Below are 71,858 nucleotides of genomic sequence, written 5' to 3'. Positions count from 1 at the left end.
AGAGCAAAACTCTTAGAAATGTTGCCTAGTGTTATTGGTGAGACAGACCTCTAGTGCAATTTGTGCCGATCTGGTAAGGTGAAGCCATGCAGGTCAACGTTTTAGGCTAGAGAATTTCCTTGCGACAGTTACATTGCATTGATTCGTCACGTCAGTGTCTTCATCTCCTGTACAGATCCCTCTATTTCAAATTATAAGATATTTTGATTTTTCTAGATACATTGTTTTTACTACGTATTAGATATAGTGTATATTTAGGTAAAAAAAGTTATATACATAGAAAAGCTAAAACATCTTATAATTGAAATTGAAGGGAGTACCATTTTAGTTTACACGGAGGAGAGTTGTCTCGCTCAACAACGCCTTGTGAGCTAAAACATAGCAAACTAGCACCGTAAGACTTTTCTCCATCGATCGGCCCATGCAATGTAAGTAGGGATGAAAACGGATCGGATACGGACGGATATCACCGATATTACATTTGTTTTCATATTCTGTCCGGATTCGGATTCAAATACGGATAGTGTCAACTATGTCGGATATGATACGATTGGATATCGACATCATAAATATGCGATTTGAGTATTCGGATACGGATACGGTATCGGATGTTGGATATCCGGACTCGGATACTGACAGATCTCAACCCCTCTAAACGGATTCGGTTTCGAATACGGTCGGAAAATATCTGTACCATTTTCATCCCTAAATGTAAGTGTTGTCCATGTACAATGAAAGCAAACTCTACTACGCGACCAATAGCGCGGAACATGGACAGTGTGTCCCAACGGCCCAGGAGCCCAATACCCTACCGCTGGCGTCAAAGATGAGGAGCTTGCCAGCCTTAGGGTTCGGGGTCAGGGGGATCCAATCACCAACGGCTATACAAAGGGGTTTGGGGCGACGGTCGCGACACGACAATGGTGGCGGCCGAGACAACGGTTGGACGGGGCGGCGAGGGCGCAGCCTGCCTGGGAGGTGGGAGAGGGCAGTTGGGTGGGGCTAGCGGCGGGTGCACCACCACGGGAGTAGTCTACGGTGGCTCTGTCATTAGGGGAGGGCAGGGTCAAAGAGCGATGGTGGGAGGTGGGCGGCGCGACGAAGCCGCCGGTGGAGATAGTAGAAGCCCGGGTGCGGCGGTGCCAGAACCGGCAGGGCCGGGGCAGCGGTAGCGAGAGTACCAGCACCAAGAAGATTTCTACCATGAAGTCTTTTCTCTTTTTTTTTGAAAATACCATGAAGTCATTTCAAAATTGCGTTGTACTGCATGATGCAGCCAGTCTATTGGACAACTACTAACAAACTAATGGAGAAAAGAAGTTCTACCGCCGGTTTGAAAGCAGACGACACACACTAGGGCGAAAAACCAACGGTGAAAACTATTTCCAATGCCGGGTCGGCGGATGATCTGGCAGTGAATACCATGGTGGTTACCACCACGGGATCATATGGCAAACAAGCGGTGAAAACAGTTTTCAGTATAGGTTTTTTGCCCACTATGACGCCTACTAACAAATAGGCGAAGAAAAGAAATTTCACTACTAGTTTAGGGATTGAACAGGAGGTGAGGAAGGGTCAGGAACAAAACCCACTTCCCTCCTTTTCTTCCTTCCTCCCTCCATTTTCTTAACACCAGCTGCCACCTTTCTTTCACCATTGCTGGGGCCATTTTCCACCAATTTTCTCATGGAGAATCTTAATGATCAAAGATGAACATGAGCACACATCACTTTGTTTTTTGTAAGGTAGGTAACTATCAACCCTTTAAATTCCTACCATACTCCTTTAGCGAAATGTGTTGGAAAGCATATTTCTTCCTTTTAGAGGGATTCTTGCACCCAATTGATCGTGGAGATTCCCAAAATTTGAAGTTCTTTGTTGACACCAACTTACTCTATGGCTAATATGTAGCATACATCTAGTTTAGTTGTTAGCTTCTTTGTTTGGTTACATTATTTCCAATATATTGAGCTGAATGTGATGGATAGCCTCTTTAATTTAATTTGAGTGTATTGCAATACATGTTTTAATTGTGTTTCGTATACCTTTTTGCTTCTTTCACTTTGTGTTGCATAAAGTGGAGCCACGTACTTCGAAGTTGATTCATATAAGATATCTGCGCTTCAAAAACAGCTTGCTGGTTTCAGTATGGACCAAGTCATGAATTCAAATAGGGATCATTGTGTCATTATCTAATCAAGTTGCAGCTTAATAATCTCAATGAAACATTAGTCTAATAATCGTTGTCACTCAACTATTAAAACCAAAATGGGTCAATCACCCTCCCCATATCCCAACCCCAACGGCATTGTCCCAAAATCCGATCACCAGAAGTTCTCATGCCGATGGGCATGGCGGAGGTATGGATCCATAGTGAAGTTGGTAGAATAGAGTTGAAAAAAAGTGAACAGAGTAGTCCCAAATACGTCCTTAAGTCTAAACAAACGCACTGAAACAAACCAAAATATCGGCACTAAAATATTTGGGATCTAGACTCGTGGTGATATTTTTTCACCGCTAGTTTGCCATATGATCCAGCGGTGATAACCCACCAACCTGGCGTTGGAAATAGTTTTCACTGTTGGTCAAACCGGCGGTAAAACTTCTTTTCTCCATCAATTTGTTTAGTAGGTGGCATACTAGACAAAAAAAATTGTTGTAAAAAATAGGGGTGGGCATTCGGGTAACCCAAAAATTTTTAGCCGACTAATTCGGATAATTGGAAGTTTAGGTATTAGAAATTGCTACCCGATGTTAGCCCCAAAAAAGTATTACCCTAAATTTCAGGTACCCAATAATTTTGGTTCGGGTTTTATCCGATATACCTGAAATTGATAAAAACAATAATTTTGACAAAATTTCAGTAGCATTTTAAAACAATAAACAATAGTCCTCCAAATCACTTCATGTGTTCATATCAATTAACAACAAATCAATGATCAAGGTAGCATATATCTACATTGAGTCATACCAAATAAAAGATTTAAACTACATTGAACCATTTCGTATCTTCATATTAGAAATAGAAGAGCAAAATTTTGAGATATTTTAGGTAATTTCGGTAGTTCAGGTACTGGGGAACATTACCCGAACTAAGAGCATATGCAAGAGTTTTCAAAACCCACTTGATTTTTTTGGCAAGATTGGAAAAACCTACTCTCCAACAACTCCCTATCTCAACTCCTAATCTTCCTGTACTTGAAAAATCAAACTCGTCGTACTGATAAATACGCCCGTGTTTTATTAATAAATTGTTTATGTAAGCTAATGCCTCTTGTTTATACATGTGAATATGTAATATATATCATGCATATGTTGCTACAAACTCCTTATTTTTTTTATATTACCATATAGTGGTGGGTTTCGGGTTTCGGGGATCCAATAGAGTTTGGGGATCCGCCGAGTTTGGTTTTGGCTTTGGATTATCTCCCGAACCGGTGTTCGGGGCGGTTTCGGGTTTTGAGTTCAGGTTTTGGGTTTGGGTCCGCGGAGACTCCACCCAACCCGAATATGCCCCGTTGCCATCCTAACTCAAATGCAATCGCAACTAAGAAAATGTCAGTGGAGAGGTTTCTAGAGCTCTAGTGAGTGTATGTATCTGTTAGGAGTACCAATAGTGCTTGCAAGCCTAGTACACACTCTATTTGTATAGCACCAGAGCTCTCAACAGCTACTGCCACATCTCAGAAACTAGCCATCAACAAGTTTAAAGCTCTTGTGATCCCACTCCGGTGACCATGGGAGGGTTCCAGTGCGTTCCAACATCAAGCTCGGCACAGACTCATCTCTTCTGGAACTAAGCTCTGGTGATCACCACCAGAGGATTCTAGTGCCAATTGAAATCTATGCACTACCATTTTTGATCCACCGGTACTCCCGGTGCTCATCACCGGAGATCTCCAGTGAGCTCCTTTGAATTCTCCTACGTGTTTGTCCTGCCCATAGTACACAACACCTAAGCTTATATACCTACAGCTCTAGTGGTAATCGGAAGTTAAGGCTATGTTTAGTTCGCGAAATGAAAATTTTTGGATGTCACATCGGATGTTTCGGGGATGTCGGAAGGGGTTTTCGGATACTAATAAAAAAACTAATTACATAGCTCGCCTGAAAACTACGAGACGAATTTATTAAGCCTAATTAATCCGTCATTAGCGCATGTTAGTACTGTAGCACTTATGGCTAATCATGGACTAATTAGTCTTAAAACATTCGTCTCGCGATTTCCAACCAAACTGTGCAATTAGTTTTTTTCGTCTATATTTAATACTCCATACATGTGCCGTAAGATTCGATGTGATAGTTTGGGGTGAAAATTTTTGGGAACTAAACCAGGCCTAAGGTGCCCGCTGTCAAAACAACTGTGCTGGCCAGGCCTATGTCAACTAAGCTCCGATGGGGGAGCTGTGGTGCCCCCACAGAAGAGCTCCGATCCCACTATAAATAGTGCAGCAAGCACCTCTCTCAAACCTTTTCATAGAGGCTAGCTCTAATAGGTGTCCCACAAGACAACCGACACCCCTAGCACCAAGTTAGCATCGTCAAAACATTTTTTCCAAAGGTTTTCTCTTTGCTTCCTCAATGCCACTTGATCTGAACTACCGAGAACGGCGACCATAGGGGGGGGGGGGGTTGAATGGGAGGCTTTACAAATTTCTTTTGAAACTTTGGCTGCTGTCCCAAACAATCCCCACACCTCAAAACTCACAAAAGTTGGCTAGATGTTCTCGGTGATGACCGACAAATAGAGCGAAACACACAACAGTGGAAAAGCACACGCAACACGGAAACACTCGAAAACCCGAAAACAGAGCTCTCAACTTTAAGCACAATGAAGAAAGAGTCTGACTCAAATCCTTCTAGCCAACTAGTGACTTGAGGATTGTGAAAACTTCCTAGGCACTCCTAGAAATCCTACGGATTGAAAACCGTACACCTAGAGCACTTGGAAACACAACAGAACCAATTTTACCTCCAAGAGTGCGGAGGTTCAGTATTTTAGTTACGAGGTTCAGCTCTGCGGAGGTTCTGAATTTTGGTGCGGAGGTTCCACGCTGACAGATTTCAGCAGCCCGAACCAAATGAGAAAAGTCAAAACTCGACCAAACAAACTCCGATTGAACTGAAATTTTGCACAAACCTGCACTAGGATGTTACCAAGGTGTCCACAAAATTTGAGCTCCAAAAGATCAAAGCTTGAAGGTCAGCCCAAAAAACAAGCTCTCAAACCGGGGTTTTCTCAATTTTTTCTCCAAGTGGTGGATCTATGTGCTAGCGGGGAATCTACCAAAACCACTTGGCATAGATGTTCCTCAGAGGTCCTAGAATGAATCCATCCACTCAAATTATTCCCAAAACTGCAGGAACTCAAGATCCATCAAAACGGAGAAGGGAAGGGGAGGGAAAGAGGAAAAAACAAATCGATTGAAACACAAGAACTTGGCCACGAATTTAAGAGGAAACATTGCTTTAATTGTCTCTTGAACAAGGTCAGGCCCTTTGCCAAGTTACATAGATGAAGGTTTACACAGATAGAGGGACTAAAACTGTCATCTGCGGATCTCACACACTGCGAAAAACTAAGACTAGCTAAACAACCTAAAGACTTAGATGAAAGCTAATGGAAGAGATGGCTAGATGGGGTCAGCCTCCTATCTTAATTATAGTCCTATTGCACATTCTCAACAAGCCCTTAGATATTTAGGCTAAACCACTTAACCCCAGGTGCAAAATTGTCCAAGTAGAGATGTAGGCATCCGACAACCACAAGCTCTTCACGACTTTGCTTCGCCTCGATTCGATCTTCGTGATGACGCCACGAGCCGCCTCCTGTTCCCGCCGGAACTCCACCAGGTTTTGTGGCTCAAACCCAAAAACTGTTCACTGGTGGTTTTGAGGTCCAAACCACCAAACCACTCTGGAGAAGTGCATCCGCTACACCTCCTCCACGATCTCAATACATGTCACCGTCGTCCCTCGACCGCCTGATCACCAAATTATCTTGTGCTCCTCGCTTGACTTGGTCAACACGGTCCACTCCTCCATGTACACTTGCACTCGTCGATGTCCCCAAGTGTTAGCCACCCACGGTCAGTCCTCCGGCTCCTTGGTCCCTTAATCCAAGCCTCACGTCCGTTTTTCACCAGTCCGGTCCATTGGCCCAGCATGTCTCTACTTGATCTTCTCATAGCCATCGACCGTCTTAGTGCTCTACACCTACACACGACAAAGCCAAGAGACATGTTGCACAACATAAACACTCATGCAATGGTCAGCCTCTAAACTCAACCAAAGCCGATCATCTCCTGACAATCACTCATCGCAACTCGACACACAAGGGAACAAATCAACCTTGTGTTCGCATGATCTAATACACACACTTTGTTAGATCTCACCTAGTGACACTTGGAGAACCACATTAGCTAAAGAATTCCCCTCTTTACAGTATGGCTATCTATTATAAACCCGCACATTCACTTCTCTACACACCTTTGTCTAGCTAAAGCAAAACCTACACTTACGCCTTTCCTTTTAGGCTTTGATTTCCTTCTTCCATCATATGCATCATCTCATGTTGACCACATGCAATCTATGGTCCTTGACATCTCTCCCTCATGGCCCCATGTAGCTCAACCACTTGTGGAATAACGTTCCTAGTTTAATATAATCATCTCAATGAAACATGTAGTCCACTAATGTTCTTACTCAGTTACTAATGAGAGTCTAACCTAGCACTACTACAGAAACGTCATCACCGCTGGTTCCACACCCCACATCACCGCCGGGTTTGGCCCCTTGGCGATGAAAGTCATTGGTGATAAGAATGGTCATAGTATATAACCACCGGTTCATGTTATTAGCGAGCGGTGATTCATTCCAAAAATAGGTAAAAAAAGCTAAAAAAAATTAGATTTAATCCCCAGAAGGCCCCACTAGCTAGTGGCACAGTCACATGATTTTTCGCTCAAAAATCCACGCGCTACGCGATGGTGGGATTCGAACCTGAGACCTGTGTCCTCACAGGTAGCTGCTCTAACCACTCCACCCTAAGTGGCTTGTGTCTAAATGGCATATTTATTACCCTAGTATTCACTTCTAAGGATTTGGAAGTGAATATTTAGGGCGCTAAATGACTTCAGATGAAAAACTCATCAACTACAAAGTTATTGTTCTAATCAAGATCTACAACTTTGATGTTGGTCATTTCGCCATCCAAGGTTGTTTGAACAATTTGAATTTCCAACTGTGTGAACTTCAACCATACTTTTGGGGCCTCAATTGATTTCAAATGAAAAAGTCATCAACAACAAAGTTGTAGTTCTCATCGAGATCTATAACTTCGGTTTTGGTCAATTTTACATCCGAGGTCATTTGAAAATTGTGAATTTCAAAATTTTAGAACTTCATATACAAATTTGAGACCCTAAATGATTTCTATTGAAAAATTTGTCAACTTGCTTTTGACAATTTTTCATGTGAGGTTGTTTGTACAATTTGAAAAAAATGAATATTAAAATATGAGAGCTTCAAACAGAATTCTATGACCGTAAATGATTTCAAATAAAAAGTCATCAACTAAAATCTATAACTTTGATATAAAGTTTGTTTTCATCTGACTTTGTTTGAAAAAGCTATGAATTTTATTTTGCTGTAGCACAACTCAAACCGTTGGTGAAAGTGAAGGTGAAAATGGGTCAACCATCACCTCTGGTTGGTAATGCAAACCAGCGGTAATGGTAGGTTATCACCGCCGGTTCGTGTTACGAGCCAGCGGTGATAATCGCCCCCATTTTCACCAACGGTTCGTAACACAAACCGGTGGTGAAAATCATTTTACCAACGGTTCATAATACGAACTGACAGTGAAAGTGGCGGCAGTGATTATCAATCTGCAGCAGTGTAGGGTATGTTAAACCCTTGGGTCAGGGACGAGACAACTTGGTAACCCCCAACTAATTATCCAAATCAACCGGGGGCTCAGGGGCTACACCCATCATGTACGCTCATGCGTACACTCTGAGCCACAAGCAAGTGGCCTATGAGGCCTCCGAAGGCCCGACCTAGAGGAAGTCCCAGTGGCTAAGGGACAAAACCAAGCTAAGAGGGGCCAAGTCCCCAATTTAGGCCACCCTCGCTCGAGGGCTCGCAAGGGGGTCTCCAACTCAGGGGTGCCCTAGCCGAGGTGGCGCCCCCGTGGAAGCCCAGTCTTGGCTCGGGCTGAGCATTTGCCCTGAGCAATGCCAAAAATCAGCCCTAGAATATGTCAAGCGCCCGAAGCCTAACAGGCTTTGAGCGGCAGAAGCACCACACCACCATACCATTCCACAGCCGTGAAGTGTTGTCAACCACTCTCTTGGCAGGGTCATCACTACTACAGAATCGTTGTGTAGTCCGACTCATAATCCATGTAACCAAATTAAATATTAGTCTTTCCAAATAGCTTCAACGTGCTGGCAGAATGCTTCAATGTCCATTTATTAGTAGCATAGTCTTTAAGGATCCAAATTGAAAGTTGAGACATATTGTGACCACCAACACCACTAACAGTACATACACACAAGCGACCCTGAGTTTGATGGATGGAGGGTAGAGTACCACGAGGCCTAGGAATTTTCCTCCATGTCTTTCTCTTCATATCCACTGCAAGTATCACAGAGTACCCATAATGTGTAGAAAACTGTTAAGAAACACACTTGCTGATCTTGAATGTATCACATCATCAATGTCCTGGCCCCATTCAGATTCCTTATAGGTCCATTCTGCAGTTCAGATGAGTAGATCTCCACACCTAGGCACTCAACATCCTCATGCTCCACAAATTCAATCACATGAAAGTGCGGGGAGGCTATCGGATCGAACCCCAATCGAGCCAGACTGACAGCACGGATGCTAGGTGGCAATAGCCAGAAATTCTTGGTTGCCGGATTGTAGATGACATATCGGGGTCCAGCACCAGCAGCCTCAACGCACGAGTATAGGACTAGCCCATTGCAGCAATCAAAGACAGCTACATTGTCCCTGGGGAAGGGCAAGAAGGACAAGTCGGGGAGTTCACCGGTGAAGCTGGTGAAGTTTCTCATGCCATTCTCTCCATCGTAGAAGAAGTTGGCCATAGTCTAGGGCAGCACCTTACGGTTATGGGAGATGAGGCTATTCCAGGAGCGACAGACACATTTGCAGCAGAATAAGGAGCGGGCAGGGAGGCAGCGGAGGATATCAAGAATGACATCCTCTGTGAGGTTGGCCAGTGCGTTCCTCTTGCTGGGGGCCTCCTCCATTTCGTAGAGCCTGCGGTCGTCATTGTGCAGTAGGATGACAGCTTCCTTACAAATGAGATCACTAAGATCTTGTGATCTTGTTTGGATCTATCCACATGTGTTGGGATGGATTGAAGTGGATCTTGAGGTAAATTTTATAGCAATCCACCTCAACACATATGGATTGAGATGAATCTAACAACATCCAAACAAGGCATAAAGAGGAAAATAATCCAACAAAGATCTATCATTGAAGTGCAAAAGCATACCTTGCCTTTGGATCTGGCGGTAGTGCGACGCAAGGCGTGCACACAAATAGCGAGACAGGAACAATGGGTCGGCCGTGCAGGAGGTGGCGGTGGCCGGCCGGCCTTATCGGGGCTTCAGTCCAGATCTAAGGGTCCGGATTCAATACGCACTAATGGACGGCATAGATTTCGAGCATCAACCATCACTGTATGAACGTCCTGGTGGGTGTAACACTACCGTAACGCACTGACGTTGACTTCGGATCACCAACGCACCCATTCAAACAATGGTTGTTCACTGCCGGTTCATACGGTAATCCAACGGTGATAACCTGATCACCACCAGACCTTACTGTAGCGCACACGTCCATCATGGCACCGGTGGTAAAACAAATGTTATCTCTGATGGGTTCATCGGGCGATAGACATAGAATGAGCAGCCGGTGGTGAAAACCTTTCTATCGTCGGACCAGCAGACGACATGGCAGCGAAGGGCAAGATTCTATTCACCGCCGGATCATACACCGAGCCGGCGGTGAAAGCGTGCATCACCGCCAGTTATTCGGCCAGGAAGGGGCCCATGGGTAATGAGCCGGCGGTATCACCGCCGGTTATCTCAAAACCATTGGTGAAGGTCCCGGTGGTGAATAGACTTTCTCTAGTAGTGCATGACCAGGACATGGCGAGTCAGGACAAGCAACTCTCCTGTGCCCACATAGTCGGTGGGCTCCGAGCCCGCTTGGTAGCCCCTTCAGGTAGGGGCAGAAACAGTGTGCCAACGAAGCTTAGAGAAGGCTTGCATAGGGAAGGTGACACTGTGGCAAATAGCACCTGGTGGATAGCACCAAGCTACAGTAGGACCATAGGGGGTGGTTGCGATTTTGTCAGCCCTCAGCTGCAATATACAAAGGAGGAACAATGGTGCCAAGAGAAGAAGGACCAAAAGCATAAGGGCAAGAAACCCTGGAGAAACCATTCGACTTATACTTCCATTCCCTCCTGGTATATGAGGGAAGGCATGGGCTCCTGTAGAAGGGATCTTGAAACAGAACCTCTAACTAGCCGATCAGATCTTGCAGAAGAGACGCCGAACATGATCAAATCCTGAGATTAGCTTAGCGCGTCATCCTAGATCTCACTCTTGATTGCTCCATTGCAAGAACTTCTCATTTGAGAATTCCTAACATGAAGAATACCACTGATGGATGTAGGGCTTAGATGCTCAAATTAGGATAAACCCCTTGTGTTTGAGTGCTTAAGCCGCTGGAGGAACAGACACACTGACCCACAATGAACAACCCGATTGCTGCTGCATTTTTGAACCCATGATAGTTACCAAAACCAAACCAAGACTTTCAAGTATCCCTTGTCAAAATCGGCCTAGGCCGGTTTCTTCAACCCCTGCATTGCTTTCTACCAAAACCAGCTCAGGCTGGTTTCAAAACTAGCATGGGCCGGTTTTCTCTGGTTCCACTCCTTTTATTGTCCTTTTTGTTGTTTGATGGAATATGGGGTCTATCTCCTTGAATACTTGTTCCCTCACCTTCTCCAAGCCTTCTTGCTTCTATTTCTTACAATAAGCCCACTGGAGTATACGCTCCTTTGTCTTGGACAAGCCCGATGGACACCACTTTGGCTAGAAATATTTGGAGCTGCCCTTGTTACTCTTGGTCTCATGATCATTAGTGGCATAACCCATAAACACTTCTTGCATTACTGCTGGAGCCAGATTCTCAATTACAATTAGCCCATCAATTTTTATGACTAGCACCTCTGTAGAACTGATTATGATATATGCTTGCTTAGAAGCCTTATTCAGGAGGGTAGCGGGAACCACCTCTTTCTTCTTAGGAACATATATTTGCTTTGCTAGTGCCTTTCCCTTTTGTTGCAAAGTTGGAGCAGCAAGATTTTCCATATCTAGCTTACTTTGCCCTGCCCTACTAGAACTTGATTGGTCGTTGCCCAATTGGCTGAAACCGGAACGATGTGGATCATGACTAGCAGGTATTCTGACTCATTGATGTTGCATATGAGGCGCTTAGAGGTACGACACCCACACCCACCTCGCCCCCACACTAGACATGGTGAATACAGCATCAGGGGCTCCCAATAGGCCACACATGGAGCAATGTGCTACTGAATTTGAGTCACAGCATGTGACTTTACACTCTATTTTGTTGGCTCCCCCTGTTAACTTCCTTCAGGGGTGAACACACTTTTTTTATTAGCCAATTCATTGAATCGGCCTTTTGCTACCTATACTTTCTCATAAGGTGGTCAAATGTTGACTAAAACTGCACCTGCTTGCTAGAAACCTTAGTTTCATTAGTATTCGAAGTCCTAGTCTCACGACGCTTCAGTTTAAACATGTGTTGCACTTTTTTTTATCAATGCTAGCTTGGTCGATTTCAGAAAACGAACTTGTTGTTTTTTCTCTTCACCACCCTAGAATTTGCTTCTCTGACTTCCAAAGTTGGCATAGCCACCTCCTTTTGGACAGTAGTGATGTTGGTTGTCTTCTTCTTGACTTCAGGAGCTTTTCCTTGCCCCCCCCCCCCCCCGAGCCCGGAAGACTTGATAGTAATTTCGAGGTTCTCCCAGCCATCATCGCACCTTACAAGCACAACCTCACGAGCCAACTTCTTCTCACCCTTTGCTGATTCCGGGGTTCACCAATTTCCAATAGTAGAATTGGCATGATCCGGCTGAATCGAGTTCAAGCATGTTGACCAAGAAGGGTGTCTTGTCAATTGCATCTCATTTTGACTTAATCGTCCCTCATTAATGCCACTTATAATATGCCCATGGTTTCATCTTATCAAGTGGTGGCAAAGGATGTGACAATTTAATATACCTATTCTTAAGCAATTCATCCAAATTATGCTCAGGTTTAGATGGGTCAAAAGAAAACTTCATCTCTTCTTGCCAATTCTTATGAATCAGCTTGAGAGACTAGCATGTGATTGATTTAGCTTGTGTTGGCCAAACAAATTCAACAAGGCAACATTCATTAATTTCATCGTCCAAGCTATCTGAATGATATTCAAGAGCATGCATATTAAGACGATGACCTATGAACATCCCTATCATCTTTAGAGCAAGGTTCAATAGCTAAATTCTATTGCAACAACTGATTCAAAGTAAGAAATTCAAAATGCTCAAGCTTGTCTTTAACATTAGGGCACAAACCATTAATAAAAGCCAAATCAGTTAAATCTCCTTCAACAGTTATCAAATTAAAGCATCAGTTGTTTATATCTCTAAATCTTTTGATATAATCAGGTCGGACACATCGCTCCCTTGCCTAATTGATGTCAAATTTGATAATTTCATCTTATTAGTTTCGTTGTAAAAGTGTTCATGAAACTTTTCTTCTAATAGAGCCCAAGAACCAATGGAACAGAACGGTAAAGAAATAAACCACGAAAATGATGTAGAAATGAGAGAATGGAAATTTTGAACTTTCATAAAATCTAGGGTACTAGCTTCACCCATTTGTGCAACAAACAAATGAATATGTGCCACGTTAGATTTACTATCTTCGCCGCTGAATTTTGAAAAAATCCGGTACCGTCCAATTATTAGGAGCTTTCATAAAATCAAAATTAGAAGGGTGTGCCTCATGATATATTATTCCTGCTAGGCATAATTTTTGTACACCCAGACTTGATTCAATTGACCTAGCTACTTACTCTCCAAATTGAATAAAATTTTTAGTAATATCGGCTTGAGAGAGGATGGGTACACTGTCAAGCGTAGAAATCGTAGTCGGAGACTTAGGAGGGTTAGGCAACACCATAGTATGTGCCAACTAAAGTCACGGTGCTGCTGGTCCGTCATTGGCTCGTGTAGTGTAAGCCTAATTTGGCGTGTACGTGACGAGTGGCAGTGTTGTGTGCTAACCTCACCTATATCGGCCCTATTGATTTCATGCACCGAAAAGGGACAATTTGGCTTGATTGGCATCATACAAATTTTGATTGTCATAAAAGTTGATAGGCATCCGATATTAAGATTGCTTAGCAACAGGGGCTGATCCACTAGTAGACACACCATGAGGCAAACTAGTAGGATGATCAACATGCTTACTTTCTAATCAATTAAAACATGTCATGATCACATTAATAGCAGAGAGTGAGCTATTGTCACCTTCTTGTGAATCATCTAAAATCTTAGCATAATCAAGCATGAGTAGGAGGCAGATCATCACCTTTCCATCATCTTTTACCACAGTTGTAGACGTGGAAGTTGAATGTGGTCACCAAAGATGGGATCTTTGTATTGGGTGACGACGACTCCCTCGCGATCTATTGTGTTACTTGAACAAGTTGCTTTTAGTTCAGCGATGAATATCGCTTCTAGCATTTGGCGAAGGTTGTCGAGGAGCTAATGAAGGCGAGACAATGTTGTTTTGAATGGTGGCATCACCCTTCTTCGTGTCGTTGTCTTTAGACATGCTTGTCCCCAACAAAGTCGCCAAAAAGTGAAACATGATTGTCCCCAATGGAGTCGCCAAAAAGTGTGTTGATGCAAAATCCGGTCACACATGAGCAAGGGTAAGCTAGCCCAAGGCCGCACATGGCCTAGCGTGCAGATTCGACACACATTCTTTGCCCGAAGAGCCCATAAACACATCCCGAGAAGACCTGTTGGGAAGGAGCACAACTGGGTTGCCCTAGGATTAGAATGACCACCTAGAAAGCCAACAAATCACATCAAGAGTGGTTCTGGACAGCAGGGGTTGGAAAAGCTTGTGTTAGGAGACGAGGATAGTAGATTGATTGTTTAGATTATTGTGTGTGGTTCACCTTAGTCGGTCGTGATCCTCTGATATATATAGAGGGGTAGTCTTATCCCAATAGAAAACATTTTCAAATAATAATATCTGCAATTATCCAATGAGATTGGGCAAGTTTGCATTGAATTTGGATTAATTTGGACTAGGAAAGATAAAACCGGCTCAAACCAATTTCCCAAACCGGTCTAGGCCAGTTCACATGGGGCCTGACGAGTTGGCTGTGAAAACTGGCCTGAGCAAGTTTTCATTTCTTTAAATGGCTGGTAATTTAAATACAAATTTAAGGGGCTACTTATACTATCTATTATGATGCCATGTGAATAATTGGTTGAAAACTGGGGGCTATTTTAAATTATGCTTCGTAATGGCATAGGTGGGTAATTTGAATACATATTTGGTGGTTACTTTATTCAAAATACCAAAGACTGGGACACTAGCACATTAAAACTTTTCACAGGCGGTCAAAAAAGATCATCGCAGGTGGGTATCACGTCCGCCTATGCTCCAATGTCTTCATTAATCTGATTTCCAGAGGCAATTCTAAATGCCCGCCTTCGTTAATCCAAATAAAAAACCAAAAAAGCATAGAAACAGGCGTCCATCTGTTCTTGGCGGCAGTGTGGGAGAGGAGGCCATCTTCCCTGTGCCGCCGCCGGGGTAGAGGTGGCGCCCCGCACACCGCTGCTGGGGTGGAGGCCGTCTTCCCCGTGCCGCCACCAGGGTGGAGACCGCGCCCCGCATGACGCCGACGTGTAGGAGGCCATCGCCAGGAGAGATGTCACAAGGGAGGAAGAGGACTAGCGAGGTGTCGCGAAGACAGCGGGATTGGAGAAGTGTGGGAGACGCCAAACCCTTACTTTTGGTATTTATATAAGTCCGTTAGATGATTTGGATGTGTGCTTTCCTGGGCCTCGGCCATATTAATAGAGGCGGGCCTCTTAAGGTACCCACCTCTAAAAATAGGCCCTATTTTCAGAGGTGGACCACCGTAAATAGATTTTGAGAGGCAAGCAACTTTTATGTGTCTCCGTAAATAAAGCGACCACCTATGTAAATAGATTTTGAGAGACGGACAATTTTTTTGGTGTCTTCGTAAATGAAACGACCGCCTCCGAAATTCATTAGGTATTTTAAAAGACACGTAAAATTTGTGCCTGCCTCTGCCAATAAAAGTGGACTGTCTCCTAATTTTTTTTTGTGGTAGTGAGAATTATTTAGATAATATAGCTTTGATGGCTAATAAATTCTCTTTTTTTGTGAGAATTTATAGGATATACCTTTTTTCTAAGATGTCTTGTGTGAACTAATGTGAAGGCTCCATTGGGAACTTTGGTTAGTAATATAAAAATATGTGTTTTTATCCTTTGCAATGGAACCCTATGGATCTTTGATGTGTATTTTGTTGAAACCTAAACTTAAGTTATGTAAGCTCTTGTTGAATCCCTTTAAGTCATATCATAAATCTATATTTTGGGTTTCAATTTTTAATCTTATTATTAGTTGTTACAATTTTGTATGTATGTGTTAAGTTGAAAGCCTAGTGATTATTGTACATTTTAAGAAAAAGTTTCCTTTTTATTTTATTAAAAAGATTCTAGGTCATAAGCTACTCCCTTAGTTACTACAATTACACAAAAAATTGTGTCAGCCTGTATAGGCACTATCACTCAAGATGCTCAATTTGCTATATCAAAAAATTATATGTGTGGTAGTAGTTCTTATTAAAAAATGTAGAGTGCTTAAAAGTAGTTACTAGTATATTGATATGACGTATTGTTTCAGTCAAGATTGGAAAACTTATCTAGAGTAATAACTTATGAAATTATTGTAATTAAGTATTAATATCATTAAAGTGAATTGTAAGTGTCTTTTGGTTATGGTTTGTGTCGCAGGGTCGAAACCACGGCAAGCATTGTTGTTCGTGGTGTCACTGAGTGTGTGTCTCTGGTGGCTTAGGTGGACTCAAGAACACAGAAAGGACGCATGGTTTATCCTGGTTCGGGCTATCGGGGCCCTACATCCAGCAGCTGATGATCCTTATCTTCAAGAGCATCCAAAATCGGGGGGTTACAACAGAGTGTAAGAGAGAGATTTGGTAGGGGATCGCTCGGTGCTGATCCTTGGAAGCCTCGCCTCCGGTGAGATCTTCCACCTAACCGGAGAGGAGGAAGACGATGGAAACAGGGGAGGAGCTCTCGGTACTCCTCTTGGGGTGGCTCTGCTCTCGGTGCAGAGCTCAAGCTGTCTCGTGAGGACTCGACTAATCTGTTCGGAATTGTCCTCCCCCTCTAGGATCCGACCTTCCCCTTATATGCTGAGGTAGGTCGGGTACACGACGGTTTGGGGGAGTCTAGCATATGGTCTACATGCGCCGGAGTCCAGGAGGGTCTTGCAGCGGTGTCGTGTGGACCTTGGCATTGTTGTGGAGCCAAAGAAGTGCTAGGCGTCGTCTGGCCGCTCTGTTCTGACACGCTGAGTATCAGGTTGTGTCGGCTTGGACCGGCCTCCACCAGATGCACCTTCTGGAGGCTTCTTGGTGGTGAAAGCCCCTGAAGCCAGTAGAGGAGTTTGTTTTCTTGTGTCACACCCCATGCGTGACCCTGTTGAAGGAGCGGTGGACAGGGCCGCGCCTGCTGGGTAGAGCCAAGGAGCTCCCGAGCCTCGGGGGCGCCTATCTTCTGTCCCGAGCCTTGGCTAGCGCCAAAGGCCGCGAGGGGGCCAAGGATAGGGTCCAGGCTTCCATCGATGGGAGCCTGAGGCTCAGGCGAGCCCCCGAGCCTCGAGCAGAGGCGGTGGGTGGGCTCGGCCCGATTCCTTAGCCAGAGGGTGCGCACGAGCGCACCCGAGGGGTGTAGCCCCCGAGTCCCGGGCGATCCTAGAAGGGTCGGTCAGGGGGTCTCTTGGTCGGGAACCTTTGATCCCGAGGCTTAACATACCCCTTCATCAGGATCTCGTCGGTATGCATCATGCCACCGTATTTTGTAGTGTTTGTGCTTGAATAAGGTCTTTTGGCCATGATTTGTATGAGCCCTAGTGCGTATATATAAGACTCTATTAAAGTATACTTCGATAATACTCCCTATGTTTGTTTTTATATCTCACATTTTACTTTGTCCTAAGTTAAACAATTTTATCTTTGACTATCTATTTCAAAAAATATATTATAGTTTTACAACATATAAAAAATATATTATAGTTTTACAACATATAAATATGTATTATGAAATTATTTCTTATAGTGAATCTAAAACCATAATTCTTATATTATGAAACCGATATAATTTTTTCAAAAATCGATGTTTGAAAGATACAAATATATATATTTGACCTAGAACAAAGTTAATACGACGTGTAAGTAAAAACGGAGAGAGTAGTAGGTATGGTTTCTGACGCCATACTGTACGTCAAGTGCTTATCGGTTGCTGAGGCAGTGACAGTGACCAATACAAGACGCACAATGTATTTCTGAAAAGAAAGTCTTTGCCACGTAGTGCATTTAACAATATTTTCTTTTTTTAAACATGTACAGGTACCTAGTTATAGTTGATGACATTTGGCATAGTGGAGAATGGGAAACCATCAAGAAGTCTCTACCAGATAATAATCTGGGCAGTAGAATTGTCACGACGAGTCGTGTTAATGCTATAACGGAGAAGTGGTGTGATGATTTTGATGCCTTGGTCTACAAAATTGATCATGGTTATGTGCTCTGTTCGCTTGGTTGATAAGTCATGGCTGAAAGTATTGTTAGCTGATTTGTTGTGAGAGAAAAATATTGTTCGTTGGCTGAAAAAAAATATAGCTTATAAGCCAAGCAAACGGGGTGATGATTATAATTTTTATAGAGTAGACTTCACTACTCAAATGAATGCTGACGTGGTTGGAGAAGGTTTTCACCGTGGCCATGGTATTGTCAAAATGTGTCGTGGTATACCGTTAGCAGGGGCATGTATGATTTCGGCATTGGCAAAGGAGCGAGAGCGTCAAGAACAGCAAGGGCTATGTGTACTAGGTACACGCGATGTGCAAGACAGGATTGAGGAACAAGTTACCAGAAATGGAATTCAGAACACTCCAGGGTTTGAACCATTGGTAGAGAGCTTGGACCTTGGCTATAACCATCTTCCTCATCATATGCTGAAGACTTGCTTGTTGTACTGCAGCATATACCCCGAGGGTCACTATTTTAAAAGGGATGATTTGGTCAGACGATGGACCGCTGAAGGTTTCGTTTGTAAGGAGGCAGCAGAAGATTACTTCGATGAGCTTGTCAGCAGGGGATGGTTTCAAGAATTCCCGAGTTATGGTAATAAATTGCAACCCATGATGCGAAATTACCTTAGATGGAAGTTGCGAGAAGACAATTTCATCACTTGCACTTCTGATGGTGTTCCATCCTCTCCAGTTGGCCGGCTATGTATTGACTACTGGCCGAGCAGTGATGCAGTGGATCCCATGTCAGGAATCGATTGGCATCATATCCGGTCCCTTGTCGTTTTTAAAGATGCCGAGAAGGTACCCTACAAGCATCTGCAACAGCTGCGAGTGTTGGATGTTCAACGTGTGGAACCCGATTATGTGTGGGATGCTCCGTCTGACGTTCTTGAGAATCAACATTTGAAGGATATGTGTGGGCTGCTCCGTCTCAGGCACCTGTTACTAGTGCCAGGCGTCCTTGAACGGGAGGCGTTTTATGTTATATCTTCATGTGGTGGGGATTACTGAGATCCCAGGGATTGCTGAGATGCCAGCAGAGATAGCAAGGCTGCAATATCTGGAGACTTTGCAAGTGCATGGAACAAAGATCAGAAGATTACCTGCTGAGATTGGGGACCTAAAGCAATTGAAGACTCCGGACGTGAGTTGTTGGAACACACAGCTGCCTAGGAGATTGGGAACCTGCAGCATATAGAGACTCTGCGCATCCGTGGAGCAAACATCAGAGAGGAGGCCTGGGAGATCATCGGGACACTGAAGAAACTCAAGACTCTGGACGTGGGTGACAGCAAGGAGCTCTCAGGGATACCTAGGGACATTGGAGAACTGCAGCAGCTGAAGAATCTGTGCGTGAGTTCGAACCCACGGATCACAGAGCTGCCCAAGGAGATTGGTAACCTGCAGCATTTGAAGACTTCGGACTTGAGTGGAACAGGGATCACAGAGCTTCCCCGTGAGATAGGGAATCTCCAGCACTTGGAGGCTCTGAATTTGGCTGGACTTCATACAATCACAAAGCTGCCTCGGGGTATTGAGAAGCTGCAGCATTTGGAGAGACTAAATCTGTCGGGGACGAGTGTGACGAAGATGCCTAGGGAAATCTGGGGACTGAAGAAACTGAAGAATCTAAATGTGAATATAGGCGGCGCACCACCCTTTGAAGCTGGACGGCTATCAAAACTGGAGAGATTGCCCAAGTACGTCCACAAAGCATGGAAGAATAGTGACCTGGTGTCATCGCTGGCAGGGGAGATCCTGTCGTTTGAACGTTTTACTGTTGATGGTGGACTAACCGTCGGCACGAAGCACATGCACATTCCACAGTGGATCAAAGAGCACTTCAACAATATTGGCACCTTGGACATCAGGATCTGCAAATTAGAGGAGCAGGATCTCAAGATTCTACGGGAGATGCCCAACCTTTCGAACCTGATGCTAAGGTTCGAAGGTGTCCCCAGAAAGCCGATAGCCATTAACAGTGGAGGGTTCGCAAAGCTCCAGTACCTCACTATTGACAGCCGAGTGCCACGGGTTACTTTCCAGAAAGGAGCTATGCCGAGCCTAGAGTGGCTTGTGTTCGAGTTCCAGTTCTACGGTGGCCCACCAAATACAGACCACCCTATATGAGGGTATCAAGCACCTCGTGAACCTCCATAATGTCGACTTCCGATGCAACGGATGGTATCGACGAGACAGCCCGTGCATCAGCGCCACAATCGACGTCGTGATAAAAGAAGCCTGGGAGCATCCCAAGAGGATTAGACTTGAAGTGTCAGTCAGGGGCCAGGAGATGGTGGTTTTCCAGAGGCCAGGAATTGCAGAGAGTTCTGAAGGTAGCAATGAGGCTAGCAGCAGTGGGGCGATCGAGATCGAGGAGATCCAAGCTTAATTCATCACATCTTGCCTCAGTATTGCCTAAATATACAAAGGTAACCTGTCTGGCACGTGTAAAGCAGGACCGTAGCGTTTTACTAACAGAATGCTAAACTAATAGCCCCTTCTTTTCCTTCCTTTCTTACTGTGGCAGGTCATTGAACATTAGTACAAGCTGAACCTTCGACTACGCAGACCAGTGTTTCAGACTTCCACGTTAATTTGCTTGCTACAGAATTTTGTTTCCCAAAGGCATCCACATCATCGCTTTCACTACACAAGATGGGAACCTCATTCTCCATCTTCAGGAAAATGCATGCTAAGCTTTTCTATGTCATGTGCTAATTAATATTTATTATTACAACCAGTTTATTGTTTGTTTGTCTACAAAATGGAACATATTGTGGTGTGTTTCGTGGAGTGGTTTGCCAAACCTATGTTGTTCACTCAGTTCTGAGTCTTCAATTTGTTGTAATAAAGATTTGTATGAACTCTGAAGCAGAATCTATCATCTCGTGTCATATATTCTGATATATCTCGCATAGCTGTGCTACATTGTTTCTGATCCTTTTATCTATGAATTGGGCAAAAGCTGGAAAAGTTTCAAAGACTAGGCAGAGTGAGAAATTCTGTTCTCAGAATGCCATACGCCTCCTCAAGTCCTCATACGGTAAGCAATGTATAATGCAAGTCATGATTGAATAGGATCTTGCTTTTAAAATATTATTGCATTGCTATCAGTTTAATAATCCAAAAATTAGTGGAGATCATAGGTTTATATTCTACTCCCTCAGTCCTGAAATATAGTGTATTCTGGCATTTGAAATTTATCCTCAAATATAGTGCATTCGGAGAACAAGAAGATAATGTTTACTTAAATAAAATATGTGATTATTTTACATAAGTAATTATGTACTTATCATATTTTTGTATAAAGAGACTAAGAGTTCACCTTTTAATCATGCGAAAAAGAATCAGATTTCAATACATTAGGAAGGTAAGTAAGGGATACATACATCTATTGCATTTTTCCTTATTTTATCTGAAAATGGCCAAAATTCATTATATTTGAGGACGGAGTGAGTACTTCTATTGAATATATATGAGATATATATACCCCCAACTGGCCAAGACGACCGGGGATGTAGGTTGCCATATTTGTGAGGGAAAATCGCACAGGCAAATACCACAAAACCAGCACGGCGACATTTTTATTCCTGCTCTTATTGTGGGCTTACACATGACACTCGATCTACAGACCTGGGGCTTTTACAATATTCTTTAACCTTTACACAGCAGAATGGGCAGCGCTCATATCTAAATCACTACCGGATACAGGAGCTTTGCCGAGTGCCAAGGGCACTCGGCACAGCCCAAAAACACTCGGCAAAGCATTTGCCGAGTGTTACACTCGGCAAACGACACTCGGCGTAGGTTTTAACGGCAAAGATTGTTTTGCCGAGTGTCAATCGTCGGGCACTCGGCAAAGACTATACCGAGTCCCCAAAAAACACTCGGCAAACAATTTTCGGAAAAAAATAAAAAAAACAAGTCGCCGGTAGCACCACCACGCCGCCGCCGCCGCCACCACCACCACCACCACCACCACCAAAGCCGACCGGGAGAAGAAGAAGGAGAGGGGAGGGCCCGCCACCAGATCCGGGAGAGGGAGGGCCGGATCCAGCCGGGTGAAGAAGAAGGGGAGGGGAGGGGCGCCCGCGGGGGAAGAAGAAGGGGGAGGGGAGGGGCGCCGGCGGGGGAAGAAGGGAGGGGAGGGGCGCCCGCCGGGGAAGAAGAAGGGGGAGGGGAGGGGCGTCCGCTGGATCCGCCGCTGCCGAGGCCTCGTCCGCACCTGCGCCACTGGATCCGCCGCCATCGAGGCTGCGCCCGCATGGAGAGCAGAGATGGAGAGGGGCCGTCGAGCCCGCCTGCTCCGCTCAGGCCCCACCACCGCCGCCGGCCTTCTCGGGCACATCGTAGCCGGATCCAGCTCCTCCGAGCGCCACCGCCGCCGGGGGAGGCCTCCCTAAGCGCCGTTGTAGCCGGATCTAGCTCCAACGCGCACCCCGCCGCTGGATCTGGCTCCTCCGCTCACCCCGCCACCGGATCCAGTTGGCGCGCCGCTGCATGAGGAAGAGGGGGTGTGCCGCCGCATGGGGGAGAGGGAGGGGCTGCGCTGGGGCCGGTTAATTAAGTACGATTTCGTTCTTTGCCGAGTGTCGTAGATCTGTGCACTCAGCAAAGTTTTTTTTTCATTTTTTTTCTTCTCCTTCTTTACCGGAAAAAAGATTTTATTTCTTTGCGGAGTGCAAAAAAGAAAACACTCGGCAAACCCCCTCTTTGCCGAGTGTTTTTTTTTACACTTGGCAAACCCTCTCTTTGCCGAGTGTTTTTAGCGCAGCACTCGGCAAAGAACTTGTTAATTGGATGTTTTGAATGTGCATGCATGGTGTCCGACAAAAGAGCGATCAAGCACACTAGTATCATGGCCATGCATGGAGTGCTGCCGAGCCTACCAATGACCTGAACAACTGGTGGCCATGCATGGGTCTACGTCCAGAGGAGTGAAGCTTTGGAGAGTAGAGTGAGGGGTCCATGACGTCTCACTTCTGAGAGGTGGGCATGGAGAGGGAGACTCGCTGCCCGGCGACTCCTTCCACTGCTGCGTGATCGTCTTGATCTGGGTGAAGAACTGCAAGCCAGCCTTGCCTGATATCCCATGCCATCGTGTTAGTTACTCACAAATAGAACTTCTTTGCGATTATGTGAGTGCCATTGTGATTATTGGGGAAGGATCAAGTGGTGTTAAGCTGAGAAGGGGTAGAAATTCAAATCTCCTGAAAATAAAGCTTTGCTTCCCGTGAAGGAGAAGAATGGCAGGGGAACTGGAATCGGCACGTTGATGCCCACCTGCAAATGAAACCATAAAAACGTTTTGAATAATAATGCATGCTGCAAGAGTCACTTCATTTCTTCTGGTTCCTAGTTTTATCAAATTCAGAATGGAACCATTTCTTTCTTTTCTTTTCTTTTTTAAGTAGCATATGCAATGCAATCTGGTGATAATCTTTTGAAAATGACACATACTATACCTGGCCAGCTTCAATGTCTGTTTGAAATTTCCTGGCGGGGACACCAGATGTTGTAAATATGGAAGCCCCATTGCCATACCTGCAGACAGGGACAAATAAATATAATTTATACTAGATTGCAAGGAATGTTTCAGATCTACAAGCATAGAGGAGAAAGATATTACTTGTTTCTGTTTATAATTTGGATGGCGTCATCTAGGCTCTCTGCCTGAAATTTTGAGAAAAGAAAAGGATCAGTAATGGCAGCACAGCAAAACCTATTGATGCTGAAAGTAAAGGAAAAAAGAAATTCAGGATACCTTCATTAAGAGAAGCACTGGACCAAATATTTCCTCCTGTTTCAATAAGTTAGCAAGGTTCAATCAATATACCTTCATCAAGATAAGTTCCCTTGATTTATTTTGAGAAGGACTTGCTAACTAACAGCAATATTTGACCTCCAATTTGTACAATCTTTCCAAGTTTGTTTTTGAGATTTGAGAAAATACTTAATTTGAGTAAGACTCTTCACACAGCTTACGAAGTATGCAGCAGCTACCACTGACATTGAGAAATATGAATAAATCTGATGAACTGTTCATTAATACATGCATATGTGCTTCCACCACCACAAAAGGATAATCCGCTTATGGGGATTTTGGGAAGCACTGGCTTGAAGGTGGAAACTAACACATGCAGTTTCAATACTGCACTATGCAAAGCATATGATTTGTGACCCATTGTGGGGTGCTGAGGAACATTAGTTCTCCAGTCATAATCAGGGATTATGTTAAATGGCGCATCAGCATTATACAATTCAGAATGTGCATTTTCACAATGAATAATGGCTCCCAATAATGGTTGTGTCAACTGTCGAACATATTCAAGGTTTGCACTTCAATTTGGAACCAATTAACCTACAGTGCACTCCATATTTTAATTCTTCAAAGATACGGATAGCAGATCCTACAAATAGTTCTGCTTCTCCACGACCCTAAATCCTACAACTCAGATGCGAAGTTAAATTTCATAACCAATTTCTGAAAACTACCTTGTAACACTCCATATCACTTTTAACATCAGCCAGAATGGTTGGACCAACAAAATTTCCATCTTCATATTGAGGAACCGGCATATTACAGATATTTCAGGTTAACAAGATGTAGTACAACTGCAAGCACGCTATAAACAACTGGATTATTGAAATTACCACAATCTTTCTTCCATCAAGCAATATACGAGCACCGCTGTCAACACCACTTTGGACTAAGTTACAGATACGATCCTTTGCCTGATTTTAGTGAATGTTAGCAGAAAAGAAACAGTGAAAACCCAAAAGCCCTTGATTACGAAGCTAGAAACTTCATGGGTAGTGAAGTAAGACTGCAAGATAAGAGATCCCCACAACAAACAGAAAGTTCATTTTGATCAGCAACCTAGTAACTGCGATAATGGTATGAATCCCAAGCTGATAATAGTTTTACAGCCAAACACAAAAGCTAAGTATACTTCGGTCATTCATAAATACTAACAAGACTGGATAACTCGCATATGATTATATGCCAAAAGAACATTCTATTATCCTGAATCATGACTAAGTTGAGGCCAAGATCAACTTCGATACTTGGTGCTTAAGTACTAAGCAAAGTTCACACTATGATAAAGTAATAATATGAAGGACCGGAAACGGCGACCAGAGGGGGGGGGGGGGGGGGGTGAATGGGAGCCGTAAAATTTCTCGCGAAATATTTGGCCGCTGTCCCAATAATCACCACCAAACACGCAAATCAAATACTGTGATGTCCACGACCCAACTAGTGGATGGATGTTCCTTAGGAACACAACGAGGCACCACGAAACCAACGGATCAAACGGGACACGAAACGGAGATCAATCGACCACTCTAGGAATAAAACAGTGAACGCACATAGGCTAAAAATTCAGACTATCAGTGAAAGAAATCGGACCAGCCAGCTACGATTGGATCAACCTACTGCCCCTGGAGTCCGAGAGATAAAACTGAATTGATATCTATGCAAACCGTGAGTAGTAATTCAAGCTGAATGAATTTAGATTAGTACTCTAATGATGAGTCATAAATGCTTGGAATGACTACTCACAAAAGCAAACTGCTATGCTGGACAGAAGATGCAACCTGTAGGCAATATGCAGTAGAAAAAAAATTGCAGCGCTGTTGCTGCTCTTGGGTTGTGCGTGCAGGGTTCTGGATGAGCACGGATCGGTGCTAAGTGGCAGCTCACTGTGCAGTGGCGAGCACCCTGCTTGGCCCCAAGGGTGAGCACCTGACGGTGCAAGAATGGACCTGCGTACACGGCACAGCACAGAGAAGGGACGAACACTAGAGCGAGCAGCTTCCTGTGGAGAACGACAGACGGACAACCGGCACAGCAAGGCTTAGAGATGAACGCCGCTCGGTTGAGCACGCTCGGCGCTTGAGCGCACGGCGCTGGTAGCGTTGCCGCTGCTTGGCCTGCTCCTATGCTCGGCTTCCAGGAGATGAACAGAATAGCCACAAACAGAAGACCGAGCGAGCAACCAGAGAAGGGGCGCTGACCACGAAATCGAAGAAAACTCGACCAAATCAGAACGAGTGGTTCCCAAACTTTGTACAGGTGAAATTGAACTAGCTACGAACAAATCCCCAAAGAATCATCGCTTGGGACCAACCCAAACTCCGGGAATATCAGATCGCGGCCGTGAACGAAAATGGAGAAAAATAGCACAACATGAACACGAAAAATCACAGTCAAAATACATGAATCCCAGAGGGCACGAGGAGGATTCGGGCCTCCATTCCCATACCAAAAATCCCAGAAAACAATCACGAATTTTTTAGTACATGGACCTCTCTCTCAAGTGCAAAGGGAAGAAGAAAACCTAGCCTAAAAGGAAAAACAAAAAATGGAGAGAGGTAAGGGAGATGGGGGCTCCCTCATCCTATTTAACAGGGCTATTACACATTCCCAGTTTTGCCCCAGGATATAAATGAGTTGAACCGCTAAGCCCAAGAGCGTTGTTGTCCAACCCTGGTATAATCTAGATCCGATGGCCACCGCGCCTACTCACCGGTAGCTTCGCCTCGACGCGAACTCCCCGATGCCGCCACGTGTCGTTCGTCCCTCCTCGGAACCTCCGCCCGGGGTTTGAGGCCCTAAACCCATAAACCGTCCATCCGATGGTTTTGAGACCCAAACCATCAAGCCGTCCGCAGGGTAGCGTACTCCATACGCGTCCCCCGCCATCCTGACGCGTGTCACCGCCATCCTCGACCGGTCAGGCCCGCCAAGTCCTCCTGAGCCTCGCTCGACTCACGCGTCCGCCGTCTTGACCCGGTCAACACCATCACTCCATGTCTTCTTGCACTTGTCGATGTCCCAAGTGTCAGCCACCGCGGCTAGTCACCCTGGCCTCTGGGTCCCTCGGTCCAAGCCTCACGTCCGTCCTTCACCACTCCCGGTCTGTCGGCACGGCACGTCCTCCTTGACCTTCACCTCGCCGTCGACCACCTGCATCCGAGCTCCACACCTGCACAACACAAGCCAAAAGACATGTCGCACACATAGCTTTCGCCATGGTAGGCTTAGTCACCACTCAACCCACTTCGTGGATCACATTGACAATCACTCATCACAAAATGAACACACAAGGGTACTTGTCAACCTTGTGTTCGCAATCTCCCCCTTGATGAGTGCATTGTCAACACCAATACACGAACAGCTTGAGCAAAATAAAAAGAAGAAGAAGAAGAGAAAACAAAGAACTCACCCAAATGACCAAAAGCCAAAGAAAGGCCAAGAACCGGGTCATTTGAAAATGAGCAAAAACTTGGTCCCCAAAGACATGGGCAACGGCTCAACGCAACCAAGTAAAACAAAGCTAGCCCTCAAGAAGAGGCAACGGGCTCAACACCACTAGCAAAGCTCCTCAAATGCAACTCCCCTTGAACAAGTGCAATCTCTCTCAAATGAATGCATATCTCTCAACTTTAGGTGGAATTGGAAGTTTCTTCCCCTATTCTGAATATTTCTCCCCTTGTGTCCCCTTGTGGCATTGTGAGTGTGGAAACTTCTCCCCCTTGTTGACACATGCACTTATCAAGCTAGTGCCCAAGGATTGCAACTCCCCCTCAAAACAAGCTATGAATGCAGAAATGCACGAATGCAGAAGCTTCAAGATTATAGCAAGTAGATTGAAAGGATGCTCTAGTGGATGCTGTCATGTATATATAGCAACACATACAAGTGCTAGCAAATGCTCAAGGTGACCAAATGAGACGAAATATGGCATTTAAGCAAGTTTGATCAAGTTTGAGCAATTTTAAAAGAGGGTTCACCACCAAGGGAGCACATAGCAAAAATAGACAGGAGATCGACCTTGTGCTACACATGTATGCAAAGTGAACTACCCCAAACAAAGTTCACACATCATGTCATGAGGCAAACTTGTGGTTTGATCAAATTTTAGACACCAATTGAAATTTATCGGAGTTATGCAGCTTATTTCCAAAGTTTGTCAGACAAGTGTGTGCGGGAGGTTATCTGTGCCATCAAAACCTGACTTAGCGACCATGTCAAGCCTATGCCAAAGGCAATCAGAAGCTTAAGACAATGATCTCGGTATCCATTACAGAGCTCAAGTTCACCAATAAGTGCAATTTGGAGCTGTCTCGATACTCTGATATAGGATAGTACAGACCCATCCCGATCTTTTCAAATCACTTAGTTTGATTTTCAAGTTTTAGCACAAATTCAAGTTTCTCAAGCAAGTGTGTAACTCAAGGTATGAGCCGTAGCAACTAAGCATATATATGAAGCAAGAAAAAGATCTCGACACATTCTACACATGCTAGTGCCACAAGTAGTGGTGAACACATTTCATGTTTCAACAAGTTTTAATCAAGTTCACAGTTTGGAAAACAAGCTTAGCTCATAACATGTATCAATTGATCAAAAGGAGCCTAAGCCAAAAGCACATCATGTATATACATAACATCCCCAACAAGAGCATAGTGTCAATCTAGCTACTATAAGGATGAAGCTCAGGATGCAATATGTGATACATGATGATATGATATGCAAGAATGATATAAAAACAAAAACCAAGGCTAAACTTACAAAGAAAAGCAAAACTAGAATACAACAACCAAAGTTCCCCTCCTCTACAAAGGGAAACAAACTCCAAGCTCCCCTCGCAAGCGAGCAAACTGGGCTTGGTCAAGTGGTTTGGTGAAGATATCTGCGAGCTGGTTTTGGGTATCAATGTGGTGCAGATCGATATCACCTTTCTCATAGTGGTCACGCAAGAAGTGAAAGCGAACTTCTATGTGTTTTGTCTTTGAGTGAAGGACTGGGTTTTTGGCTACACTTATGGCACTGGTGCTGTCACAAAACAAAGGCACTCGCCTAAACTCTAACCCAAAGTCTCTCAGAGTAGCTATCATCCAAAGCAACTAGGAACAACAAGCAGCAGCAGCAACATACTCAGCTTCTGTGGTGGATTGGGCGACGCTAGACTGCTTGCGAGAAGACCAAGACACAAGAGAAGATCCAAGAAACTAACAAGTCCCCGAAGTGGACTTCCTCTCAACACGACAACCAGCATAATCCGCATCAGAATACCCACAAAGAGAAAGAGAGGAGGAGGCTGAAAACCAAAGACCAAACTCGGGTGTGAAACGAAGGTACCTGAGGATCCGCTTGATGGCTTGACGATGAGACGTGCGCGGCGAAGACTGAAAGCGCGCGCACAAGCAGACTGCGAACTGGATGTCCGGTCTCGTCGCCGTTAGGTACAGCAGGGACCCGATCATGCTTCGGTATTCCTTCTGGTCCACGGCTTCTCCCTCCTTGTCCTCATCCAGGGCCGTCGTGGTTGACATGGGCGTCGAAAGAGGCTTGGCCTCACCCATATCAAATTTCTTGAGCACGTCCTTGGTGTACTTGCCTTGGTGCACGAACGTCCCCTCACGAGTTTGCTTGATTTGCAGCCCAAGGAAGAAAGTCAATTCGCCCATCATGCTCATCTCAAATTCCCTGCTCATAGTATCTGAAAACTTGGCAACAAGAGCATGAGAAGAGCCACCAAAGATTATATCATCCACGTATATCTGAACCAAAAGGATGTCTGTGCCTTGCTTGAGGAGGAACAAAGTCTTATCTACGGAACCCATCCTAAAACCCTTATCAAGCAAGAAAGCTTTTAAACGCTCATACCAGGCTCTCGGGGCTTGTTTCAAACCATACAAGGCTTTGTGGAGTTTAAAAACATGGTTGGGGTACTTTGGATTTTCAAAGCCAGGGGGTTGCCTCACATAAACCTCTTCCTCTATGTACCCATTCAAGAAGGCACTCTTTACATCCATCTGATACAGCTTGAACCCTTTCGAAGCTGCAAAAGCTAAAAGAATCCTAATGGCTTCTAGACGGGCAACAGGAGCAAAGGTTTCTTCATAGTCTATTCCCTCTTTTTGGCAAAAACCCTGAGCCACTAATCTCGCCTTGTTTCTCACCACCACCCCATCCTCACTCTGCTTGTTCTTGTAAACCCACTTTGTACCTATGGGGTGGCACTCTGGTGGAGGTGGAACTAAAACCCACACTTGGTTCCGCTCAAAGTTCTCTAACTCCTCGTGCATAGCATTAACCCAATCGGCATTAGATAGTGCGTGTCCAATATCTCGAGGCTCAAAAGAAGCTACGAAAGCAGAATGAGCGAAATGGGAAATATGATAAGACTTGGAACGCGTTACCCTTTCGTCGATGTCGCCGATCATGGTCTGAGGAGGATGGCGTCGCTGGATATGTCGAGGTGCACCCAAAGACGAAGTCGCCTCCCCCTCATCCACAGCTGGGGCCTCCTCAGTCGATTGAGGAAGCGGCTCGCACGGACCCCATGAAGTAGAGGTGGAGGGCTCGGGGCCGTGAGCCGAAGTGGTCGAAGCTGGCTCGATCGGGGTAGCCAGGTTGAGATGGCTTGGGATCATCCCAATCGACAGTCATCGTCATCCTCAACGAAAATGCTGTCACCCATCTCTTCATCACCATGCACGTTCTTGAAGGACCGGAATAGAAGAGGGCATGGTTTCGTCGAAGGTGACTTCACAAGTCTCCACGACACGGTTAGTCTCAAGATTAAGCACACGGTACGCATGTGAATGAGAAGCGTAACCGAGAAATATACCGTCCGAAGATCTAGATTCAAACTTGTCAAGATTACCTTGCTTAAGAATGAAGCACCTGCAACCGAAGACTCGAAAATGACTCACCTTGGGTGGACGCCCAAACCGCAACTCGTAGGATGTCTTCTTTAAGAAAACACGAAGAAAAATGCGGTTTGAAACATGGCAGGCGGTGTTGATGGCTTCGGCCCAGTAACGCCTAGGAGTCCTATGCTCATCGAGCATCGTCCTGGCCATTTCAACCAAAGTCCGATTTTTGCGCTCAACAACACCATTCTGCTGAGGGACATAGGGCGAAGAAAACTGATGTTCAAGACCCAAGGAAGCACAGAAGGTGTCAAACTGAGAGTTTTTGAACTCAGTGCCATTGTCACTGCGGATAGCTCGTATGGCATTCTTTGGTAACTCAGTTTGCAACCTCAAGATCAAGTCACGAGCATGAGAAAACGCTTCGTCCTTGCCCTCCATGAAAAACACCCAAGAATAACGAGAAAAATCATCCACGATCACAAGAACGTACCACTTCCCTCCCTCTGACCGAACCCGAGCCGGACCAACAGTGTCCATATGGAGTAGCTCACCGGGTCTCGTGGTCATGACCTGAGTCACTGGAGGATGGGAAGCAGCCACCATCTTTCCATGGCGACAGGGATGGCATACCAGATCCTTCTCAAACTTAAGTTTGGGCAATCCTCGGATCATGTCAAGAGAACTCAACCTCACTAGGAGATCGAAGCTCAAGTGACCAAGTCTCCTATGCCACTTCCACAAATCAGAAGAAGATCCGGCAACCAAACAGCGAGAAGAACCGAAAGACTGAGAGAAATCAGCTCTGAAAACTCGGCCAAAAGGAACGATCTGACAAACTAGATGTCCCTGAGAATCGAGCACACGAGAAAGTCTAGTCTTAAAGCGCACCTCAAACCCATCTTGAAGGAGTTGCGAAACAGAGAGCAAATTGAAATGCAGGCTTGAAACCAAAGCAACGTCCTTCAAGATAAAAGACTCATTGACCCGAATGGTCCCACGAGACAGCACCTTACCTTTGCTATTGTCCCCAAATGTGATGTACTCCTTGTATTGCATGGGGTCGAGGCTGGAGAACCATTTGGAACTTCCGGTCATGTGGCGCGAACAGCCAGAATCAACAAGCCACGTGTTCTCCAGGCCTCCGCTCTGCATCAATAGAAAGACAGGGGGTGAGCAAATGGCACAACACTGGGGTTAGTGAAATGAGGAGAATACCAGTGTTGAGTCATTTGCCCTGGAAAAGTGTTAGGAAAAACACCATACATGCCATGTCCCATTGGAGAGAAGCGATCACCACGTGGGGAAAAACGTGGTCCGCTAGGAGTGTGGGACTGAAAGCCACCGTCGCGAGGTCCAGAGTCATATAGATCATGACTTGGGCCACGCCGGGCATGACCACCACAGTGGTCTCGCCACCTGAGGCCTAGCACCTTGAGGCATTGCACCTCTAGGCCTAACACTGTGCCTCTGAACAGGCGGTACATGTACGCCATGGGGAGGACGGTACATGTTCCAGTTGTTCAACTCGTACTCGCGCCGCTCATCTCTCTTCCTCCTAAAGCAAAACTCAGCCAAATGACCATCTCTATGGCAATAGTCACAGTGGTACCTCACCTCTCTCTTGGGTGGTGGTTGACTCACCCTCTTGTGGATGTGGTTCACTCTCTGAGGCTTTTTGGCTTTAGGAAGGGGTGCACTAGAGATGTTGGGTAGAGTATCGAGTGAGTTCCGAAAGTGGTTCGGTTTGGGAACCCAAACTTGCTTGGATGGTGGAGCTTTTGGTGGTTCTTCAAACACACCATCTTTGATCATAGGCTTGGTAGGCTCTGGTGGAGGGATTTTGATCAATTTGGGAGTGTTGGTGGGTTTCTCACTTGGGTTCAAACCACTATGTTCACCAACCTTGCCATAGACATGCTCACCCTTCCCACCTATAGCAAAGCCTACTCCTCGATGAGTCAGTTCCCCGCCTGAACTGGCTCACCATCATGCCCAACTGGGGCTCACTGCACGACACCCAGCTCAAGATGGACCGAAGTTGTGTGTTTTCTTCCTCGGTTCCCATCTTGTCGTGCCTGCAGGACTCAAGCTCCAACACCAAAGCTTCACATCGAACACATGTAGTGGTGGTGCTATCTGAGTTGGCCTTCTCAAACTCAGCAAGTTTGGCAACCTTCTCTGCCAACTCAGATTGCAAGCCTGAGCAGGACTTGCATGCACCGAGCAACCCAGAACGAGACTTCAGCTCATCACATTCATCAAGCAAAACAGCATACTTGGATTGCAAGTCAGAGAGGTTAGACATGTGTATAGCGCACTCATCGCACTCCTCCTCCTCTGACACCACTACACCACTCTTGGCAAGCTCCAACTCCTTCAAAGCAACCTCTAGCTGGTCCTTAAACTCTTTTCTCTCGCGGGCAGCACGCTTAAGCAACTTATCTTGACTCATCAATGTATCATTCATAGTATCAAGCTCAAGCATAAGTGAGTCAAGTGTGGGCGGTACCTCATTTTCGTCGTCGTCGACGTCCTTTTTGAGCTTTGCTCCACCGTCAACCGCCATAGTGCAAAACCCACCACGGTTTGCACCGGCGACAAAGCAGAGACCGTTGAGCTTGTCCTCGTGCTTCTTCTCGGACTCATCATCGGTCGAGGGAGAAGAAGAGTGATCATCGTCGGAGTCGTCGTCGAGGTCGCTGAGGGAGGCGAGGAAGGCGCGTTCTTGAGCTTTGGCCTTCCTGCGGTACGCCTTCTTGATCGCCTCCTTGTCGAAGCCGCCCTTGGCCTTGTGCTTGCCGGAGGTGTAGTCAGCGCTTATCCTTGCGCTTGCCGGAGTCGTACTTGTTGGTGAAGGGCTTCTTCTTGGGGCAGTGCGCGACAAAGTGGTCTGGATCTCCACATCCATAGCATCCCTCCTTCGGGCCACCACTGCGTCGGCGGTTCAAACGGTTGTTGTGAAACCGAGAGAACCGACTGATGACGAGTGCCAACTCATCATCCCCAAGAGACTCCAACTGCTCCTCTGTGACTGACATCAAGCACGACAACGAGAAAGAAGCTTGTGAAGGGTTAGTCAATGAACTTGAACCACTACCTGAGACCAAAGCCATGGTTGGTGCAGAAGGATTCTTGAGCTTGGCTTGGGTTTGGTAGTCGATCTCTGTGGACTTGAGCTTGCTGAAAAGCTCGTCGACGGTGAGGGTGTCGTAGTTGGCCGACTCGATGATCGCCGACACCTTCACATCCCATACCTTTCGATCAAGGGCATAGAGAAGCTTGAGCGCCCTCTCATGATCACTATAAGGTAGGTTGGCCTTGTTCGCTTTCATTTTGTTGACGATAGTCTGAAAGCGGGAAAACATGGCATCGATGGACTCGCCATCAAACTGAGAGAAGTTCTCGTACTCGCGCTTGTACGTCTCGTAGAGTCTGGTCTTGACCTGTGCGGTCCCCTCGTGATAGCTCTGAAGCCTCACCCAGATCTCTCGAGCTGTAGTACAATCGGAGACACGCTCGAACTCAGAAAGCGAAAGACTCGAGAAAAGCACACTGCGAGCTTTGCTATTTGCATTGTGCCGATCCTTGTGATCCTGGGTGGTACGGGCCGCAACAGGGAGCACAACGTAAGTAGCATCCTCGCAAATTTCCCAGACGAGCCAATCAATCCCCTGGAGATGCGCAGACATGCGGATCTTCCAATAAGGATAGTTGGACCCATCAAAGTGCGGTGGTTTGCCGGAACCACGCTCCATGTCGCCTTCGTGGATCACGGACCGATTAAGGTGGAATGATCCTTAACCGGCTCTGATACCAATTGAAGGACCGGAAACGGCGACCAGAGGGGGGGGTGAATGGGAGCCGTAAAATTTCTCGCGAAATATTTGGCCGCTGTCCCAATAATCACCACCAAACACGCAAATCAAATACTGTGATGTCCACGACCCAACTAGTGGATGGATGTTCCTTAGGAACACAACGAGACACCACGAAACCAACGGATCAAACGGGACACGAAACGGAGATCAATCGACCACTCTAGGAATAAAACAGTGAACGCACATAGGCTAAAAATTCAGACTATCAGTGAAAGAAATCGGACCAGCCAGCTACGATTGGATCAACCTACTGCCCCTGGAGTCCGAGAGATAAAACTGAATTGATATCTATGCAAACCGTGAGTAGTAATTCAAGCTGAATGAATTTAGATTAGTACTCTAATGATGAGTCATAAATGCTTGGAATGACTACTCACAAAAGCAAACTGCTATGCTGGACAGAAGATGCAACCTGTAGGCAATATGCAGTAGAAAAAAAATTGTGGCGCTGTTGCTGCTCTTGGGTTGTGCGTGCAGGGTTCTGGATGAGCACGGATCGGTGCTAAGTGGCAGCTCACTGTGCAGTGGCGAGCACCCTGCTTGGCCCCAAGGGCGAGCACCTGACGGTGCAAGAATGGACCTGCGTACACGGCACAGCACAGAGAAGGGACGAACACTAGAGCGAGCAGCTTCCTGTGGAGAACGACAGACGGACAACCGGCACAGCAAGGCTTAGAGATGAACGCCGCTCGGTTGAGCACGCTCGGCGCTTGAGCGCACGGCGCTGGTAGCGTTGCCGCTGCTTGGCCTGCTCCTGTGCTCGGCTTCCAGGAGATGAACAGAACAGCCACAAACAGAAGACCGAGCGAGCAACCAGAGAAGGGGCGCTGACCACGAAATCGAAGAAAACTCGACCAAATCAGAACGAGTGGTTCCCAAACTTTGCACAGGTGAAATTGAACTAGCTACGAACAAATCCCCAAAGAATCATCGCTTGGGACCAACCCAAACTCCGGGAATATCAGATCGCGGCCATGAACGAAAATGGAGAAAAATAGCACAACATGAACACGAAAAATCACAGTCAAAATACATGAATCCCAGAGGGCACGAGGAGGATTCGGGCCTCCATTCCCATACCAAAAATCCCAGAAAACAATCACGAATTTTTCAGTACATGGACCTCTCTCTCAAGTGCAAAGGGAAGAAGAAAACCTAGCCTAAAAGGAAAAACGAAAAATGAGAGAGGTAAGGGAGAGGGGGGCTCCCTCATCCTATTTAACAGGGCTATTACACATTCCCAGTTTTGCCCCTGGATATAAATGAGTTGAACCGCTAAGCCCAAGGGCGTTGTTGTCCAACCCGGTATAATCTAGATCCGACGGCCACCGCGCCTACTCACCGGTAGCTTCGCCTCGACGCGAACTCCCCGATGCCGCCACGTGTCGTTCAGTCCCTCCTCGGAACCTCCGCCCGGGTTTTGAGGCCCAAACCCGTAAACCAGTCCATCCGATGGTTTTGAGACCCAAACCATCAAGCCTTCCGCGGGTAGCGTACTCCATACGCGTCCCCCGCCATCTGACACGTGTCACCGCCGTCCTCGACCGGCCGGCCCGCCAAGTCCTCCTGAGCCTCGCTCGACTCACGCGTCCGCCGTCTTGACCCGGTCAACACCATCACTCCATGTCTTCTTGCACTTGTCGATGTCCCAAGTGTCAGCCACCGCGGCTAGTCACCCGGCCTCTGGGTCCCTCGGTCCAAGCCTCACGTCCGTCCTTCACCACTCCCTGGTCTGTCGGCACTGGCACGTCCTCCTTGACCTTCACCTCGCCGTCGACCACCGCATCCGAGCTCCACACCTGCACAACACAAGCCAAAAGACATGTCGCACACATAGCTTTCGCCATGGTAGGGTTAGTCACCAGCTCAACCCACTTCGTGGATCACATTGACAATCACTCATCACAAAACGAACACACAAGGGTACTTGTCAACCTTGTGTTTGCATAATATCACTCACTAATTCCCAAACCAATTAATTTTAATACAATAGGTCCATCTCAGTGTTAGCACTGATTACCACCTACCAGTAGAACTCTATTCAATATTCAGGTCATACAAATGAAGGGCATCAAGAACCCTATTTACACTTTTGCATACACTTTTTGACAATAAAAAACAGCCCCTGAACTTTACTCTGGCAAAAATAAAAGTCTTTGTGTCCCATCCAAGTTCAAAAGGTTCGATGAATATCATACTTGTGTGGATCTCCTTTTTACCAATAGTTGCTCATCAAGGTCCAAAGTTCAGATAGACCAATCATTTTCAGTTTGAGGAATGAGGATGCAATGTATTCTCCTCTTAATCTTTCAATAGTCAGATCATATAGGGGAAAACAGCTCTTGTATCTGGGGAAAAACAGGTAATTCTATGTAACTAACATTCACAGAGTTATTAACACTGTGTATCCACGAGTTGCATAATACAAATAACATAAATTGTGAGGCAGTACAAAACATGCATGTCTGCTGATCACTGGACCAAGGTCTGCATCATTAACCGTTCCTGAATTAACAACAAGGCCACCTGCACGTTTGACTAATTCATCCTTCCTAGGACAAACTTTGGTTAGTTCTGCTACCTCAGAAGACAATACAAGGAAAAAAAAATCATCTTAATAGGGTATACCATGATTCTGAGCCGCCAACAAAAACAGCAGTGCTCAATGCCATGCACCTTTGCCCTGCTGCACCAAACCCAATAGCAATAAGGGCATTTAATGTAGCATCTCTATCAGCATCAGGAAGGATAATTGCATGATTCTTTGCTCCCATATTGCACTATAAAGAAACAGAAACATATTCTGTGGATCATGCTACTTACAACAAGGTAGAAAATAAAAATAGTTCTGACTGAAAGTCAGCAGATATACAAACTCACCTGAACACGCTTGCCTGCTGCAGATGCTCTAGAATATATATGCATACCAGCCTGAGACAGAGAAATCACAAAGTATTGCTCAATTGAGAAAAGGAAGGGACTAGCTTTCAGCACTAGAAGCATCATTATTCCAATGTAGTATATGCTTGTAAGTCTAATGTAAAAAGTTCAACTAGAGTTTATAAATGCTTCTTTATAATATTGTGACAACACATTAGCATGTTGTTAACATAAATAACTGCGTAAATGCATAGCTCTTATTGGAATCTTGATAAATTCAAAATAAATAAATTATGTAAAGATCAAAATTGATTATATTTTGAAGCATTACGATAACATTGATTCAAAAGATTAGACATGTGAGACATGTTTTGAGCAGTCCAATGGTTTTTAGTGAGCATTAAAGATTAGTAACTTAATGACATACAAAGATGAAAAGGAAAAGGTTGAAGGATCATTTGTACATATTATGCAGAACAAAATATCCAACACATCATTGATGCAAAATCTGTACAACAAATAGAGAAATAGATAAGTCACTAGATTCACTTACTGTATTGGAACCAACAAAAGATACAGCCTTAATATCCTCATCATCACAAATATTGTTGACAACATCCTGCATTGGTGAAGTGCAATTAGAACCAAACAATCTAACAGGTATGAAGGTCAGCAGAATTAAATTCGCTAATAATTTTTTTTTTTGAAAAAGGAAAAAAATAATAAGATCAAACAATTCTACAGAGTACATTAGGCAGTGTTGCCCAAAAATTGGCAGTTGTCATGTCTCATGTGTACACTACCAACACCAGCAATACATGGCAACTGAGAACATATTATTGAAAATAGAAAGGTAACAAACTAATAAAGAATACCATACATTGGTACCATGAACAATGTTCAAAACACCCTTAGGCAAACCAGCTTCCATTGCTAGCTCTGCAAGCATCATAGCAGCCCCTGTAGTATAACATTTAAAAAACGGAGCATACCGTAAGATTTCGAGTCCAAATTAGTCAAACTTAAAGCAATTTGAAGGACTTTGTGTAGTATTTGCTACTTTGTAATGCGTCATCTTCAGCTCTTCATGAGTAATCAGTTTCCATTGTTCAAAAGAATTGCAGTGCAACCTATAATCTACATTTAACCCTTTTCATGAGCCAGTGTGGTAAGCAGCTCTCTGCTCCCAGAGAAATCATTTCCTTGCGATATCTTATAACACTTGTGCAAATATTGAATTTGGGTGCAACAGATACACACCGCATATTAAAATCAGTACTCATATTCATAGCCCTTACAGTTAAAAAAGAATATATGCATATGAGTACATTTTCCGTAATTAGATTTAAAGAAACATGCAACTTAGTTACTAACCTGCAATGGTAGCTAAGCAAGTAGGCATACAGCCATGTATATTTTCAAGTTTTAGTTCATAGATATCATGACGACAACAAATTTTGTCAAGAAACTGGATAAAGGTAAAAGGATCTGCCCAATGACTAGTTGGGCTTGGCGATGAGGGGTGCAGGGAATGCTTATGCTGCTTGCTATTTGTCTTAAATAAAGATCTGAACTAGTTGAATGTAAGATCATATTTTATTAAGTACTCCCTCCATTCTAAATTATAAGACGTTTTGGCTTTTCTAAATACGTTGCTTTTACAATGTACCTAGACATAGTGTATTTTTAAGTGCATAGCAAAAGCTACATATCTAGAAAAGTCAAACGTCTTATAATTTGGAATGAAGGGAGTAATATAATAGATAAATGTTGATGATAAAGTAAAAAATCACCTGGGTCCTTTTCCGATGGCATAAGGACAAAAGTATTGCCACATGTAACTGCTATGGGAAACATCTGCAGCCATTGGAGAGAAGAAACATTCAAAATGACCAAATCTATTCTCATATTAAACTAATCAAAGACATAACTGACCAAATCTGACGAACACATAGTATTTTTAAAAAAAATACTAACATTTATGTATCATTGCGTATTGCGTTGATTATAAAATATATTTTCATATTAAATTAATCAAAGACATAACTGTTGATTTTTTCCTATAAATTTGACTTGTCTAAAAACTAGAATTATATTCTTTTTAGTACGGAGGGAGCAATAAAATTCGAAAAAAAGAGTTGACAGTCTCGCGGAGAAGGGTTGTGGCTAGCCGTCAGTGGCACCGTCCATGTAGACGAAGAGGCGCTGACAACTAATGTAGTGTTTGGTTCCAGGGACGAAATGGTCCCAGGTGAGATATCCCACCTTGGCTTGGTGTTTGATTCAGAGTCAACCAGAGATAGAATCATCCCACTAATAAGATATATATATATATATATATATATATATATATATATATATATATATATATATATATATATATATATATATATATATATATAGAACTACTATCCTGTAGCTGGCTACAGAATAACTTATTCTGTAGCCACTTTGAATTACGATAATTACTATGTTATTTTACGAGATTATAGTAACTCCTTACTAAGTGGTTTAATATAACGTTATGGTAAATATCCCCATGTGTTATAGTAACCCAACTATCGTAAATATGTATTTATATTATGGTAAATTAGTATATAAAATTATAGTAAATGGAGGTGGCTACAAAATATACTCCTTCGATCCGGGCTCACCTCGGCCCTAGAAAGCTCACGGATGGGGTTATCTCAGGTGGGACGAGCATGGGCGCACGCGATTTGTGCCTGTTACTATTGGCAGATGGCGGCAGCGCAAGGGGCTACGGGCGGGCGGGGTCGCAAGCGCGAGGGGCTCCGTCCCAGACCCGCAGCGTGGGAGATGAGATGCGGACGAGACGAGGGAAGAAAGGAGGAAGAAAAAAATAAAAAAATTATGACATGTGGGTCCCATATGTCATAGTCAAATCCCACTTTCATATGTCCCCAAACCAAACGTATGACAGGGATGATCCCAGTCCCCTCAACCAAACACAAGATGAAGTCATCCTGTCCCTCAAAACTGGGTCAGAACTATCTCGTCCCAGCTGCCTCCTAACCAAATGCTACCTAAGATTTCCAGGCGGGTCTTACTAGAAAAAGACCAGATCATAGTAAGGGTTCAGTACCATTTCAATCAAACGGACTCGTCTATAACCACAGCAAGATCAGGCATTATCACTTCAATGGGCTAAAACTCTTTTTGACCTCAGCAAACACATGTTGCTACTTGCTACCTTCTACTTCAGCAAGCGTAAAAGATTTCTTACATTTTTGTTCACTATTGCGCTGTAGAAATTTGAAATGGACTTATTCTTCTGTGCTGTTGAGACCTATTTTCATGTTGACAATCTCGTACAAGGTTGAAAACACAAAAGTTGCCTAAAGCAAATTCATGCTGCCAACGGAATTTCAGCCGTACGATTTCCCTAACTAGGCATAATGAATCAGCCTATACTAGCGCAGGCAAAATGCTTGTCATATATAGGGATAGGAAAGCTATGGTCAGTCTGCACTCTGCAAGGAGAAGAAAGCAGTAGCATTTGGAGATGGATCGCCTGTTCTCCTCACAAGGGTCAGCTGTGTTGTTGTAGGCCCAAATTCTCATCACAAAGGGCAAAGGGGTGAACGGAACCGGGGATGGGATTATGGCCTAGACGAGGGCATTCCCGGTGGGTCGGGGAAAAGCCCAGCCCCGCTAGCCCATGAGAACCTTATAGACCTGGGCCATGGTGCCCACTGCCGAATGCACTACAAGGGTAGCACGGCCTGCTTTCTGGGCCATGGTGATCACATGTGGAGATGTCCTGATTTGTGAGCATCGTATGTGACAACGTGCTCGAAACTTTTTCAAATTTTTTCCACGGCATACGCATACGATACGGCGACAACTCGACAAGTTTCATGATTTTCGGAATTCGTTCGCATTTTATACAATTAAAAAACCACTCCCACGCAAGTTGGCGGCGTTGCCCCGTGAGCACGTTGATCGAAATTTCGAGACAGTTCCTGGATTTAGCCTAAATGTACACTAAGAAACAAGGATACTATTTTTTGAACGAATGTAATCCATTATTCGATGCACCTGCAGTTCAAACTTACATTTTCTGAAAAAAATCAACAAAACAAAATAAACTATAGAAATATGTCAAAAGGCAATGAAAATGTCCCAAATTTAAACATGTTGTTTGTGGTAGTGTACTAACGCTTCAAAAAAATTGGTGGCAAAAAACCAAAAAAAATTTATTTTGCCGAGTGCCGCCTAGCTGGCACTCGGCAAAGAGCTGCTGAATTTTTTTTAAAACTTCGCCAAGTGCCAGATCACGACACTCGGCGAAGAAAATTGACTTTGCCGAGTGCCGCCGATCTGGCACTCGGCAAAGCCACCGTTTCCTTCAACCACGCCCGGCCGGCGCGCTCTCTGTCTCTTTCTCTCATTTCTCTCTCCCTCTCACCTCTCTCTCCCTTAGCCGCCGCCGCCGCACCGCGGCGCCCGTCCCGGCCACCGCGCCACTGTAGAAGAGAGGAGGAGGAGGCAGGGGAGAAGAGAGGAGGAGGGGAGAAGAGAGGAGGAGAAGGAGGAGAGGAGAAGGAAGGTGCCGGCCTAGGCCCGTCAACCCTCATGCCGCTGCGGTCGTCCCCGCCGTCGTCGCCGACCCTTGTTGTTGCCATTCTCATCGCGAAGGTATGCCCTACACCTGTAGTAGTTAGTAGTAGTACTTAGTAGTGTTAGTAGTAGTTAGTAAGTAGTAGTAGTTAGTAGTTAGTAGTGTTAGTAGTATTGTTAGTAGTAAGTAGTGATAGTAGTAGTGTTAGTAGTAGTAGTGTTAGTGTTAGTAGTAGTTGTAGTGGTAGTAGTACTTGTTGTTGCACTACTTCGATACTTTCATCTGCATGGAAAGAGAACTAAAGTACATGGCTCGTCTTGGTATATATATGTTTGTTGGCCTTCGTGCCTATGTTTGGTATATATGTGGTTGTTGGCCATCGCGCCTACGTTTCTTGCAGGTTTTGGAAACCTCCCCGTGCAGGGGAGGTGCTGCCGAAATTTTCAATGGATTCTAACCTATTGCCTTTTTATGTAGGAGAAGGACCCATGGGAGGGACTCGGCGACCCCGATCGTCTTCGTTGGCGCTGCTGGTCTACCTACACCGCATTGCCTCACCACTGCACCGACACGCCACTACCTCGCTAGCCTGACTCCACCACCACCCTAGGTATAACCCCCTCCTCCTTTGCATGCATATTTTATATGGTCACGTAGCCTAGTTAGGCGTCTTCCGTTCGAAAGAGATACGGTCGAAGGTATGCAGATCTTTGCATATCTGCGACCGTATCTCTTTTGGATTGTCCACGTATTTTGGACAGCCCGTGGATGCGTAGATGATGTTAGTTTCCATGGTTCGCTCCGGTCCAAGACAGACTTTCGGCATCACCTCCCTGTTGTTCTCTGGATACACACTCTCCCTTGCAGGACGTGTATCGGGAGAACAACGGGGAGGTGCTACCGAAATTCTGTTTCGGATAGGAGCGGAGCATTGAAACTGACCTCATCTACGCATCCGCGGGTGGGATTAGGGCCTATCCTCACCTATTAGATGGTAGGAACGTCGTGCAGATGCAATTACTGGTTATATTACTCGCTTACATATGTATATGCCAGAGGATGGAGAACCGTGATTGGATGTACATGGGCCACGCAAGTATGACCCCAGAATGGATGACTAAGACTAATGCTTTCTTGGAGCATTCATTTGGCGAGGCTGCTAGAGGGTCGAGACGGATGCCGTGTCCCTATAACAAATGTGACAACCGTGTAAGAAAGAATAGGAAGAACGTGGGGGAAGATCTTTGCAAGTATGGATTCATGCCAAACTATACCTGTTGGATCCACCATGGTGAAGCCGGTCGTATTAGAGAGGAGGTGGTGAGACCACGCCTTGAGGCTTTTGATGGAGATGCCGGGGTAGCAGACTGGATGGATGACTTTCAAGAGGCACGGTTCGATGAAGGATTAGAGGACGAACCAGAGGAATCCGCAAAGGCGTACTACGATATGCTATCTTTGGCACAGAAGCCCCTTCACGAAAAGACAATGGTTTCGCAACTAGATGCCATTGGACGCCTAATGGCATTCAAGTCGCAGTGTAGCATGAGTCAAGACAACTTTGATGGTATGTTGGCAGTTGTTGGATCCCTGCTTCCAGAGGGTCACATTCTGCTGAAGAACTTGTACGAGTCACAGAAACTTCTTCGTGCCCTTAAGATGCCGTATGAGCACATCCATGCTTGTCCGAATGGTTGCGTCCTATTTAGGAAAGATCACGAGAAAGCAATGCACTATCCAAAGTGCAAATTCTCTAGGTATCTGGAGGTCGACACTAGTGATGGCAAGAAGGAACAGTTTGGTATCCCCGCGAAGGTCCTACGGTACCTTCCTGTCATACCGAGGATCCAACAGCTGTACATGATAGAGGAGTCCGTGAAACAGATGACATGGCACAAACATGGCAAAAGATACAATGCTAACAAGATGGTACACCCATCGGATGGCGATGCATGGACCCATTTCGATGGCATACATCATGGTAAAGCTGAGGAGGCTCGAAATGTACGTGTAGCGCTGGCAACAGATGGGTTCAACCCCTATGGATTGCTGGTGGCCCCATACACTTGTTGGCCCGTGTTCGTGATCCCCCTCAATCTCCCCGCCCCCGGTGTCATGTTTCAACCCAAGAACGTATTCTTGTCACTGATAATTCCTGGACACCCGGGGAACAAGATGGGTTTGTTCATGGAGCCTCTCATTGATGAATTGATCCTTGCTTGGGAAAAGGGGGGTACTGACATACGACCGAGTTATAAAGAAGAACTTCACAATGCATGTGTGGCACCACTACTCCCTGCATGACTTCCTGGCGTATGGCATATTCTGTGCATGGTGTGTTCACGGGAAGTTCCCATGCCCAATATGCAAGACAGCTGTGAGGTTCACTTGGCTGAAGAGGGGTGGCAAGTTTTCTTTGTTTGACCAATATCGTCAATTCCTCCCTCTTGACCATCCATTCAGACGAGACGTCAAGAACTTCAGGAAAGGGGTTCAAGTCACCAACCTTGCACCTCAGATGATGACCGGTGCCGAGCTCCGTGCTGAGATAGAGGCTCTCAAAGATGATAAAGAGAAAGGTGGTTTTATTGGATATGGTGAGGAACACCAGTGGACTCATAAATCGTGTTTGACTAGGCACCCCTATTTCAATGACCTTCTTGTTCCACACAACACCAATGTAATGCACACAGAAAAGAATATCGCTGAGGTGCTTTTTGCAACACTCATGGACATTCCTGATAAGTCAAAGGACAACATTAAGGCTAGACTAGACCTGGCAATGATGTGTGATAGGCCAAAGCAAGTGATGAAGCCTCCCACGCCCGGCAAGAAATGGAGAAGGACTCCGGTCGATTTCATCTTGAAAAAGGACCAAAGGAAGGAAGTACTGCAGTGGATCTAGACGTTAATGTTCCCTAATGGGCATGTGGCGAATTTAAGTAGGGGAGTGAACTTGTCCACTATGCGAGTCTTAGGGATGAAGAGTCATGACTACCACATATGGATTGAGCGACTCCTTCCTACGATGACCCGGGGATACATCCCTGAGCATGTGTGGCGCGTGCTGGCAGAGTTGAGCTATTTCTTCCACCAGCTTTGTGCCAAGGAGTTATCTCGGGACGTGATTGATGACTTGGAGAAAGTGGCACCTGTGTTGCTCTACAAGTTAGAGAAGATCTTCCCACCCGGCTTCTTCCTAGCGATGCAGCATCTGATTTTGCACCTACCGTACGAGGCACGAATGGGGGGGCCCATGCAGGCCCGTTGGTGCTATACAATTGAGAGATGTCTAAAGATTCTTTGGAAAAAGTGTAGAAATAAAGCCAAAATTGAGGCTTCTGTGGCAGAGGCATTCATTCTGGAGGAGGTATCAAACTTCACAACAGCATACTATAAGGATGGCCTTCCCAGCGTGCACAATCGTCCCCCTCATTACAACACAGACGAGAGTTCATCGAACCTCAGCCTTTTCAAAGGGCAACTCGGAAAGGCAAGCGCATCGGGCACCAAGACCTTGCGGCATGATGAGTGGCGCACTATCATGCTATATGTGTTGTTGAACCTTGACAAAGTCAAGCCTTATGTGTAGTAAGTTCTCAATGAGCTTGTTACATACACCCTTGTCACTATCCTCCATCTATCGAACCCCCTTATCTCTTGTTTTTTCAGGAAATTTCTGAATAAATACTGGAGAGGGAATAGGGCTCCTTCCCCTCAAGAAGAAGATAGTCTTCTCAAAGATGGTGTGCCCGATTTCAAATCCTGGTTCGATACGAAGGCACCGTCCAATTTACCTTGTTCAATCTTTGGCATCCCACTTTGCTCCTACAAGCGAGTAATGTAACGATCTATCTGGCCTCACCTTGCAGGCCCGCAAGGATGCGGAAATGGATGCTAAGTTGAAAGGGCTCGCCAAAGGCTTCGCCTACAAGGTCAAGTCATCACTGTTTATGATGTGAATGGCTATCGCTTTCACACAAGAAACTACGAGCGGAGTCGGCCCAATCGGAAAACCACGAATACCAGAGTTCGTACGCCCGGCACTGATGAGCGCGACTACTACGGCATAGTAGAAGAAATATACGAGCTCAATTTTGAGTGTCGCAAAGCTCCTAATCAAGTCGTATTCAAATGCCATTGGTTCGATCCTAATGTCACGAGAACAGCCCCTGAGATTGGACAAGTCGAAATTCGACAGGATTCTGTCTATCAAGGAGAGGATGTCTATATTGTGGCTCAACAGGCCACGCAAGTTTATTATCTCCCATGGGCATGCCAAAAAGACCCCAATCTTATCGGTTGGTACCTTGTGCAGTTGGTATCGCCGCACGGTAAACTGCCTGTCCCAAACGTTGAGGATTACAACTTTGACCCAAACACACGGGAGTTCTATCAACCAGAGGGGCTAGAAGGGAGGTTTGACATAGACATGTTTTTGCTGATGGGCATGGAAGTAGATAATGACATTGATGAGGACGACGGAGAAGAGGTGCAAAATGCTAAGGACTTACAAATGCTTGAGCGATTACAGTTAGGCGATGACAATGATGACAACGATGGAGATGAGCCCGATTTACTCGACAATATTGATAGTGATGACAACACCTATGATCCTGCCGCTGCCGATCGTGAAGAATATTTCTAATTCATGTAATACTATATTATTATTATTATTATTATTATTATTATTATTATTATTATTATTATTATTATTATTATTATTATATTATTATTATTATTATTATTATTATTATTATTATTATTATTATTATTATTATTATTATTATTATTATTATTGCAATTATGTTTTGTTCATTTTGCATCTCTTTATAAGTACTTGTAATTTAACTATGCTAATTGGTTTACTCTTTGAAATTGCAGGCACTCGACAAAATGTCGGGCGGAAGGCAGGCCCGTCGGGGGGTCAAGTCCCTCTACATGAGGGAGCGCTCACCACCCCACGCTGAGGAGGACCCCTTGCCGGAGCCACCGCCGACGAGGAGGACAAGGAGCGGCCGCCCCCGCGGCCGTCCGAGGACGAGGGTGCAGCTGGTTGCCACCCCGTCGGTGGACGAGGACGACCAGGCGGTGGGCCTACACATAGGAGGGGGGTGGCACTTCCTCTGACTCGTCAGACCACGGGGAGGCGGTGATAGCGACAGTAGGGGGTTCCACTAGCACTGCCTCTAGCTCTACCTTGTCGGGAGTCTACTTGCGCGGGCCCTCGTAGCTCCCGGCGTGGCTGATCCCACTTCACCGGCGCCCGGTGATTCGACCCAGCGGCAACAAGTAAGTATTATTTCACTACTATTTCTATGACATGTTGAAAATTGAACTGGAGACTAACAATTCTTCTTAATGACTCTTGCAGCAACTGGAAAGTTGTGTCCGGAATGGGCCGACACATCAATGGCACCCTGGGCCTTCTGATTTGGCAGCACTACCCTGGCATGGTCACCTACGCCTCGGTGACTTTGCTGCCCTGGACGTGGGACCACTTCTACGCTGCCGAGGACAGCAAGTTTGGCACCGTTGCGGTGTGGATCAAGGCCAAGTTCTGGGTGAGTCTTCATCGCACTAAATTGGTCAATACTACGCATTCATTGGTCGTTCTTGAAATAATGAAACGATACATGATGTCTGTATGCAGGACTTCTTTAGGTGCGACGAAGGGTTTGAGGACCGGGCGACGCGAGTGCAGGACAAGGTCTGTAGGTCCCGACTCTCAGACCTGTACCACGAGACGCGGCTCCAGTGCATCATCAACTACAACACCGACGTCCTTGGTCAGATGGTGAGGAAGGCCGATGCCAGGACCAGGACGCTCACCAGGGAGCAGTACGTCTCGGTAAGTACAAAACATTAATACTGACTCCTTCCATGAAGAATAGGTAGGCTTCATTTCATCTTCTGACATATCAATAACTTGATGGCATGCAGCAATGTCCTGATTGGTGCGCCAGGCACTGCCTCTGCTAGGAGGCCATTGTGGACAGGTGGCTCTCGGAGGAGTGGGCGGAGAAGCACAACATCCGTCGGGACTGCCGCCTGTAGATGGGTGGGGCGCCACACCACCAAGGCAACTGGAGCCTCAGCGTGTACGCTCAGACATGGGTAATCTTCTTTGTGTTTTCATCTTTATTTATTTATTCTAACGCTCAATTCTCATTACTTGTAATCATCTTTGTGTTTTCCTCGCAATCCCAGGCGCACCAAGGCCAGGAATGCAATGAGTTCATGGCGTACGCCCTGGCACACAAGGGTAAGGCGACGGCCCCGGAAGTCACCTACAACCCAGCGGACGGGCCCGAGGCGTACACCAGCGTGAGCGTCCACAGCAAGCTTAGCGAGTACACCTCGGCGGCCCGCGAACGCCATGGGGAGGACTTCGATCCGGCCACCCAGCCCTTGGACACAGACCTCCTGATGAGGCTAGGAGGAGGGAAGCAGCACGACCGGTACTAGATGGCGGACAGCATAGTCGACTCCGCCTTTGTTCCCAACCTCACCGAGATTCGAGCAAGGAGCACGAGCTCCTCCCTCCCCATACGCTCTCAGCAGTAGAGCTCATAGCAGCAGATGGCGGAACTCCAGGTTAGTACTGTTTTATTCATCGTTCATTGCTTTTACACATCTACCTTGCCTTTGCATTGTTTAAACATTGTGGGTGGAATGTTGCAGGCCGACTTGCGGAGGTTGGAGGCCCAGCAGGCGGCCCAGGCGGAGGCCCATCAGCTGGAGATGGAGGTTGTACAAGCCCAGAGGGCGGCCGAGACGCAGAGGCTGCAGGACATGTTCAGCTTCATGGCGAGCCTTCATGCCTTGCCAGGTGTGTTCGTGCCTCAGTCGCTGCTTGCTCCAGTTGTGGCTCCTCCTCCTCCTGTAGGGACTCCGGTGAGTATATATGGTTGTTTATTCCTTTAGCTTGTGCGGCCCTCCTGTAGATACTCATGAATTCGCTTCTCCTTTGTGCAGCAACAGTCGGCGGGTTCGAACCCGACTCCTCAAGGTGGCCCTTCTCCATAGGCCGGGTGGACAACTGACCCTCCTCAATGTGACAGTTCACACTCCAAGTGGGGAGGCTGGCAGTAGGTACCGTTTATTTGTTTTTTTCATGTTGCATGGACTTGTGTTAGACTTAGCCTTATGTTCGACTACTACTAGAGACATATATATTGTGATGGATATTGTCATGGATGATGCGAATGTATGTGATGGATTATGGACAATGGATTTGTATATGATGTATTATGGATGGTGGATGTGTATGTGATGGGTTATGGATGTGTATGTGATGGAATATGGATGTGTATGTGATATATTCTGTGATGTGTGTTGATATATATGTGATTTCTTTGTTTGCGCTGATGGAAAGCAAAAAAACAAAAAATAGCATTTTTCCCCTCTTTGCCGAGTGCCACACTCGACAAAGAGGGCTTTGCCGAGTGCCGTGACCATGGCACTCGGCAAAGCTGGGAAGCAGAGACCCAATTTCCCAGCTTTGCCGAGTGCCAGAGCCATGGCACTCGGCAAAGATTTTTTTAAAAAAAAAGAAAAAAAAATCTTTGCCGAGTGCAAGAGTATGGCACTCGGCAAAGAATTTTCAAAAAAAAAGAGAAAAAATTCTTTGCCGAGTGCCGCTGAGGTGGCACTCGACAAAGAGACCGTCAGAGTTGACGTCGGGTTTTTTTTTGCCGAGTGCTGACGCGACACTCGGCAAAGGCTTTACCGAGTGCTCGATATGTGGCACTCGGCAAAGAAACCTTTGTCGACTGCTCTTTGCCAAGTGCGGCACTCGGCAAAGCTTTTACCGAGTGTATTTCGGGCTTTGCCGAGTGCCGCAGGCACTCGGCAAATTACCGGTTTCCGGTAGTGATTATTATTATTATTCCAAAAGCGGCAAGAGAATTGCCGGCTTAAAATAAATGTTTTAGAAGGCAGAGAGAAAGCAAGAGCACATAACACATACATATGGGTACAAATTGTCGTAATCTAGAAACACCAGGTCAAGGAGAGTAATATTCCCAAAACTTCGTAGATCCAACTTGCTGACGCAGACGCACTCGTGACTTTTACACAGTACTACACACAGTGGTGACATCTCCAAATGCAACCTCTATAAACTTGCTCCAATGTAGCAGGTTGTACGTAGGAAGGGGGACACATCATATAGTTTGTTCTGGTGCTCATCACCATGAAGCTCGACTTCGCCGTGCGCCGGCGCGAGCCGGAGCTCGTCGGCCCGGCGAGGCAGACGCCACGCGAGACCAAGCGCCTGTCCGACATTGAGGACCAGGTGGGGCTGCGCTGGCATGTGCCGTTCGTCCTCTTCTACCGCGGACGTGGCGATGCGGCCGGCAACGACGACCCGGCGGCCCTGGTCCGCCGCGCGCTCGGCGAGGCGCTGGTGCCGTACTTCCCGCTCGCCGGGAGGCTGAGGGAGGTGGAGGGGCGGAAGCTGGTCGTCGACTGCACCGGCGAGGGCGTGGTGTTCGTGGAGGCGGACGCCGACGTGCGGCTGGCGGAGCTCGTGGCGGCCGGGCTGAGGCCGCCGTTCCCCTGCATGGATCAGCTCCTGTTCGATGTCGAAGGCTCCGGCGGCGTTCTCAACAGCCCCTTGCTGCTCATCCAGGTATAGAACACACAGTCCTACGTGGCGAACGATTGTAAATGCATGCATGTCATTGTAATGATGTATGTTGTGTACGTATCCCTAGGTGACCCGATTGCGATGCGGCGGCTTCGTCTTCGCGCTCCGACTAAACCACACCATGTGCGACTCCGCGGACATCGTGCAGTTCATGCGCGCCGTCGGCGAGCTCGCCCGCGGCCTCCCGGAACCGACCGTCGCGCCCGTGTGGTCCCGCGAGATCCTGGACGCCCGCAGCCCACCAAGGCCATCGTTCCCTCATCACGAGTACGACCCGGTGCCGCCGCCGCCGCCGTCGTGTCCACCACCGGGCGACGACATGGTCATGCGGACCTTCATCTTCGGCCCGGACCACGTCGCCGCGATCAAGAAGGGCCTATCGGCGCAGTGGGGCAGCAGCAAGGCCACGACCTTCGAGGCGCTCGCGGCGTTCATCTGGCGCGCCCGCACGGCGGCGCTGGAGATCCCCGCGGACGAGGACGCGCGCCTGGTGATCGCCGCCAGCGTCCGGGGCGTGCGCGACCTGGAGCTCCCCGCGGGCTACTACGGGAACGCGTGCGTGTACCCGGCGGCGGTGGCTACCGCGGGGTCGCTGCGGGGCGGCAGCGGCACCCCGGGCGACGCGGTGGAGCTGGTGCGGGAGGTGACGAGGTCGGCGGTGAGCGCCGAGTACGTGCGGTCCACGGCCGACCTGATGGCGCTGCGCGAGCGGCCGTCCCTGGCGACGGCCAACACGCTCATCGTGTCCGACAACCGGCACGCGGGGTTCCGCCACGTCGACTTTGGGTGGGGCGAGCCCGTGTACGGCGGCCCCGCGGGCGCGCTGTTCGTGCTGAGCTTCATCGTCGCCGTCACAAACGGCAACGGCGAGGACTCCATCGCCGTCCCGATCGCGCTGCCGCGGTCAGCCATGGACCGGTTCGCGTCCGAGGTCAAGATGCTGTGTTGAAGAGTTCTAGTGCCGGCTTTTTGGCGTGTTTCGGTGTGTTTGTTGTGTTGTGAGGTGGCGTATAAAAGAAAATCAAGCGTACATGTATCGTTGTACTGTCTTCAGCTCTATCATAAATTTGTATTTTTTTTCTTTACCATGGCTGTGATCCATACCTATGTCTTTGATAATGATGTAACACGGGCGTCCGTCCGTGACTCCAGTCCGGACGCAGCTCCATAGGAGCAGGTCCCATCTCTCTCAGAAAAAAACAAATCCCCACTGCCTCGTATGTTTATCTGCGCCAGCGCTCGAAGCAGCGTGGCCGCTCATCCGTCCGTCCCCTTCGCCCACCGCGCGCTTGTCGGGCTGCTGCGCCGTACCCAGCCCCCATAGCCGGCCGCGCCGCGCCGCGCGCCCTCCCTGCGCTGATCACCTGCGTCCCAATCACATGCGTTGCTCGCTCCGTCACCGTCCGTCGCCCATCGCCGTCGGGCGCGCCGCTGACCCCGCCATGGCCTTTGGGACGCACGTGGCATGGCGCCTTAGGTCTTCCCCGGCTGAGCCAAGGGCACCCACGAGCGTGGCCGGTGCTGATGGTGCTCGCTCGCCGTGCCGCCAAATCCCACCCTGATGACCGGAATCGACCGGCCCTAGCCTTCTCCTCCCTTTTGTTGCAAATGTATGTGTTCAGAGGTATGGTGCAATTGTTATATATGGATGTTACAAAAGTAGATCGGGATGTTGCATATTTTTGCAAGTGTTTTTGGTGGTACGTTTTCAGCGTTTTGAAAAAAAGTTTTATCCGTTTCAGACGTATGTTGCAACAAGTATTTTATCTGGATGTTGCATATGTTTCACACACATATTACAAGTGTATTATATGGATGTTGCATATGTTTCAAACACAAGTTGCAAGTATTTTATCTGAATGTTGCATATGTTTCACACATACGTTGCAACAGTATGTTTCAAATGTTTCATCTGTGTCCGATGAAAGTTGTATCCAAGTGTTTCATGTTGCAAATGTTTCACGGAGGCACGGTGAGTGATGGGTGCATGGCCCGGGCGTGGGGGTATGGGGCGCGGCAGAGCTAGGCATCGGCGGATGGGGGCGCAAGGAGCTGGGGGCCGGCTCCGGGTCCCATCCAAGCAGAGAAAGAGGGTCAGGGAAGGAGCGAGGCGCAACGAGGGGCAGGGTGCGCGTGCGAGGCCGGGGCGAGTTGGATGGGGGGTGGGCTGCGTGGCCGTCCATCTCGACATGAGGAGCTGCAGGTGCAGCATCAAGGGCGGGGTGCACGTGCAAGTCAGAGTGAAGCGGATGGAGTCGGGCTGCGCGGGCCTCTGGACGCGCGCGTCCTTCCGGACATCCGGACGCTAGCCACGCTCTATGTCTTTTCCTTGATTTGGGTCATTCTACCCTTATTTTGTTCTGCCTCATATATATTCTACCCTGCCTGTGTAATTATTCTCATTTTTCTGTTTTAATCTAATAACTTTTATTTGGGTGTGACAAATAGATTTTCTCTTAAGCACTTTGCTTCTTTTCAGACTCGGAAGGAAGGGGCATCAATTTATTGGCGCTACCTCTCACAGGGAAGCCAAGGATTAGGTTGTAGAACTTTTGATTTTGAACAACTTTTATTTTTGGAGATTTTTGAGTTGTTGCAAAAATTTGGGAGTAATTTGAGTTTCAAACTGGAGGGCAATTTTGTAAATTCGATGAACAGTACTCACCGCTCAAAGCTACGCCGGTGGCGACCTTCGGTTTGCTTCCAGGCGCGGTCGTGGCCGTCTTTGGCGTCGCGCTGGCGCGGTGAAGGCCACAGCGTAGCTTCCTTGCGCTTCTGAGCTGCTCTATTTAGCCCAGGCCGTCGCCGTTGGCCCCGTTCTCTTGCTCTGTTTTCCCGACGCCACCGCCATAGCTCCGGCGAGCCCGCACCGTCTCCCTAGCGCCGTGGTCGTCTTGGTAAAGGCCGTTCCAGTTCCGTCTTTCTCTTGCGCATCCACCCAGCCAACTATGGTCGGCTGATTTCGCCGGGAACTCGCTGACCACGCTCTTCTTCCTCACGGCCGGCAGAGTCCCCGTCGAGCGAGCGCCGTCGTGGCCAGTACACTACGGTGAGCTTCTGATCTCGGGAAGCATTGTTTCAGCTTCTCCGTGATGCCGTGGTGCTTAATATCTTGTTGATTGCTCGTTTTGTCCACCACAGCCACTGGAACACCGCCGTCGCCATTGCTCGCACCGCCGTGATCGCTGTGAACGCCGCCCCGCTTCACCGTTGCTTCTCCGGCCTTAATTATTGCTTGAACGTGTTCGTGGTGAGCTACTGGACCTTCCCATGCCCTCTGTTTCCCCGTTTTCGGCTTCGTTTCGCCGGCATAGCACTGCCGTGCCACCGCATCCGCCATGGCCGACGTTGAGCTAGCATAGGACCATTATCGGATCAAGTAGGGACGTCAATAGATGCGCCTAGTCTTGGTGAACGTTTTGGTACCTTGGCCATCGCCATTGGACTCACCGTCGGCGAGTTATCTCCGGTCAGAGCCGTCGCTGCCGTGGTCAACGTCGGAGGTTGAAGATGACATGTGGGACCCGTTGTCAGTGACTCAACGTTCAAATGGATTTTTCTATTTTCAGATTTGAATGAATAGTGTCTGTTTTTGTTATTTTTGTGTAGATTTATTTAGAGCTCCAAAAATTATGAAAATTTTTGAGTGGCTTCTCTGTGAGGTATAGTATTTAAGAAAAATATTAAATAATGTTTTTCAGTAATTTTTAAATGTGATAAAAATTGCTCAATTTATTCATAAATGGATTTCCATGATTTTTCTAGGCTTATTTATTTATCCAAAAATTATGAAATTTGTTTTGCCACTTAGTTAACATGTAATGAACATGTACTAAAATTTTGAGCTCAATCAGAATAAGTTGATTTATTTCATAATTTTGAATTAAATAATTAATTCATAAAAGCAAATAGTAACCTTTAATGATTTAGGTTTTTGTTTGGACTTTTGGATTGAGTGATGACCTCGGATCATTTGTTGTTAATGATCCTTGGCAGTTGATATATGTGTTATGAAAAAGATTTAGTTTGTTTGACTTGCAACTGTACCACGAAGGAAAGTTGTATTCAAATGATTAATTTTGCATCCATCATCGAGCATCATATTTCGTATTCCGCATCATGTTAAACATGGCATTGTTATTACGTGTAGTGAACGAAGGTGAAAACATAGTAGTTAATCAAGCTGTTGAAGAGGTTAATCCGTCTGTTGAGGTTGGATCGAATACTTGTGTAACGTCGCAGGAATCGGACTTTTCCGTCAACGAAGGCAAGCCCCGGATGCATACAACCCTACCTTGTGTTTTACAAATTAATTTCGCTTTTGCTTTCCGTTACTGCATTAAGTGATTAAGAGTTAAGTAAAAGCCTAATTGGTGCATTACCACCCTTATTATTCCATATTTACCATTTTATCAGTTTTAAACTCGTATATGCCTAGTTTTGCTTAGCTATGCGTAGAACGATGAAAGTCGGGTGACTACCTGCCACCTGCATGTTTTAAATGGAACATTGGTTAATTATGTTAGCATGTGATATGGGAATGTGGAGTAATAAATCTAGACCGGGCGGACTCGGTGTGTGTGAGCCACAAGACATGGAGGTCTTGTGAGCGGGTTCTTTTCGGCTGTGTCGATTAAGGCACGTCCGTTGTTGAATTGTATGAGGTGAGAATTTGTAGTACTAACCACATACTCCGGTAAGCCTGAACTTGGCAATTCTATTACGAGAATGGCTACTCGCGCACTGGGAGTGGAGAGATGGCGGGAATAGCGTGTACCCACGTGGCCATGGGCTAGAATGGTGGAGTACTGTGTTCTCGGGTGGCGCGGATCCGTTCTTGTTTTAGAGGATCCGAGGGTAGGTTGGTATATGGAGGTCAGGGACCTACATATGTCGTGTGGTCTGGAATTCCTAGCTGGGTTTATAATCGGTTCGAATCGTCGTTGCTCCTCGGTTATGGAGACTCAACTCACTGTTCATCATCGTAGAATTAATAACCGGAACTTGAATAAGGCTTGTGAAGGTGCTGAATATGAAGTTTCATGATCTCAGTGCGGATCGTGTCAGCTTTATATATAATTCTTGAGAAGTTTTCTATATAAAGAATGTTGTTAAAAGAGCTTTTACGCAAAAGAACTTTGATCGTTGTTAAAGCTATACCTTGAATCCCTGAGCCTGCATTACTGAGTTTATCAGTTAATATTTCGGATAAGTCTTGTTGAGTACTTTTGTACTCAGGGTTCGTTGACCCCTTGTTGCAGGTGAGCCTCATGAGCAGATCTATTTTGGATCGTGCTGCATGACTATCGTTCGTTCTGACGATGAGAAGTAAATGTGTGATCCTTGGGCAGGATGTTTATTTTGTGTGTTATGTATATATTAATTATGCCACTCCACTACTACTATGGTTTGTAATAATTAAAGAACTTAGTTTGTAAGGTTTGAAATAACTGGTTTGTAAACTATGTTATCGTAAGACTTCCGCTGTTTTTACTCTGGTTTTGATATTTGAATAAATGTTGTAATACTGCAATGACTCTGTAACGTGATCCTGCTCGGAAATCGTGGATGATTCGGGGTTCCCCGAGGACACCCGACAGTCTTTTTAAGTTCATGGAAACATATGCATAGATGTCAAAGGTCGCCGGACAGTGACAGGTGCATGTGGGCCCTATAACTTAGGAGGTTCTGCCACACTGCCGCACTCCGGCAAAGTCAATAAAGCCAGGGAAGTGTGTCTTGCACAAAACACCAAGAATGCCATTGGGATGGCGTCCGTGACCACCTGCACCCACAATCACGAAACCCCTGCCCAAGTGATCAAGAAAAATTATTAGTTTCAACATAACAAATGAGAAAATAGTGACGGCATGTAAAGTTACTTACTTTGAACCACCGGGTCGACCCATCGGGCGTCTCTCAAGAGGTATCGGTCGCTTCAGGAGTTGCGAGGGACCTCGCTGATAGAGTTTAGCTGTGCCAGAGGAAGAGGAGTCCCCTGCCGCCGCACCACAGGAAGAGGAACCCCCCGCCGCCTCCTCAGCCTCGTCCTCCTCGTCCTCCACCGTCTCCTCATGCTCCTCGGGCACCTCCTCCTCCTCGTGCTCCTCGGGCACCGCCTCCTCCTCGGACGACTCCACCTCCTCCTCCTGCCTCTGTGGCAGAGGACCCTGACGACCCCTGCGTTTCCTTGGCAGTGGCGGAGGAGCTACCTCCTCCACCCTCTTGTATTTCAACTTTACATTCCTTAAACTCCTTAAGAGACCCCCGCCGCCTGGCATCTTTGTTCAATCACCTGCAATTACAAAGAGATACAAAATGAATAAAACATAATTAGAAAGAGATGTAAAATAAATAAGACGTATTGCAAAATGAACAAAACATAATTAGAAGGTAACATAATATTACATGTCTTAGAAATAATCATCATGATCTGTATTAGCTGGATCATAAGTCTCATCATCACTATCATGCATGTCTACTTCCATGTTGATTTCATGACCATCCGGAGGAGCAATGTTGTCATCACTGTCATTGCCTAATTCTAATCGCCGAAGTAATTCTAAGTCCTTCACATTTTGAACCTCATCCCCATCGTCCTCATCATCAACCCTTTCATTGTCTACTTCCATTATGACTGGATCGGTTATGTCTATCACAAAGCTCCCTTGTAGCCCCTCTTCTTGAAAGAACTCTTCGTCATATGCGTTTGGGTCAAGGTTGTAATCTTCATTGTTTGGGACAGGTAGTTTACTGTGTGGCGATACCTTGTTCACAACATCCCAACCCTTAAGATGCGGGTCATCTTGGCACGCCCATGGGAGATAATAAACTTGTGTGGCCTGTTGAGCCACGATATAGACATCGTCTCCTGGGTACTTGGAATCATGTCGAATTTCGACTAGCCCAAGATTAGGGGTCCGTCTTATTTTTTTAGGATCAAACCAATGGCATTTAAATATGATAGGATTAAGAGGTTTGCGGCCATGAAACGTGAGTTCGTATATTTCTTCAACTCTTCCATAATAATCGAGCCCATCAAGGGTGGGCGTGAAAACTCCGGTATTTGTGGTTCTTCGATTGGGCCGACTCTGCTCGTGTCTTGTTGTGTGAAAACGATATCCATTCACGTCATAACCGGTAAATGACATGACCCTAAAGGCACAGCCACCGGCAACCTGACTCAACTCGGCTCTCATAGATGCATCGGTTTGGCATTGCAAGCTCAAGCGGGATAGTTCGTTATATCATTCGCATGTACGAGCAACTTGTAATGTCAAACTAAGTACGAGCTAAATTAGAACGTACCTTGCGTTTGAACCAAGAAATGAAATTGGGTTTCCATTTCCCGCACCCCGTTTAAGAAGGGTGTGAAATTCCCGTGGGGTAGGCGCCCTTGATCGATGCCAGAATTCATGAGTAAATTCCCTGTACCGACGAGAAACAAGGGGGTTGGATGCAGAATAGTGACTAGTCGAGAACAAGTTTGTTGAAAAATGTGACTTACCCCATGTACGGCTCCACTTCTTCGAGGTTGGTCAGTACATATAGCAATAGTGTGCCACTCTTCAGGACTCAAGGTCTTGAAGGTCTTACCACTTGCACTTCCGAGTTGCCCTCAGAAAAGGCTGAGGTTCGATTCATTTTCCCCAGCATTGTAACAAGGGGGTGGATTATGCACGCTAGGAAGGTTGTCACCATAGTATGTTGTTGTGAAGTTTGACACCTCCTCCAGAATCGATGCCTCTGCGATGGAAGCTTCAATCTTGCATTTATTTCTACATTTCTTTCGAACAACCTTTAGGGTTCTCTCAATTGAATAGCACCAACAGCCCTGCACAGGCCCCCCCATTCGTGCCTCATACGGGAGGTGCAAAATCAAATGCTGCATCGGATTGAAGAAGCCTGGTGGAAAGATTTTCTCCAGCTTACAGAGCAACACAGGTGCCATTTTTTCCATGTCTGCAACCACGGCCCGAGATAACTCCTTAGCACAAAGCTGGTGGAAGAAATAGCTCAACTTTGTCAGCACTTGCCAGACATGATCTGGGACATAGCCTTGAACCATCACCTGAAAGAAGCCGCTCAAGCCATATGTGGTAGTCATGACTCTTGAGCCCATTGATTCGCATAGTAGATAAGTTCACTCCCCTCCTCAGATTCGATGCATACCCATCAGGGAACATTAACATTTGGAACCATTCTAGTACTTCCCTCCTTTAGGGCCTGCTTAACATGAATTCGGCCTTAGGCCTAGTCCATTTCTTGCCATTTCTAGGAGGCTGCATCTCTTGCTTTGGTCTGTCGCATAACGTTGCCATATTCACTCTAGCCTTAACGTTGTCCTTTGACTTATCAGTGTCCATGATTGTTCCCCAAAGTGCCTCAGCGATATTCCTTTCGGTGTGCATTACATCAATGTTATGTGGAAGAAGAAGGTCATCAAAATAGGGGAGCCTCTCCAAGCCCGACTTGTGAGTCCATGCATGTTGCTCGCCATATCCCAAAAAACCACCTTCTACTTCATTGACCTCGAGAGCATCTATCTGAGCATGGACCACGACACCTGTCATCATCACCAGTGGAGGGTCTGTAACTTTGAGGCCTTTCGTAAAGTTCTTGGTGTCTTGTCTGAATGCATGGTCAAGAGGGAGGAATTGTCGATGTTTGTCAAACGAGGAATACTTGCCACCCTTCTTCAATGAAATAAACTTCAGAGCTGTCTTGCATACTGGGCATGGGAACTTGCCGTGAACACACCAGCCACAGAATATTCCAAATGCTAGGAAGTCATGCAGGGAGTAGTGGTACCAAACATGCATCTTGAAGCTTCTCTTTGTAGCTCGGTCGTATGTCCATACCCCTTCATCCCAAGCATTGAGCAATTCATCAATCACAGGCTCCATGAACACACCCATACTATTCCCTAGGTGTTCAGGAATTATCAACGACAAGAATATGTTCTGCCGTTGAAAGATGACGCCGGGGGGGAGATTGAGCGGGATAACGAACACGGTCCATAAGGATTGAACCCATCTGTTGCCAGCGCAACACGGACATTACGGGCCTCTAGAGCTTTCTCACGATGAATGTCATAAAAATGTTTCCATGATTCACCATCGGAAGGATGTACCATCTTATTTGGATTGTATCGACATCCATTTTTGTGCCATGTCATCTATTTCGCGGACTCCTCGGTCATGTATAGCCGTTGGATCCTCGGTACGAACGGAAGGTACCGTAGGATTTTCACAGGGATGTCAAGCTGCCTCTTGAGACCATCACCATAGTCTACCTCAAGGAACCTAGAGGATTTACACTTTGGGTAGTGCTTAGCTTCTGCGTGTTCGTTCCTAAATAAGATGCACCCCTTTGGACAAGCATGTATCTGCTCATATGGCATCTTAAGTACACGGAGGAGTCTCCGCGACTCGTACATGTTCCTTGGTAGAATGTGACCTTCCGGAAGCAAAGTGCCAAAAACTATCAGCATAGCATCGAAGGCGTCTCGACTTAGGTGGCACTAGGACTTGAAAGCCATAAGGCGTCCAATGGCATCTAGTTGAGAGACCTTTGTCTGGCCGTGAAGGGGTTTCTGTGCCGTAGACAACATGTCGTAATACGCCTTTGCGGTTGCATCTGGCTCCCCATCCCTACGTCCTTCACCGAAGTGTGCTTCATGATAGTCACCTAACATGTCTCCTACCCCGCCATCAGCATCAAGATCCTCGATGCGTTGTCTCACGACCTCGTCTCTCCTACGTCCTTCACCATGGAGGGTCCACCGGGTATAGTCTGCCATAAATCCATACTTGCCAAGATGTTTACCCATGTCCACCTTTGTTTGTTTACGCCTGTTCTCACACTCACTGCAGGGACACCAAACTTTATCCATTTCTTTAGCCTCCCGAAATGCTGCTTCCAAGAAAGCATTGGTCTTCTTCATCCATTCATCAGTCCAAGTCTCCATAACCCCTTCGGCCAGTGTACATCCACTCACGGTCATTCATCCTTTACCACATACGCGAGTAATATAAGAATCCATTGCATCTACACGAGGATCCTACTATCTAATAGGTGAAGATAGGTCATAATCCCACCCGATGATGCGTAGATGAGGTTAGTTTCCATGCTCTACTCCTATCCGAGACAGAATTTCGGCAGCACCTCCCCGCTCTTCTCCAAATACACGTCCCGGCAGGGAGATTGTGTATCCGGAGAAAAACAGGGAGATGATGTCGAAACTCTGTCTTGGATCAGAGTGGACCATGAAAACTAACCCCATCTACGCATCCTTGAGCTGTCCAAAAAATGTGGACAATTCGAAACACATACGGTTATAGATATGCAAAGATCTGCATACTTCCAACCATATCCCTTTCGAACGGGAGACACCTAACTTGGTTATGTGATCTACGAACATGATACGGAAAGAGGGGTTATACCTTGGGTGGCGGTGGAGTCAGGCTAGCGGGGCCGTGGTGGGTCGGTGCAGTGGCGAGGTAACGCGGTGCAGGCAGACCCGCAGTGGCGAGGAATACGATCAGGGTCGCCGAGGTACTCCGGCTCGGCTCCGACGGGCTCTTCTCTGCAAAAAAAAAGAATATACAGGCTTAATTGAAAATTTTGACAGAACCTCCCCTACACGGTGAGGTTTCTAAAACCTGCAAAAAAAACGTACGGCACGATGGCCGATAACCACATATGCATATGCATTGGATTCACATTCATATAAACATATATAATCACAAAGCAAATACTGTAGTTTGCAAACAAAGCAGGGATCTGCTTCCTGCGTTGCCAAATATACTAGTACTAGTAATATATATACACACACTCACTGCACGCACAGCCAAAAGTAACAAGTGATGACGACGTTTTATTTGGACATTGCCAAAATACTAATACTCATCACTGCAGCCGGCCGCCACAAATAACAAGCAAGTGATCGCAAAAGGATTTATGCTAATGGCAGCTAGCTTTTCTCAGTATGCATGTATATATTAGGCTAGCTAACTAGCCACTACAAGCTCCAAGCTGGCCAGCAGGCCGAAGAGCACGCACGCGCCTATATATATAATCCTCACACATATCTTTTGTCGTCTCAAGTTGGATTATATATTAATCATATGCATGATTAGTTTCAGCATGGGCCATCACTGTGTGATCGATGTACTCCATCATTCAACAACCAACCTGGAGATTAAAAAAGGTGCTATGATATATATATATATATATATATATATATATATATATATATATAATGGCTAGCTAGCTTGGTAATTTTGTACGTAGTACTACGCATTAGACCATTTCTATGAGATACATTAGCTACATGCGCTAGCTCTGGTGACAAATGCAAATTACTATGCTTTCTGCACATTTCAATCTTTGCTCGTCTTTCAGGTGCAGCAGGCCTTTGAGAAGTAGCTAGCTATAGTTTCAAGGCGCCTGGCAAAGACTGGCTTTAGAGCAGCAGGATGTACAGGGCTAAGAGGGCTGCTTCGCTCAAAGCAAAGCGCCGCGTTGGCAAGTATGAGCTCGGACGCACCATTGGGGAAGGAACATTTGCAAAGGTCCGGATCGCCAAGAACATGGAGAACTGGGATCATGTTGCTATCAAAATTCTTGACAAGGCAAAGGTTCACAAGAACAAACTAGCTGAACAGGTGAAGTGTTAAGACTCTGCATTCTATTTCCATAGATTTTCACTGCACGATTCAAAAAAAGTTATTTACAGTGAATTCCCTTCTGTTTGCGATATATGTCTAGTGAGAAAAAAGATAATTACTGATCCCACCCTCTCAACTGTATGGCAGATTAGGAGGGAAATCTGTACAATGAAGTTAGTACAGCATCCCAATGTTGTTCGCCTGTATGAGGTAATAAAGCTTAAACTTTAAATGTAAAAATATATTATTTTTTCAGTATTACGTTTCTTGCATTGGAATGGGATGCACATCCAGGTCTACAGTTCATAACCATTTATTTGCATTGTTTTTGTTCCTTTTTTTATGACAGGTGATGGGAAGTAAAACAAGGATTTACATTGTGCTGGAGTTTGTTATGGGTGGAGAGCTCCATGATATCATTGTAAGCACTGTTGTATCATTGCCAATGCTTCCTCTGTCATTTGACCTTATTCTTTTCTCATCAATGATAATTTATATAGCATGCTAGTTGCTAGCTGCTTTTCCAGCCTAAACTTTGCATGAAGAGACATTTAACATTCCATGCTTTATATATATAGCACGTTTGCTTCTTTTCTCTACATGACAGTTTGTGATTCACTGTCCAAATTCACAATCAGGCCACAAGTGGAAGATTGAAGGAGGAGGAAGCACGTAGATACTTTCAGCAGTTGATCAATGCTGTAGACTATTGCCACAGTAGGGGTGTATACCACAGAGACTTGAAGGTGCAGTATTGTTCATCCTTGATTCTGCTCTTTGTTTGTATCATCAGTTATGATCAAGGAAATAGTATGAAACTTAAATGTTGATATTTCTCGTATGCAGCTAGAGAATCTGTTACTTGATGTTGCTGGAAACCTCAAGATTTCAGATTTCGGGTTAAGTGCTTTATCAGACCAAGTGAAGGTACTATCAGACAAGATACTACAGAAATTATTGTGTTTTATTTCTTTCTGTTTCTTTCTTCTTTCTTTGGTTTCACTGCATTTCACTAATTTACACCATAATCTTTAACTAATTCAATGCTAGCAGAATGATGGATTGCTGCATACATGTGGAACACCTAACTATGTTGCTCCAGAGGTGATATTTTTTTGTACATCTCTTCTTCTTTTTTTGTTTTAACCAGAAATAAGTTTGCCTAATACAGATTGATATCCAATATGTAGGTTATTGATGACAAGGGATTACCTAGGTGGCGCACGAGGCCGGGCACCGGAGCCTGCGTCGTCGGCGCGCGGGGGAGGGCGCCGGGGGCCAGCCGCGGGAGCCTGCGTCGTCGGCGCGTGGGGACGGGCGCCGGGTGCGGGCGAGATGAGTCCAGGCAGCGGGCCGCCGGCTGGAGCGGCCGGCGTGGGCGGGCGGGCGCGCGTGGGGCGGCGCGCAGGCACGGCGTTGCGGGCGGGGTGGCGTGCGGGCCGGTGACGGGGGCGGCGCGAGGATGACGGGCAGGGCGGGGGGCGGCGCTGCCAGGGGCGGTGAGGGAGCGAGGGGACGGGTGAGGGCGGGGGGCGGTGAGGCAGGGGCGTGCGTGAGTGAGTCTCGGCCGTGCCAGTTAAGTCTTGGGTGAGGCCTTTGCCGAGTGTCCGCGATCCAGCACTCGGCAAAGCCGGGATTTTTTTAAAAAAAAACATTAAACATCTTTGCCGAGAGTCAAACCGATAAGGCACTCGGCAAAGACTATACTTTGCCGAGTGCTAACCCTAGCACACTCGGCAAAGGTATTTTTTAAAAAAAACTTTTCTATTTCCTTTCCCTTTTCCTTAACCGTTTTTTCCAAATTTGTTCCAATACACTTTGAAAATACCTTGTCAAATTCACTCAACAATGCAAATTTGATGCTTCAGCGAAAAATAGACCATGATTTCATGTAGTTATAGCTCAAATTCCATTTATATAATTGCAATTAAAATTAATAATTATCAAATGGATCCAAAAAATCACTAAAATTTAACATGACACGATATTTGATGTCTATTGGCTATACAAAAAGTTTCGGAGTCAAACCACAACTCGACCGTCACTTTCACTACAAATCTTACCAGATCATTCTCAACAATCATGAAACTTCTTCGGAGATGTTTCGGTTTGTATGCAATGTACGTGACAACTTATGCGACACCTTCTCAATTTTTTACCACAGCCTCCACATATGATATCATGACATCTTATCAAATTTCATGATTTTCGGACTTCCTTTGCTTTTTATTGAATTTAAAAACCATTCAACCACACGCTCGGGGTCGTGTTTCTGAAATAAGATGTTCGAAAACCCTTATAATCTTATAGGTAAGGCCTCAAACTGGGTTGAATAACATGAATATCAATTTTATACTCATTTTTTCCAAATATTTGAATCACTTGCAGTTCAAATTTAACTTAATTCAAAAAATTGCTTGAAATGCAATTAATTAGTTAAATATAGCAAATAAATTCAAAAATACACCAAACTTAAGCATGGAGTAGCCACATGTGGTGTGTGGAGAGGTGAAAAATTTTTGAAGTGCAGGAGCCAAAAAAAAATTATACTTTGCCGAGTGTCTACTTTTGACACTCGGCAAAGAGCCTCTTTGCCGAGTGTTGCCTTTGTACACTCGGCAAAGAGCTGACGGCGGCAGGCTGGTTTGACGGCGGGCCAAAATTTGCCGAGTGTGAGACGTTGACACTCGGCAAAGAAAGTCTTTGCCGAGTGTTACCTCTGAGCACTCGGCAAAGAGGACGTCTTTGCCGAGTGTCGACCCTGAGCACTCGGCAAAGAGCAGCTTTGCCGAGGGTCGTGTCTTTGTCGAGTGTTCGAGTTTGGGCACTCGGCAAAGACATCCTTTGCCGAGTGCCCGATATAAAAACTCAGCAAAGTTCTTGGCACTCGGCAAAGCTTACGATTCCGGTAGTGATTGAGTTATGCTCCGGTGGTCCTCTCCAAAAACCTTGCACGAATTCTAAAGCAGTTGATAGTTAATTTAATTTCATCATGAGTCTTGATTGGGACCGGCCCAATACCCATGCCCAAACGAAGCCCAGATGCAGCCCAGACAGATATTTGGGATCTTGACGGATGCTGCTTTCGTTCAGTTGCGTGTTGTGCTGCTTTCAGTCTCAGTGCGGACGCCGGCGGAGAGGCGACTGGTGAGTTGAACCGCGAGCGTGATGGCGCGAGCCCTCGCTTCTGGCTCCGGCCATCTGCTCGTATCCCCGTACACCACTTCACTGGCCCCCGCCCAAAGTGTATCTCTGCATGGTCTGCAGGCAGGGCAGCGGCCAAGGTGGATTTTGCATTCGCTTGATTTCCCATCATCCTCGCTACGAGTGTTACACAAATAGGCGCTCTCGATCACGCTCACATCTACCAGTGCTTCCGCCAGCCTTGCGCATGCTGTCGCGTCCCATCTACAGTTCTACACATGTCGGCCCTACCTCGATGAGCCGGCGCTTCCAGCTTTCCCACTTCCTCATCCCCTGAACCTGATTCTGGCATAGACAAACCGCCGCCATTGGAGCTCTGCGTCCCTCTGCCCTTGCGGTTGTTGCGGCCGGGGCGATGGCGACGCCAAGGCACCGGGGAGATGCAAAGGCGCGGCGGCGGAGGAGTACAACAACAGTTAAGATCCACAAGAGCTTCGATGTGGGTATGGTATGGGCTGGGGCTTACGATGGGCACGGTATGGCCAAACTTGTCGTACTGTGTTTCTCAAAAAGAAAAACTAAAATTAATTGTTTGTTTACTTTAAGATCCGTGCAGTTTTCAGAAAAAGATCTATCAGAGCAAAACTCTTAGAAATGTTGCCTATTGTTATTGGTGAGACAAACCTCTAGTGCAATTTGTGCCGATCTGGTAAGGTGAAGTCATGCAGGTCAACGTTTTAGGCTAGAGAATTTCCTTGCGACAGTTACATCGCATTGATTCGTCACGTCAGTGTCTTCATCTCCTGTACGATCCCTCTATTCTAAATTATAAGATATTTTGATTTTTCTAGATATATTATTTTTACTATGTATCAAGATAGTGTATATTTAGATAAAAAAAAGTTATATACATAGAAAAGTTGAAACATCTTATAATTTAAATTGAAGGGAGTACCATTTTAGTTTACACAGAGGAGAGTTGTCTCGCTCAACAACGCCTTTGTGAGCTAAAACATAGCAAACTAGCACCGTAAGACTTTTCTCCATCGATCGGCCCATGCAATGTAAGTGTTGTCCGTGTACAATGAAAGCAAACTCTACTACGCGACCAATAGCGCGGAACATGGACAGTGTGTCCCAACGGCCCAGGAGCCCAATACCCTACCGCCGGCGTCGAAGATGAGGAGCTTGCCAGCCTTAGGGTTTGGGGTCAGGGGGATCCAATCACCGACGGCTATACAAAGGGGTTTGGGGGCGACGGTCGCGACACGACAATGGTGGAGGCTGAGACAACGGTTGGGCGGGGCGGCGGGGGCGCAGCCTGCCTGGGAGGTGGGAGAGGGCAGTTGGGTGGGGCTGGCGGCGGGTGCACCACCACGGGAGTAGTCTACGGTGGCTCTGTCATTAGGGGAGGGCAGGGTCAAAGAGCGATGGTGGGAGGTGGGCGGCGCGATGAAGCCGCCGGTGGAGATAGTAGAAGCCCGGGTGCGGCGGTGCCAGAACCGGCAGGGCCGGGGCAGCGGTAGCGAGAGTACCGGCACCAAGAAGATTTCTACCATGAAGTCTTTCCTCTTTTTTTTGAAAATACCATGAAGTCATTTCAAAATTGCGTTGTACTGCATGATGCAGCCGGTCTATTGGACAACTACTAACAAACTAATGGAGAAAAGAAGTTCTACCGTCGATTTGAAAGCAGACGACACACACTAGGGCGAAAAACCAACGGTGAAAACTATTTCCAATGCCGGGTCGGCGGATGATCTGGCAGTGAATACCATGGTGGTTACCACCACTAGATCATATGGCAAACAAGCGGTGAAAACAGTTTTCAGTATAGGTTTTTCGCCCACTATGCCACCTACTAACAAATAGGCGAAGAAAAGAAATTTCACTGCTAGTTTAGGGATTGAACAGGAGGTGAGGAAGGGTCAGGAACAAAACCCACTTCCCTCCTTTTCTTCCTTCCTCCCTCCATTTTCTTAACACCAGCTGCCACCTTTCTTTCACCATTGCTGGGGCCATTTTCCACCAATTTTCTCATGGAGAATCTTAATGATCAAAGATGAACATGAGCACACATCACTTTGTTTTTTTGTAAGGTAGGTAACTATCAACCCTTTAAATTCCTACCATACTCCTTTAGCGAAATGTGTTGGAAAGCATATTTCTTCCTTTTAGAGGGATTCTTGCACCCAATTGATCGTGGAGATTCCCAAATTTTGAAGTTCTTTGTTGACACCAACTTACTCTATGGCTAATATGTAGCATACATCTAGTTTAGTTGTTAGCTTCTTTGTTTGGTTACATTATTTCCAATATATTGAGCTGAATGTGATGGATAGCCTCTTTAATTTAATTTGAGTGTATTGCAAATTTGCAATACATGTTTTAATTGTGTTTCGTATACCTTTTTGCTTCTTTCACTTTGTGTTGCATAAAGTAGAGCCACATACTTCGAAGTTGATTCATATAAGATATCTGCGCTTCAAAAACAGCTTGCTGGTTTCATTATGGACCAAGTCATGAATTCAAATAGGGATCATTGTGTTATTATCTAATCAAGTTGCAGCTTAATAATCTCAATGAAACATTAGTCTAATAATCGTTGTCACTCAACTATTAAAACCAAAATGGGTCAATCACCCTCCCCATATCCCAACCCTAACAGCATTGTCCCAAAATCCGATCACCACAAGTTCTCATGCCGATGGGCATGGCGGAGGTATGGATCCATAGTGAAGTTGGTAGAATAGAGTTGAAAAAAAGTGAACAGAGTAGTCCCAAATACGTCCTTAAGTCTAAACAAACGCACTGAAGCAAACCAAAATATCGGCACTAAAATATTTGGGATCTAGACTCATGGTGATATTTTTCACCGCTAGTTTGCCATATGATCCAGCGGTGATAACCCACCAACCTGGCGTTGGAAATAGTTTTCACTGTTGGTCAAACCGGCGGTAAAACTTCTTTTCTCCATCAATTTGTTTAGTAGGTGGCATACTAGACAAAAAAAAATGGTTGTAAAAAATAGGGGTGGGCATTCGGGTAACCCAAAATTTTTGAGCCGACTAATTCGGATAATTGGAAGTTTAGGTATTAGAAATTGCTACCCGATGTTAGCCCCAAAAAAGTATTACCCTAAATTTCAGGTACCCAATAATTTTGGTTCGGGTTTTATCCGATATACCTGAAATTGATAAAAACAATAATTTTGACAAAATTTCAGTAGCATTTTAAAACAATAAACAATAGTCCTCCAAATCACTTCATGTGTTCATATCAATTAACAACAAATCAATGATCAAGGTAGCATGTATCTACATTGAGTCATACCAAATAAAAGATTTAAACTACATTGAACCATTTTGTATCTTCATATTAGAAATAGAAGAGCAAAATTTTGAGATATTTTAGGTAATTTCGGTAGTTCAGGTACTGGGGAACATTACCCGAACTAAGAGCATATGCAAGAGTTTTCAAAACCCACTTGATTTTTTTGGCAAGATTGGAAAAACCTGCTCTCCAACAACTCCCTATCTCAACTCCTAATCTTCCTGTACTTGAAAAATCAAACTCGTCGTACTAATAAATACGCCCGTGTTTTATTAATAAATTGTTTATGTAAGCTATTAAGTTTGTTCTAAGTTGAGTCATGAACTTGTGTATTGTTTATTGCCTCTTGTTTATACATGTGAATATGTAATATATATCATGCATATGTTGCTACAAACTCCTTATTATTTTTTTGATATTACCATATAGTGGTGGGTTTCGGGTTTCGTGGATCCAATAGAGTTTGGGGATCCGCCGAGTTTGGTTTTGGCTTTGGATTATCTCCCGAACCGGTGTTCGGGGCGGTTTCGGGTTTTGAGTTCAGGTTTTGGGTTCGGATCTGCGGAGACTCCACCCAACCCGAATATGCCCCGTTGCCATCCTAACTCAAATGCAATCGCAACTAAGAAAATGTCAGTGGAGAGGTTTCTAGAGCTCTAGTGAGTGTATGTATCTGTTAGGAGTACCAATAGTGCTTGCAAGCCTAGTACACACTCTATTTGTATGTCACTCAAGATACTAGCCGTTATGCCCTCACTTGGGCAAGCTACGTGCTCACCGGACAGCTCTAATATAGCACCAGAGCTCTCAACAGCTACTGCCACATCTCAGAAACTAGCCATCAACAAGTTTAAAGCTCTTGTGATCCCACTCCGGTGACCATGGGAGGATTCCAGTGCGTTCCAACATCAAGCTCAGCACAGACTCATCTCTTCTGGAACTAAGCTCTGGTGATCACCACCAGAGGATTCTATTGCCAATTGAAATCTATGCACTACCATTTTTGATCCACCGGTACTCCCGGTGCTCATCACCGGAGATCTCCAGTGAGCTCCTTTGAATTCTCCTACGTGTTTGTCCTGCCCATAGTACACAACACCTAAGCTTATATACCTACAGCTCTAGTGGTAATCGGAAGTTAAGGCTGTGTTTAGTTCGCGAAATGAAAATTTTTGGATGTCACATCGGATGTTTCGGGGATGTCGAAAGGGGTTTCGGATACTAATAAAAAAACTAATTACATAGCTCGTCTGGAAACTGCGAGACAAATTTATTAAGCCTAATTAATCCGTCATTAGCGCATGTTAGTACTGTAGCACTTATGGCTAATCATGGACTAATTAGTCTTAAAACATTCGTCTCGCGATTTCCAACCAAACTGTGCAATTAGTTTTTTTTCGTCTATATTTAATACTCCATGCATGTGCCGCAAGATTCGATGTGATAGTTTGGGGTGAAAATTTTTGGGAACTAAACCAGGCTAAGGTGCCCGCTGTCAAAACAACTGTGCTGGCCAGGCCTATGTCAACTAAGCTCCGATGGGGGAGCTGTGGTGCCCCCACAGAAGAGCTCCGATCCCACTATAAATAGTGCAGCAAGCACCTCTCTCAAACCTTTTCATAGAGGCTAGCTCTAATAGGTGTCCCACGAGACAACCGACAGCCCTAGCACCAAGTTAGCATCGTCAAAACATTTTTTTCCAAAGGTTTTCTCTTTGCTTCCTCAATGCCACTTGATCTGAACTACCGAGAACGACGACCATAGGGGGGGTGAATGGGAGCCTTTACAAATTTCTTTTGAAACTTAGGCTGCTGTCCCAAACAATCCCCACACCTCAAAACTCACAAAAGTTGGCTAGATGTTCTTGGTAATGACCGACAAATAGAGCGAAACACACAACAGTGGAAAAGCACACGCAACACGGAAACACTCGAAAAACCCGAAAACAGAGCTCTCAACTTTAAGCACAATGAAGAAAGAGTCTGACTCAAATCCTTCTAGCCAACTGGTGACTTGAGGATTGTGAAAACTTCCTAGGCACTCCTAGAAATCCTACGGATTGAAAACCGTACACCTAGAGCACTTGGAAACACAACAGAACCAATTTTACCTCCAAGAGTGCGGAGGTTCAGTATTTTAGTTACGAGGTTCAGCTCTGCGGAGGTTCTGAATTTTGGTGCGGAGGTTCCACGCTGACAGATTTCAGCAGCCCGAACCAAATGAGAAAAGTCAAAACTCGACCAAACAAACTCCGATTGAACTGAAATTTTGTACAAACCTGCACTAGGATGTTACCAAGGTGTCCACAAAATTTGAGCTCCAAAAGATCAAAGCTTGAAGGTCAGCCCAAAAAACAAGCTCTCAAACCGGGGTTTTCTCAAATTTTTCTCCAAGTGGTGGATCTATGTGCTAGCGGGGAATCTACCAAAACCACTTGGCATAGATGTTCCTCAGAGGTCCTAGAATGAATCCATCCACTCAAATTATTCCCAAAACTGCAGGAACTCAAGATCCATCAAAACGGAGAAGGGAAGGGGAGGGAAAGAGGAAAAAACAAATCGATTGAAACACAAGAACTTGGCCACGAATTTAAGAGGAAACATTGCTTTAATTGTCTCTTGAACAAGGTCAGGCCCTTTGCCAAGTTACATAGATGAAGGTTTACACAGATAGAGGGACTAAAACTGTCATCTGCGGATCTCACACACTGCGAAAAACTAAGACTAGCTAAACAACCTAAAGACTTAGATGAAAGCTAATGGAAGAGATGGCTAGATGGGGTCAGCCTCCTATCTTAATTATAGTCCTATTACACATTCTCAACAAGCCCTTAGATATTTAGGCTAAACCACTTAACCCCAGGTGCAAAATTGTCCAAGTAGAGATGTAAGCATCCGACAACCACGAGCTCTTCACGACTTTGCTTCGCCTCGATTCGATCTTCGTGATGACGCCACGAGCCGCCTCCTGTTCCCGCTGGAACTCCACCAGGTTTTGTGGCTCAAACCCAAAAACTGTTCA

The 71,858-nt window shown here is 45.9% G+C and overlaps 2 protein-coding genes and 2 pseudogenes across 2 annotated transcripts; 3 read left to right on the top strand and 1 right to left on the bottom strand.

The window, feature by feature from the left end:
* Positions 1 to 18,170: 18,170 nt before the first annotated feature.
* Positions 18,171 to 20,412, top strand: LOC136548160 (disease resistance protein Pikm1-TS-like; annotated as a pseudogene).
* A 2,472-nt stretch (positions 20,413 to 22,884) lies between these two features.
* LOC136548159 (methylmalonate-semialdehyde dehydrogenase [acylating], mitochondrial-like) lies at positions 22,885 to 41,158 on the bottom strand (annotated as a pseudogene).
* Positions 41,159 to 50,232: 9,074 nt separating this feature from the next.
* On the top strand, positions 50,233 to 51,637 carry LOC136551065 (benzyl alcohol O-benzoyltransferase-like). Its single transcript, XM_066542654.1, has 2 exons — positions 50,233 to 50,670; positions 50,756 to 51,637. Exons 1-2 carry the CDS (start codon positions 50,233 to 50,235, stop codon positions 51,635 to 51,637), a joined length of 1,320 nt encoding a protein of 439 aa, XP_066398751.1.
* A 10,531-nt stretch (positions 51,638 to 62,168) lies between these two features.
* On the top strand, positions 62,169 to 63,826 carry LOC136548158 (CBL-interacting protein kinase 3-like). Its single transcript, XM_066539779.1, has 7 exons — positions 62,169 to 62,357; positions 62,508 to 62,570; positions 62,710 to 62,781; positions 62,999 to 63,106; positions 63,207 to 63,287; positions 63,414 to 63,464; positions 63,551 to 63,826. Exons 1-7 carry the CDS (start codon positions 62,169 to 62,171, stop codon positions 63,824 to 63,826), a joined length of 840 nt encoding a protein of 279 aa, XP_066395876.1.
* Positions 63,827 to 71,858: the final 8,032 nt, after the last annotated feature.

This window comes from Miscanthus floridulus, chromosome 4 (genome assembly GCF_019320115.1).
Source record: "Miscanthus floridulus cultivar M001 chromosome 4, ASM1932011v1, whole genome shotgun sequence".
Lineage (NCBI taxonomy): Eukaryota > Viridiplantae > Streptophyta > Magnoliopsida > Poales > Poaceae > Miscanthus > Miscanthus floridulus.
This window is presented reverse-complemented; position numbering and strand designations above follow the sequence as displayed.

Excerpts from the sequence above, each read along its gene's own strand:
- LOC136548158 (XM_066539779.1), top strand. The coding sequence starts at position 62,169 with ATGTACAGGGCTAAGAGGGCTGCTTCGCTCAAAGCAAAGCGCCGCGTT. Across the intron at positions 62,571-62,709 it reads ATGTTGTTCGCCTGTATGAG|GTGATGGGAAGTAAAACAAG; the intron begins GTAATAAAGCTT and ends TTTTTATGACAG. Across the intron at positions 62,782-62,998 it reads GAGAGCTCCATGATATCATT|GCCACAAGTGGAAGATTGAA; the intron begins GTAAGCACTGTT and ends ATTCACAATCAG.
- LOC136551065 (XM_066542654.1), top strand. The coding sequence starts at position 50,233 with ATGAAGCTCGACTTCGCCGTGCGCCGGCGCGAGCCGGAGCTCGTCGGC. Across the intron at positions 50,671-50,755 it reads GCCCCTTGCTGCTCATCCAG|GTGACCCGATTGCGATGCGG; the intron begins GTATAGAACACA and ends ACGTATCCCTAG.